This window comes from Epinephelus lanceolatus, chromosome 23, assembly GCF_041903045.1.
Source record: "Epinephelus lanceolatus isolate andai-2023 chromosome 23, ASM4190304v1, whole genome shotgun sequence".
Taxonomy (NCBI): Eukaryota; Metazoa; Chordata; class Actinopteri; order Perciformes; family Serranidae; genus Epinephelus; species Epinephelus lanceolatus.
In genome coordinates, this window is record NC_135756.1 from 24,590,813 (window position 1) to 24,662,901 (window position 72,089).

Genomic DNA, 72,089 nt, shown 5'->3' on the forward strand with positions numbered 1-72,089 from the left:
GGATTACAGCGTGTGACAGATAAAAAACAAAACTACCCCGGGGGTGATCAGGCAACAGAGTATTTATGACACAACTAAAAGAAACTACTTTGTAATCAAATCTAATTTACACAGTTTAGAGCATTCATGGAACCCGACAAAGCTGACAGCGGGAAATTGTTTCCATGTTGAGCAACAACAATTCCACTTTTGAGCAATTATTGTCTTTGAAGCATCTTGAACCTTTTTGAGAGCAGATGAAGGGAGGGCCATATTTCCAACAATGCCACGAGGCACATAAACGTCCTCAGAAATGATTCCTTTTATGTAAACAGGATTTATGTTTTTGGTGTGGAAATACAGATTTGGAGCCATAAACATGTTGCAGATGTTGGGAAAATGGCGACACGGCATCGCCAGAGACGGTTTTGAAGTCAACACCACGAGCGAGTAACAGAGCCAAAAAGGAAAAATTGCAACACCAGCTGTCCACATGTGTTTGTGGTTGATGTCGAAACAGATTCGTAGCACCTTCAGACGAGCAGGTTGAAACTATGGCTTCAATTTCTGTCATTTGAATGCAAGACCGTAACCATGCGGTCAACATTTGGGGGGACCAAATCTGCCAGAAGGTCTGCACCCTGAGAAAAACTCATTCACTTCTTACATTAGATTATTTACCACAAGCAAGCACAGCTATAAAGTATACTTAACTTAACGTATACTTATAATTAGCACTTGCAAATCGGCCCGTTTCCACTCTGTTCACTTACTGACACATTTAAGCAAGATATTATTTATTTCTGCAATTAAATTCCAGTGAAAAATGCCGTAAATGTTACGTTTTCATGCACATCCTGACCGAAGTGAAGTATAATTATCGGTGTGGTGTTACAATAATTACTGTCCCATCAAATACTGGTAGGAACATTAAGGGAACCTAACTTTGGCCTACATAACACTCACACGCTATTCCAATTTTCCACTTTTCAATACATTCGAAAGTATTGAAATAGAGCGACAAATTAAAAAGTTTTTGACTTTAATTGCAGCCACCCACAGCAGTGGAGCAACACCAGATGGACGAACCACATACATAACTGCTGTACACCGCAATACTAGCACCAATATATATGTATTTTTTCTAACAGTAAATTGAAGGGATGCATTTTGAGAATATTTGAATATTGGGGGGATGTGCCTCCCTATATATATATTTTAAAAATTACTGCCTTTTATGAATGCACAACTTGCCCTGGATATGCTTTATTCAACCATGATGCACTCCAAGTCCAACAATATATAGTTTAAGTGAAATTATTGCCTGCTGTGATTTATCAAAAGGAAAACTTACTTGCTTTAAATTTAGTCTGCATGCAGTTTTCTATTTTTCTGCTTTTTTTTTTTGCAAGATTTTCAGCCTTTTGCACTCCCCCCCACACACACACCCCTCGCCTCCTTGTTGTCAGACTGTCTTTACCCAGTTGTACCTGTAGAGGGAGACAAAGCACCAGAGAAGGCCTCAGAGCAGCTCACACTGCTCTGCTTTGAGCAAAGCATGTCCCTGTTACACCAGCAGTTTGTCTTTCATGGCACGAGCACAGCAGCTATTACACCCTTTATCACATCAGACACTGGCATTACATTATCAGTGCACTATTAAAGCTTCCATCATCACGTTGCATTGTTATCATTTAGCGTTAAATGGATATTGCATATTCAGTGAGACACTATGTCAAACCAGACAATTCTCCTCTTTCTCATTTCCTCTTTTCCATTTCTGCTTATTTCAAATTCTGCACAAATTTCTAGCGTCGATCACGAGGTGACTTTGACACCGTCGTGTCTCAGCACTTCAGAGGCACAAGTGTATGAAGTGAGTAATGCCGAAATCCTCAAGGGGGCTCTTTAATCCCATGTTTCAAAGTACAGGAGGTGAAGCTGTACAGCAGCCTGCAGTTCCCACCACCAGTCAGAGGTTCCACCATCTTGGTTCCTACCGTCGAAATTTCAAAATTTAACCATCACGGGTTTGTTTGTTTTTTTCATTTAAAAGCGGGACACTAAAAAATGTTCTCTTTGAATCTCTTCGCTTTTGGTGAACCTCAAATCAAAGATAATTGTGTTCACTGTTGCTTTTCGTATATCTGTAATCCTGGGGTGAAACCACAGAAATTAAAAAGACATTTCTACATTTTATCCACCAGCAAGTGCTGCTGTGAGGAAGTTTGCGCACTACGATCACTCGTGTGTGAAAATGGCAATGTGTATAGTTCCCTATTGACAGAATTTATAGAACAGAAAATGTCTTTACATAGAGATAGACACACGAGCCAGATGTTAGTGTTTGATAAAGATCAGCTGAAGTGTCCACAGGAACACATCTAGTGCTGTGTCCTCAATAATAATGTATATTAGTAAGATTTACTTAAGTGCAAAACTAAATTAACATTTTGCATAATTTGAGTTTTTGTTTGAGGAGTGTGTGGTGGTCATCAGTCCCATGATCCCCCTGTGTAATCCTGGGTTCACATCCCATCTGCTGCATTCTGTGCTGGTATCTGAGTTGCTGCAGGTCGCAAAACAAAAGTGATGCCACTCCACTGGGGTCGTAGGGTTCGTTTCAACATAGTGGGGGTTTGGACGTCCTCTGCCAGGAAATTCTGAACATCATACAAATAATTTCCTGTATCCTGGTGAATTGTTATGCTCCAATTTGTGTCTTTTCTGAATCGATTTGAGGTGTAAATGTAACTTATTTTGTCAAAATTAAAGTCCTCTGCTACTTTTTTTCCCGAGGCGATGTGTTCCCGGTATTCCCACTGCAAAAACAGCACATCAACTGGCATCAAATGATTTTGATATTCTTAGTTGTGGTTATTTTTATTTTAATATGCTTTTTATTTTTTGCAAAATGCAATCATGTCTTATATAAAGAAGAAAAATGTGTTAGGAAGAGGTTAGAAGCTGCTGTTTGCCCCCTTTAACCCTTTAAGATGAAGTTAAAATACATAAAAAGTACTTATTTTTCTGGATGAAGCTTGGTTAATTGTAAATTAATTGCATTTGTTCATTTACATCACTAAGGATTGTCACTCCACTGCAGCTGGTTTGATCCAGCACGATTTGATTTGATCTGTTAGTAATTCGTATGTGAAGAATTATTGCAGTGGGGCATCGGGGAATCAAACATGTGTTACACTTCTGTAAGTTTCTATTCCCTTTGGAAATACTTGGCCCTTAATGGGCTGGGCCTTACTGTCGAAACATGCTAAAAAAATTGCTCCCACTCTCTTTCTCTTCCTCTCTCACACACACACACACACACAAATTGATATAACCACAGCCTCTTAACCGGTTTTAGCAGGCTCTAATAGCTCAAATCGGAGAAACTGGAGAAAAGAAACTTCTTGCGAGAGTCACATCATGTTAGCGCTGACATTGCTGATTGAGTTTGCTCACAATCACACGGGTCAAGGCGGGGGTCAGGCCCATGGATCATTTAGTTTAATGGCTGTTTCCTGCCTGCTCGAATGTATGTGCCACATTGTAGGAAACAGTCAGATGCAGCCATATTATTACAGGACATAATGCAGTAAGGGAAAAGGAGTAGAAAAAAAAGGTGTGCAGGGAAATAAAGAATGAAAGAAAGCAAAGCACCTATAGAGAGAGAGAGAAGGAGGACGGAGAGGCAGAGGAGAGAGAAATCAAGAAACTGAGACCCAGAGGGAAAGAAAGAGATGGTGACAAAGGCAGAGGGGGAGAGCTTTACTAATTTTGTGGCCTGTCTGTGTCACCAGCACCCTGTTGGGACGACAGATGTGCAGATGATGTCATGTAGAAAGGGGATAGGGCGGGAGGGTGGAGCGATCGGAGCGCGGGAGGACAGTGGACAGGCGGAGCCTCGATCTGAGAGAGGGAAGGGGGGAGAGAGGGAGCACAGGACTGTGGCAATCCTGCATTGCCCTGCAGTCACGCAATTATTCAGTTTTCCTAAGATGTGACTCAGTATAGTTTAGAAAGTGTGAGTGCTTTCCAAAAAAGAGCTACTTATGCGTCCTAACAGCCCCGGTTCAAAGTGTTTGCATGAAAGCGAACAAATCGAGGACAGAAAAGAAGTCTGCATTTGCTCTGCCGTCGTCATTTTCGCACTGCAGAGGCAACAAATGTGCTGAACTGGTGGTTTTAGTTGCAGGACCTCTCACAAAGCGCAGCCTCTCCAAACCACACAGGCCATCGGAGCTATAATTTACTTAGTGCAGTCACTGCTGAAGTTTACCCTCCCATCCCCTGACCGGCCACAGCATAAGAACCCAATTGTTCTCGTGGTCTGCAGTGACAATGGCTGTTTGTGGTCATCCGGAGAAAAAGAAAGTGAGAAAGAGGACGGGATTGAGGAGGGGAGAAAGTCGAGGCCATACGATCCAGTAATTTGTACCGTTCACTTGCTAAAGATATAGTCAGGGTCGGGCTCGGAGTGGGGGGTCACGGCGACCGCCGAGTCCAGCCGGGGATCGCCTCGAGGACACCATTTTCCCAACAGTCTGCCCCGTGTCCTGTGCTTTAACCCATCCGGCCCTGTGGCAGTTCCAACTGTGTGACCAACTTTAGCTTGCTTGCGTTCCCAGCCTCCTCTGCCCCCCACCTGCGCTCTTTCAGGCCAATTGTGCTGGCATGGCAGAGGGAGAAATTGAATGAATTAGGCAGTCGGATGTTGCCTAATGGTTGTACTGCACAAATGCAGCCATTCCTGGCATTGTTATGTGTTCGAGTGAGACTGAGAGGGATTGTGCTCTTCGCTCCAGCTCAGGAAAGCAGCTAATAAGTGAGACAACCTGTGGGAATGGGCCCAAACCAAAAGAGGACTGAGGCACTTTTTTCCCCCCTCTCTTAGCTTTACTTTTTGAAGCCTTTGCTTTTTAAATGTTATTGATGTGTATTGAAGGACAACAGTCCAGTCGCTGATTCATTGATTCATTCTTAGCTGAACACGTGGCAGCTCTAAAGCAACCCAAAGCGAGCATGTGAAAAATGTCGCACCCCTTTGTTCAAAATGACCGCTAGCGCAAAAAAAGGATCATGTCATCACTTCATAAAATACAGCATAAACTCCTGAAGCGTGGCCCTGCCCATATCACCACCCGCACACACAATGCCAACACAATGCAGCTTTTCAAGCAGATAAGATGCTGATAACTGCACAGGCCTAGAGTTACAGATGGCAGCTGCAGCCCACTGTTGTCCTTCCTTCTCATGGCAAAGCGGTGCTGACCTGAGTCTGAGGACACCCTAGGCCCTCCGGGGTAATCATTGACCTGTTACCTGTGGCAACCAAGCCAACAACGTACGGCGCAGCCACAGGACTGCTGATAATAAAGTGATAACGCAGGTGCACGGACACATTCAAACACGCATGTGTGCTCGCACTTTAAATTGATTTCTAAAAGATGAAATTAGACGTAAGTTACACTGAACTATTCGGGACACGTGCTCCTCTCGGCAGGCCTCGGGAGAACCTATTATCCTGTGCTCATTTTCATTATTTCCCTAAGCAGGGCGGCACTGTTAAAACATGCATGCTCAGCCAACCTACACTGTATAAACAAAACTTTAATAAAAAATATTGAGGGCACACCCAACACAAAGGGGGAGAGGCACAAAAAGAAGCTATCAGGGATGTACCGGTCATACCAGTGTACTTGTTCCTAAAATTAAAACCTGTACCCCTCTTTGTGGAAGTGATAAGGATCATTTTAATGGAAGTTAATGTGTAGATTTCAGGGGGGGGGGGGGGTGTAGGGAACATGTCTCCCTTAATATTTAGAACAATTGTCCCCCCTCAATAAACACATAAAAGTAGCAGAAGACTTTTATTTTGACAAAATTAAAGACTTTTTAACCATAAATGGATGCAAAAAGGCACAAACTGGTTCCGAAAATTCACAAGAATGCAGGAAATGAAATGTTTGTCACTCCAGATTTTCCGGGGGAGGACTCCCAACCATCCTTGCTTCATGTGTCCCCCCACGCCCTTGTGGTCATGCCATGGCCGATGCTTAATAAAGTCAGGATCAAGCAGGACGCTCATCTGCAGTATCAGATCACTGCACCCTTACCTGATGTACCTCATAGTATATTCTCCATTTGGTGCACATGCAGCAGCCAACTTGAGCAGCTCAAAAGTTTCCCAAACTTCACACACTCAGAATCCAGAGTCAGCTTTTGCTCAGAGTGACGAAGAGGTAACTTAAGATGGATGAAGGGGAAAAGGTCGCGACCAGCTTTTTGGAGTTTGAGCATCGTGATCGTTCAGATCTCAAGTCTTTTTCATGGCGCTAGGTGGGGCGTGGCACTGCACTGCAGCACGTTAGAGGGGAACAAGCCGGGGTACCATCCAAGGAGAGGAAGGAGCAGGGAGAGGAGGGTGGGCGGCGGTGAGGGCAAGAGGGGTAGAGACAGCAGTTTGGCCCTCAACAAAAGCCTCCTCCCACTTTTTTTTTCCTTCTCTTTCCTCAACACCTCCCCTCCTCTCTCCGTCCTCCGAAACTTGCTCCTTCCTCCTCTCCTCTCTCTTGCTGCCGTACTTTTGGGCGCTCCATGCAGAATGGTCTGTGTCTGAGAGCAGTGGCCTGAAATAAAACTAAGAGGGGCCTTGGTTGGGAGGAGAATGCTAGCTTTGTCTCAGCTGCCATCCACACTGTCTGGAGACGTGGTAGGGAGAGAGCTCAAAGAGAGTGTCTGATTGCAAATTAGCAGTGCCAAATGGAGCGCCCTGGCCACCTCCATGAGATTCAGCCCCCTTTTTCTCCTCTCCTCTCCTCTCCTCTCCTCAATTCAAATCATGGAAAAAAATCTCGTTAAAGAAGTTTAATGGCGGAGTCAGTACTTTTCCTTTGTCAATACTCTTTTCTTAATTGGTGTGATTGAATGTACAAATTGTCTAAAATGAAAGATTGATGAGTATTGAGTGCTGAGGTCCATTTAGGTGCAAGGTTTTGGATGATAAGTGCTTAATACCATATCTACAGTATGTCCATTAGCAGTGCAAACATCTCTTAATATCATACTTGAAGTGAAATATATGTTGAATTTCCAGCGTATCATAAGTTTGACAACTAAACGTCTCAGTGGGGATTTTAATTTTGTAAAGACCACTTTGAGTAACTGGAACTATGCAAAACCATTTCTCCCTTATTATTGCTTCTTCAGCATGTTAATTTACACTTCAATATGTTCAGTGCAGAAGAAATAAAACAGGTACAGTTAATCTCATATAGTTGTTTTGTTACATTAAAGAATTATATAGAAAAATAAGTAAAATATAGATTAAATCTATGGATTTTAAAGCTTGCCATAACTGCAAGCGTCATGTCAGCAAGCATCTGTATGTTCCATAATGTGTGATATATCATATGTGATATATCATATAATAATAACATATAGACCATTTGAAGCTCCAGTGACAGCTTGAAAAATAAAAAATAAATAAATAAAAGTCATATAAAGTTTATTAACTATTATGTATGTTAGAGAAAAAATGTAATTGATTTTACACTGTTATAAATACTTATTTTTTTCAATATAAAACTTTTGACAAATAGTGCTTAATTAAATATTAATAATAATGCAGCTTTTATTTTGAAGTATTTGTTTAGAATCAGTTTAAGGGAATAAGCAGTGAATTAGTAAATTATAATCAAAGTGTACACACAGTTTTTATTTAGAAAGCTAACCAGTGGACCACCAAGCTTTTAAAACTTGCTAACACTCAGCTTTATTTTACTTTAAGGTGCTGAAAAAATAATAACGTGTGTGTTTGTGTTTGTCTTAAGTCACATCAGGTGAATCTCCATCATTATGAACTTGTGTCACCTTTTAATCCCGGTTATAGCCTACATGCTCAGCCCCATATGCAGCCGAGCTGTAGGAACACACACACACACACACACTTCACACACTCCTCCACACACACACACACACACACACACACACACGCACACGCCTAATCCTATACTATCTTTCTGCGCTGATGGATATAGGCGTACTGTACACAGAGCTCGGTCACTGAGTGCAACTGTAATATCACCTGTCAATACAGATTTACCAGCACTCAATACACTTGTCTGTGTGCTGCAGGTTCACAGTGGGACTGGTGCTTCCACTCATGTGCACAGAGGCAAAAATAAATAAATAAAAAATTAAAACGATACACAAATAGTGATTCGATCATCAACGATAGTATAAACGAGCCTTTGGGGGTTTTTTTTACTTACATTTTTCTGTGTCTTCCACAGATTATAACAACAAATCACATTGTGTTTTTCTTTATTTTTAATGTAAAACAATTTCTGTAAAACTCATTTCATTTTACAGGACAATGCAGTTTTTTCAATACACCATGAGGTTTTTTTTAATTAAATTGGTAATTTAATAATTTACTTTTAGGCACTTATTCACCTCACTACATTTCCCAGTGAAGGGGTGTATTCTCAAACATCACAGGGAGTTAATATTAATAGTTAATGGTTTAATCCATACTTATAAGGTGTATTTGATGCACTTAAAAAAAAAGCACTTTAATATCTGTCTGCATTTTTCCATAGTGACTCGGCAGGTGTGTATCCACAGCATAAATGGAGTGTAACATTTAATTTCCTCTCTGTATGCTGTCGGTTATTGTTTGATGTATTTATTCTGCTGGAAAACTGATTTATGAAGTGGATCATATCTGTTTATAGGAAGGTTTAGATTTCTGGGGGGGGGGGGCATGGGACACATCATCCTTAATATTTAGAACATATGCACTATCCCTCAATATTCATTTTGACAGAACTACAGATGTTTGCACCATAAATTGATGCAGAAAAGGCACAAAATGGTGCATGAAAAATTCCCCAGAATGCAGGAAATTATGTGTATGATGCTGAAAATTTTCTTTGCTAAAGCTGAAATTAAACCTTTGTGTCTGTGTGTGTTTGCAATATTTTCAAAAGCAAATTTTCAGAGGGAGAACACACACACACACACACACACACACACACACACACACAGAAAAAAACAGATGGATAAATATCTGCTTTAGTAGCCTTGTAATTTCAATCCCTTACAAACTTATAATTTACCTTTTTCAAATTAAGACCCATACAAACCAGCATCTGAGATTAAAGTAGCTTTTGTGTAAGGTATAATTTTTTAATAACTTTCTGAATGACAGATTGGCCCTTTAACAGCAATGCATTGCCTCATCCCCACACTTTATTAATCAATAATGTGTCTGTGAAGCAAATCGGCCAACAAGTCAGGACTTGTCTCCGAGTCACCTGTGGTGTCTAACTGCACATGCAGACCTTCATTAACCCACAGAGGGGACGAAACCCAACCGAGCTCATTACGGCGGGCAGACAGGTGTAAGCAATGCAGCTTTAAATCAGGTGTGTGTTTGTTAGCTAGCATAAAAAAAATAGGCTAATTAGCTGTGGAGCTAAACATGGAGGCAGCATTTTAGATGAATTTAGCTGCTTTAATGTGTTTTCAGCTGCTGTTAGGGTTGTTTTAGCTTTGTTGGAGGAAGGTGACAGCCATATTTAAGGTATGAAGCATTAATTTGCTTTAACACGACGCCTCCTGCTTGTTTTCTACATATTTTAATGTGAAGAAGACTATAGCTGGGGCATGAGGTAAGCTTGCTGTTAGACATGTAGGTGGGGTATGATACAAACGAAAAAACACCACATTTTCTTTTTAAAAATAATCCAAGATGAGTTAAAGCCTGCGCGCAACGGTTATGTTGTGACTTTATAGTGACCTTGGTACTTTATTTAATTTTTAACGTCATAAAACAGCAGTGTATTACTCCTTTAACCTTTAAAGTGTTAATAAAGTGTGTTTTTTATTTCCGCGGCGGTATTTCAGGCTATTTTCAGCCCAAAGTAAAGACAGTGACACAATGAAAATGTCTTTTTCATGACATCAGGTAAAAGCAAATAGTGCTTTTTAAGATCCGCGGAGGGTGCAGGAGGGGGGGGGGAGTGAGTGAAGGAGCCCTTAATAATCATCTCAATACAGCCTGTTTTTGAAGACATTTCAATATGATATGCCTTTTCTCCCCCCCCACCCCCCCACCCCCCCCCACCTTTAGGGGACATTAAATAAGCAGGCTGCTGCTGCTGCACACCCAGGGCTGGTTGTATAACGGGGCTTCACCTCAGCTGAACTTGACGCATCTGGTTCATCGGCGGCGAAGGACGCGCGGCGCAGTCTGCAGGCTGTGTGTCCCCACTGAACCGAGCTGGATGGCTGCGGAGAGACACGCACACGGGGGGGGGCGAAACACAACTCTGTCGTGGCCCGGTAGGCGCTCGCGGAGACTGTCTCACCCCAGCACATTCAACATGACGACTTTTTCTACTTCCCAGCCTACAAATATTGCTTTGTGCTTTTTTTTTATTTCCTGCTATTTTGTGGCTCAGGGACATAACAGAAGACGAGGTAGCGTTAAGAAGATATAAAGCCCGCGGACTTGGAGTTGGACACCCCGGAGGGAGAGACCATCCAACTTGAACTCGGAGACCTGTCGGTGCGTAGTCTTTAATTCACCCTTTTCTCTTTGTTAGGCGTGTTTTAAGAGGTTTCCATTTGCGTAAAATGCGTACAAATGACAACAAAGCTCGACTTTTTGAGCGTAAAGCGTGTAGCGATATATTTCCCTCAGACTGGGTCAGTGGATATTGACACTGTTATGACTGAACCGATCCACAGTCCTCAGGGGGAAGTTTCCAGGGTGCTAAAAACCAGCGCGTTCATAATAACACTTTAACAGCTTCACATAATCGTCTGTAAATTTGCGAACAAGTCCCAAACATCCTCCAGTCCTTACATGAAGATGAAATGGTCGCCGGAGTGTAAATTCTCCCCTCGCAATACAAGAAAGGAGGTCGCCTTTTTCGTGCCCTAGTTTCCCTTCGCAGAGAGGCATAATCTTTCCCTTTGTTGTCCCCGATGCAAACACAGATAGGCAGCCGGGCACATCACGTCAGTCCAGCGGAAAACATCACCGCTCTCCAAGTGGGCAATTTACAGGATTTCAGCGAAATGTGCGTTTAATTAGAAAAAAAGCGACGTCTCCCGAGCTGCTCACCCTGAGATAATCAGTGTATGTAAGACATGAGAACATATGGTAGAGCTGTGCGGTTTCCCCTGATGTGTCACTGTGGTTTCCCTCAGAGAAGTTTTTGATGAAATTAATTCATTGAAATCTGAGAGGAGCGAACTCAGCAGTAGCTGGATGTATTTTTAATGGTTAAAAGGCCTGTGTGGGCTCCCTGGCTGTCTCAGGTGTACGGCGAGCTTCTTTTAAAAGACTAAAATGTGTTTGAAAAATTATAGAAACTTAAAAATCCCCTTTGGTGAATTAAAGCGAGGGTGTACATGATGATATTTATTTGATATTACATGCGAGAAGGTGTTTAAACAGTCATAACAGGAGCTGCACATTCATCAGGTAGGACGTGTAGATTTTCGTATTAGAGAACAGAACAAATAAGCAGTTTTCGGGTTCATACGGAGTTCATTTCGTAGCCTTAATCTTTTCTTCTTGTGGCTATAGATGGTTTATTGATAAATAAGCTAATTTCCCTGACAGTAATCAATGTGGGCCATCATCTTTCTCTGAGCAAAAAAGTAACAGTGCATTCAAGATGGTAGAAAGATTAATACTTAGAAGTAGAATCCTATTGTTGTTCACACTGCGTGGAAATGCAGGATTTATACTGCGATTGTCCTGCTTTACAGTAAATTTCAACATGTCCTCGTGTTATTTGTGAGATTCAGACATCTCTTTTCAGTTCCGTTGTCTCAGATCATGCCAAAGATAATGTTTACCTACAGCACCTTAAGTCAAAAGGTTTAAACGTGGAACAGACACAACACTTTAACACTTTATCACTTTATCTTAAGGGTTTTTTTGTCCTTTGAAATCATCTCTGGCTTCATGCACATCTGCGCATGTATTTTGCTTGATATGTGTGTGTGTGTATCTGTGTGTATGTGTGCTCTCAAAGCTTCATCTGCAGGCTGGCGAGCGGGCCCGGGTAAGATTCAGCTCATACTGGAGTGTCAGTCGAAATTGCAACGCAGCAGTGTTTCCTAAGAAAAGATCTGTGTTGGCTGACAGAAACATGGTGTTGTGCTACGACCATATTCTCTCCCCGTCCATGCCTCTTTCACAGGAAAGAGGAACAAGAACTGCCAGAAGCCCGAAATATGAATAGGGTCAGAATGACCTTTTGGCCGCAGCCGTCGCTCGCAAACACACTTTCATGAGATGTATTAATACCTTGATATTGCATGTTTATAAAGCGCAGTCGCCGCTGTAAACAGGAAAATGCCATTGTGCCTTCGAGAAAATGGAGTCGAAACACAGGTGGACCTCAGACAATGGACTGAGGCTCATTTCTCCAAAGTGAGTCAGTGGGACAGGAGAAAGCACATGGCTGCAGAGTGAAAATTGGCGTGATTATCGTCTGATTTACCCTGCCACCCTGTAGCTCAGAGCCCCGTTGTGGGCCGTACTGGCGGTTGCCAATATGGAGAGAGAAGAGGCTTGGATTCACCCAAAATTTCTCTCATTTGCTTTCAGAACAGCTTCATCCTGCCTCCCACTCTCCCTTTTGCTCTCTCATATCTCACGCAATTGATTGAAACCCTAAACGGCAAGATCAGGCCGAGCGCAATCCAGCCTTTCTATGAATAGTTGATTGGATGTGATGGTGATGTGGTGTGTTGTTTCTTTAAGGGCATTTCAGGTCAGAGGGCGGGAGGCGGTGGGGTTGGCGGGGCGGGAGGGATTTTCGGTGTGCACGGCTGATACTGCAATGTGGCATGCTGTGTTGTCCCATCCTGTCCTGAGCTGCGTCGTAGAGGCGCACAGAGACTCATGTCACTCCCTAATCAGGTCATCTGGCGTTTTGAAAATGCGTGCACGTACTGCGTTAGTTTCTGCCTGTGGAGGGACTTAAAAGGTGTTTTTCTGCGCCTTTTTTAAATACACATCATTTATTTTATTGTGTGTGTCTGAGCCACCTTGTCATGTTCTAAGCTGCACAGATGGATGGTGTATTAACAGTAGGAGCAGTGGGCGTCTGTCACCGATTATTTTTTTATTTTTTTTTTTTCTTGGTATTAATAATGTGGCAAGCCATGAGCTGACAGTATAGTGTGCAGCTAGTGTGCATTTCTAAGTGCAACAAGCGTTTGAGTGCATGCATGTTTGTTGCTCCGGTATGCCTCTGCTGTCCCCACCAAACACATCACGTTTTAAATCTCTGCGCATCTCAGTGCAGGGCATTTAAGTGCTTGACCTAATTTCTCTGGCAGCGAAGAATCCACTAGTGAAGGCCTTCCTCTGTGTGTGTTTGTGTGTGTGTATGTGCGCACGCGCGTGTTGCTCTGGGTGTTTCCTCCTTGCTTTTCTAACAGGAAGCTGATGTGGAGTTCAACTGAGGACAAGGAAAAGGCCTTTTCTTTCCACTGTGAATCATTTGAGAGAGAGAGAGAGAGAGAGAAAAAAATGAAAAAAAAGAGGGGAGAAAAAAAAGAGACCAGGCCGCTGCATTGATTCAACCCTCTGCAATCTGGCCTGCTTCTCTCCCTCTCTCTCTCATTCCCTCCCTCTTCATTCTCTATACCTTATTGTCTATTTCAGCTTCTTTTCTCGCTCTTTTGTTTTATTTCTAGTTCGACTGATGTCGGATAGACAGCAGCGTTCTGGGGGGAATCGGCGGGTTTATAGAGAGTTCACGAGTCCTGTGAGAAGATGGGGAGGAGGGGAGAGGAAAGGAGAGACGAAAAGCAAATGAAGCAGAGCTCTGTGGGGAGCAGTGCAGGTTCTTCCGGTTCAGTTTTAACATACCCACAGCAAAAAAGAGGCTGTGTACATAGGAGGAAAAAAACACCATAAACCACCTACACAAACTGTACCACTGGCTTTATTAAAGCCAGTGTTGAGGCGCTGCGAAGGATTCTGAATCCCTTTGTATTCCTGAAAGCTGTGATAATATGGGAATAACAAAAGCTAAAAATAACTAATAAACCCTGCTGGGTGAGAGATAAAGGGCTGAAATATTTAAGTAGATTTCCTGTCGCAGCTGCAGTGCCAAAGAAGGATGATTGAACGCTGATATCCCAAACTGTGATCATTTTTTGGACGTAATTGTGACATGGATTTATGTCTTTTGAAGGTCAGTGAGTTTAGTTTGTTCTCAGACACATTTTACGTAGGATGATACCTGTTCCAAGAATCCAATACAGGCCAAGGCATATGGTAGAAATGGCATGACCTGAACCCTAATTGTCGATTATCTCATTTTCAAGGTTGCGTGTACATATTGCAGCAGAAGGGGATTTTTAGGAATTAAATAAGAGCAGATATTCTAACTGAAACCACCTACTCAGCCTCTTCCGTGTGTTTGCAAAATATTTAACTGTTTGAGTTGTTCGTCTGCGAGATTGAACTAAAAACATAGTAGCACATGCTGCCGCTGCAGCACGACAGAAATAAGAACAATGGAGACACACTCTGGTTTTTAATGAACGCTTCTGTTATGGAAACACGCAGCTGCCTTTTATTTTGCCTTTATTTGTTGTGTGTATGTAGAACTTTGTATCAATATGCATGGCAGAAGGCTGCCCAGGTGCCCTTGAGCCTGACGCAGACCTCCAGCAGTGTCAGGGCTGTGGCTGTAGCTGACTTTGCGCTTTGACCTTCCTGAAGGGCAGAAAATGAATGTGTTTTATTATTGCACAGTCTGAATGGTCTTGTTTGTAATGCTGAATGGCTGCTCGTTTGCACAGTCTCCATTTCACTTGTCTTTTTATATCTCCTTTATAGTGCTTGTTTAATAAAGGAAAGTGATGAATAGTGATAGCTTTTACCTTCATTCAGCTTGTTAGTGCACTTAATGAAATTATAAAGTGTGTAATATTTTGCACATAAAAAAATTATAAATCATTATTTAAATAAGATGAAAAATTAATAAATGATTATGTAATTACAAATGAAACTTATGGTCGAATAGAAACGCGGATTCCAGCTGGTTCTTTGCCCAACAACACTGACATGTAACAGCAGAAATGTTCCAGTAACAATGTCCTGTGCTCAGCTTGTGCTGGCACACGGTGGGAGAACAACACGCCACAAAACGGAGCGCCACACGTCCTAATCAATCACTGTTCTCGATCACTCCTCACAGTGCATGTCGAAACAATGGAGCGAGACATTTCACACTTTAAATTTGTCATTTGAGTCTTTTTTTTTTCTTCTGTGTTTTGTGTTTTCGGTGCAGGGCAAGTGAGGACAAAAGTGAAACCAGAAGACCTCAGATACTGCAATGCAGGTGAGCACATGGTCATGCCTCACATGCAAAAACATCCTATGTACAAAAATATTGTGTTGCTTACATTTTATACAGAAGTCGTGGTTGCAGTCTTGCTGAGTAGGGTAACATGAATTATAGGATTCATGCTGTAAAGGCAAAAGGATCAGAGCTACTATATTGCAAATCACGTTATGTGTATTGCATTATTTAATCCATGTGGCTTTATGCTTCTCTCTCAGCCAGGCATCTTTTGAAAAAACACATTGTTTTATCTAAAAGGGACTAACCTGATTATATAATGTTTAAAGAATAAAATGTACATTGAAGCTTGATCTTGGAAAAAACAGCATTTCTAAATAATATCTCTAGAGTTTCGAAGCAGCATGCACTCAGAGTCGAATGCACACTCTGGGCACCATTCCCCAGCTCTTGTGAAACTGTGAGTGATAACAAGACAGAAAATAAGATGATTAACACTCAAACTGACAATCTCTGTCTAATGTTTCAATACAGTCAAGTATATTTTTAACAGACTAACAGTAATAAGCAGAATCAGATTTGAGCAATGAGACGCAGTTTGTCCAGCAACACCGACAGCACTCTGATTTTTCCCAGTGAAGAAGAACGATGCCTGGCTTTAGTTTTGGAGCGTCGTAATTAGGTAGGACAGTCAGGGGGGATATGGCCAAAGTGGATTTTATGTAAGAAGACTCTCTGGGAAGAAATAAAACGGTGTGATCTTTTTTTCCTCTTACGTGAAACTGATCCCAACAAAGTGATCAGAACATTATGATGTAGTTATAGAGTTTATGATATTTGAAAATGTGGTTTTGAGTGAATTGTGCTGTAAATGAGTAACTTTTTACTAAATTAGGACACTTTGGTCATCCTCTGGCTGGAAATTTGTGAATTAAAAGTTGAAGGAAGGATTTATGAGTTGCTGTTTAGAAATTTGTGACAACAGTGTCAAATTAACGTGTATGGACCATGGAGGTGTGTGAGTGAATAGAATTCTTGACAAAAAAATTTGTAACTGGTGTACGTGTCCCTGGCCCCAGTGAAATCCTGGTTGCAAGTAGTTTATCATGTTTGTTTTGTCTTGCATTGACGACCACATGGGAGGAGTTCACCGGTACAGTATAATTCCAGTAGTGTAACGTCAATATCAGGCTCAGAGTTCATTTAAGTTGCTTGAAACTCAATGTTCCTCTTAATCTTAAGTATTTCCTATGTGAGAAAACCACCCCTCCTCCACACACGTGACAGTGTCGCATACATACAGTTTTCTGTTTAAAAGTTTACACTGAATCAAAAATTCATCCTCAAGATGTTGTCTTTTAATTTGGTTGTGGTCGATCAGTTGACCTAGTCTTGTGTCATTTCCTGTGATGTTTGGGGTTCACTGCCCTTTTGTCATGTCCAGTGGGAAATGTATTCACCAAATATTCCAAAAATGTACGTGTTCCAAATAATAGTCTCCTTCAGTTTAAGCAACATTTTGTTATGTAAATCCTCAAGCATGGAAATAACTTGTAACTTCCGCAGACAGAAGAAAGTACAGAAATTGCAGCTGACTAAAAGTATAAAGTCTTAGGAAGAAATATCTTTAGTGGTAGTACAGCTTTTAATTTTTGTGTATACTCATTGTGTTGTTCTACATAGCAAGCTGCTCAGGTCCACAAAGCAAGCTTTTAAAGTCCATAAAAAACTACTTGTGAATGCTGTTAGACTAAAGTCTGGTCTGTCATCTCTGCAACGCTCTGTCTCTGCTGTTTCTCTTCCCTCTCCATTTCCTCTGCCCTTCTCCCTGCAGAGTTTTAGCTCATGTGTGACCTCTGCAGGTGTCACTCATACAGCATGGCCGACAGACCCACTGCAGGATGTGGGATCAGCTTAATTTTCTTGCAAAGCCTACCACATAAAAAATGGGGGAAAAAATATTCATACTTAGTAATCTCAGCTTAATATTTACAGAATTTTAGATTTAAGTTTTTACTCAAGGGAAAAAAAGCAGAATTGGAAAAAAATCCAGTTTTGTGAGTATGAAAGCAGCTCTTTGTGTGGTGTAATTAAAGTTCAGTCACATGATAAATTTATTTAAAAAAAAACCCTAATATTTAGATTTTTCATATTTTTCACAGATAGTTTATGAAGAATAATTAGTAGAAACAGGATTTAACCCACAAACACAACTATGAAACCAGGCTGGTAAAATACTGTTTAGTAAAGGTAGAAAACAGACAAAGTCAAAACTAGACAGGCAGGAAAGATGAGGCACTTATCAATAGGGGTTCAGGCTAGAGAGCAGGAGTTCAAAAAGCATGTAGGGGGTCACAATAGGCAAAACTAAGGTAGGCAGCGAAAATAGCTGAAAGGCTGAGGCAAAGTGACAATATATAATCTGGCAGAGAATGAATGACAGTGGGACAGGATTTATGCCACTGCAGGATCTGAAACAATAGGAGAGTTAGTACATGGAAGGGGAAAAGGCAAACAAGGAAAATGGAAACGAGCAAGTGACTGACACTGTGACAGAACCCGCCCTCCCCCTCAAGTGACGACTCCTGATGTGCCTGGTCTGGATGACTGTGGTGAAACTCTTAAATCAGGGCCGAGACCAAACGCCCCTGGCCGGAGTCTAAGAGAGTTCCTTAGGACCGTACCCCTCCCAATTGATTGATTACTGGAGACCACTCCCAAGCCAGCGGGAGAGGCCATTGGTGAGGAGGAGGGCTGAAGTGGACTCTTTCTTACACTTGGGACAATCCAAGGGCCGTGTTGATGACCTTGAAGATGGGCAAGAGGCCCACAGTGCAAGGAGCCAATTTCCTGGACTCCACCCTTAGATGAAGGTTCGGTGTATCTAGCCTGCCCTGGGATGTAGCAAAGGGCTGGAGTGCGGCAACGGTTGGCGCTTCTCTGGTAGTGGTCAGAAGTGTTAAGGAATGTGGACTGGGCCCTCATCATCAACCATCATCCGGTGCTCCCCAGTTATCAACCACCACGCTTCTCATTCCAGAGAGGAGTGGTGGTGATAACTGAGGGAGCACTGGACTGAAGAAAGGCTGGTGGCAGAGCTGGGAGCGGTGTTCTGTGCGTACTCTACCCATAACAATTGTTTGAACTAGGGGGCAGGGTTGTGGGAGGAGATGCACCACAGAGGTATCTCCATCTTCTGGTTCATACGCTCTTTTAGCCCATAGGACTGTAAATAGAACCCAGAGGAAAGGTCGATTGTAAAACTCTTTCCAGAAATGAGATTAATTTAGGCCCCATTTTAAAGTCAGTGTCTCTAGGGAGACCACACAGGCAAAAACATGTTGTAGCAGCAGTGGGGAGGAACTACACTGGCTTGACTGAGTATCCTTGGACTGAAACTGGTGGGACTGTTCAGATTCTTGGGAGATTTGGCAGAAGGAAACATTAAGTTGAATCTGTAAAAAACAGACCCCACCTGGCCTGGTGGGACTTAAGATCTTAGCTGTGTGGGTGTATTTCAGGTTCTTGTGGTTGGCCTAGACCATGCTCCACCCCATCCAACCAGTGTCTCAGCAGCTCTCATTACAGCTAGTATTTATTGCTGCCAATGTTGTAGTCCCTTTTTGCTTGGGATAGTTTGTGAAAAGAGAACATGCGGATTTGAAGCTGTTGGTCCAAGATAGATTGCTAAGAAACAGCAGCACTCACTGTTGTGTCAAAGGCGTGAACCTCCACTACAAACTGGTGTGAAGTCTCAGGAAGAGTGAGGACAAGAGCTGTGGTGAAACAATGCTTTAACTCTCTCTAGTCCTCTTAAACAGACTGGGGTGTCACAAAGAAAGTATTCTTGGAGGTTAGGGCATTGAAGGGGCTGACATTCAACTGTAGTTTTGGATAAAGTGCAGGTAGAAATTGGCGAACCCAAAGAAGCATCGCAACGTGACCTTGGTGGGGTCCATCTGGATGCTGCATGCAATGACAGTGAACCCCAGGAAAGATGCCTTAAGAGACATGGAACTCACACTTCTCTGCCTTTTCAAACAGCTGGTTCTCCAGCAGTCTTTGAAGGACACACTGCACATGTTCCTGCTCGGTCTTAGAAAAGATCAGAGTGTAATTCAAATATACCAAGACAAACTTGTTTAGCATGTCCCAGAGCATATAATTTAGTAAGGCTTTGAGAACTGCAGGAACATGGGTCAAACCAGAAGGCATCAGCAGATATTCATAATATGTACCAGGTGAGCATTCTTGAAGATGAGCTAAGAAAAAACAGTGGCCCCCTGTGGCAGTTCGAAAGCTGGGTCGTAGAGGATACTTGTCGTTAGGGTGATACTGTTGAGATCCTGGTAAACAATGCAAGGACGAAGGGATTTGTTCTTTGTGCCCACTAAAAGAAACTTGTGAGAGATCTGGAAACTCAGATCCAGAGGAATCGATAGGAGTGACATGACAGTGATGCCTCTCACCTACGATAACTCCAGAGGACCAGTCAGTATGTGGATATCTGATGAGCCATGGGAATCCCAGAATGACAGGAGGTTAAGGTGAAAGGTGATCATTTGATGTAGGGTTGACACCTTCTGGTTGGTTGGTTGGTTGGTTGATGTGCTTCTGATGTTTTTTTCCAGCAGATCTTTTTTCTCCCCATTGACAGTGGATTGGTTGAAGAGTAGGTAGAATCTCACTCAACCAAGACTGACCACAGCCCTAGTTTCACAGTGATCACCTGACATGCCCAGGTGGATGGGTACAGTTTTGTGAGTCACCAAGCAAAGTTGTTGTCCATTGAAGGCCCCAGCTTCCATAATTTCGGCTAGGGGTACCTACATTCCTCATTGGATTCCACACAGCCAGAGCTGAGAAGTGATTGTTGAAGTCTTTCTTGGTCCTTTTTGGCTACAGTCACCGGTACTGTAACTGCATTAATAGATGCGCACCAAAATCCAAATGGCAGCTGGCTTGACCCCATACTTGTGTGGTGAGCCTCTGGTATTACCATACAACTTTGGCAACAGATTTCATGAGTTGTAACTCCGTCAGTTCATGTAGGTCGGTTTCTCTCTGCCATTGATTTACTAATAGAGCCTAACATTAGCTAGCTGTCACGTATTAGGTAAGGTTAGCTCTCGTTTCGGCTGGCCTCTGCCAGACTAGCATAACATCAGTTAAAAGTTAACTTTAACCACCCTTGTTCGGTATGAAAAGAGAAGCAAACGTTGTATTTTTGCTGCTTGGGAGTTCAAGGAGTTCAAGGTTATGAAAGACATATTTTAGGTCCGTAGTAGGACCGTATTCTAGATGTGTAGGGTTCCAGACTTTAGAATGGACTGAGCCTTTCTTCTCTCCTTAGTACGCAGATTTTATATAACACTCTCCTTGCCCCACCTCTCAAACCCCTTCCTCCCCTTCACGCCAAAATAGTTTCAGAAAGTTGAAACTTAAAAAAAAAAAAAAAACAAACTTGTTGGCATTAAAAAAAAAAAAGAAAGACACTGAACAAAGAGTGATATGAAGAAAAAAATGTCATCAAAAAACACACCACAGTGCAAAAAAAATTAAATTTTTCTTTTTTAATGTGTGTGTTTTATTTTTCAGTGGATTTTTTTTCAGTGCTGATGTTTGCCAAATTCTATTTTCAAAGCTAAAACTTACTGCCACGGTTTTATTCCATAGGATTGGTCTCTCAAAATGACAGCAGAGTTAATAAATGGCAGGGGGAAAAAAAAGCAGACAAGAAAAAAATATAAAAATAGGATTTGGCTGACATTGTGACACATTGAGGGTTGATGCAGTTTAATATTACATATCTACAATATTAAACTAATTGTGCAAATATGGAAGTTAATCTTTGTCATGAAATATACTGAATAGGTACAAGAGCCATTATTTTTAAAAGACATGATATAAGTTTCAAAGGAAACAATTTAGAGTCAAGGGAGCCAGAATTTAAAACAGTTGAAGTGTTAATTATGTTAGGGAGCTGCAACTCATTATCATAAAAATAAAATGCAATACATACATAAAATTAACACCACAAAATTAGTCTTTACACATTTACAGTGTATGGGATTGAGAATATGTGTAAAGTGACTTTGGTTGGTTGGCTTACCTCCCACCACATCCCTACTGTTGCAATAAAACCCTACACTTGATAGAACCAGTTTAGTGGAGGTCCAGTAGGCAGCAGGCCTCAGATCAGGTGTTGTCCAGATGTGCTGGTGAGAGCCATCCTCAGGCTCCCACTAATCTCTTATTTGGAGAGAAGAGATGGAACAAGAAAGCCCTCCATGACCTCCAAGGGCCCAATGTGCTGTATACTGTTAAAAAAAAAAAAAAAAGCGTATTCTTTTCGTATCAGAGGAAGATTTGTCTCGTACAGACACAGCAGCTTTGTGTCACATTTACAGTCAAGTGAGCACAGAGTCGAGTCTCTGTCCCACACACGTCGTATTTCATTCAAAGGTGGTTTGTTTGGCATTTTGATAGATATGTTCATCCCAGAGCCTCCCGCAGTGCCTTCATTTTTAGCAACAGTGACTGCGTTTACATGCAGAGGAATTCTGTTTTTGTAACCCAGTTAACCCAGTTGTGGGTTGACTCATACAAATCCCATATCTCAGCTTGAATAGCTCATACTCTGATTATGGAAAACCTCAGTCGGGTTGTCTGGCTGTCTTCCATTTCCGTGGCATGTAAACACCTTACTCATATTATTTTTGACACTGACACAAAATCATACTCCAGTATTATGGGTTAAATACTCATCATTACAGTCACTGTGGGGATTATTTGTTTCCCCCCATGTTTACATGCACACTAATATTCCAGTATTATTCAGAATATGATGAAGGTCATGTAAACAGCATTTTCTGTCTGGATATTCCAAATTATGCCCTTTTCTAAATTAAATATTTTCTGATCAAGAAGTGGGATATGGAGATATTATTCGGGTTTTATGGGCATTAATTGGACATGTGTACAGTGCATTCAGAAAATGCATTTAAATTTCAATGCATCGTACAAACCTACTAGCTAACAGTTTGCAGTGGTGGGGTAAAGAATAGAGATGCATGCCCAGAAGAAAAGCTCACATTTCTGTTTTATTCTTGATATATCTACAAATATCTTAATGCGGATCTTTTCCAGAAGATGGTTGATAGATAGAGAGAGGGAGGCTGTGCTCACACATTAGAACAAGTCTTCCGTCAGTGAGAAAAACTTTAAAGAAATGTTATTTTGATGCTAAGAGGCAAAATGATGTCTCAGGTTGTTACATTTTTCCATATATTCACTTGATAAATGACCGATTACGGCACTTTAATCAGAGTATGCACAGCTGCATGTAAACAGATATGTTTGTGGAATATTCATTTACATTATACATGTTAACAGGTTAGTGGGAATATTGTTTTTTGTTCTTGGAGAAAGGTCAAAAAACGGAATATTTTGTGCACGTAAACACAGTCAATGACTGGTCCAAACTGCTCTTTTAATATAGTTATTTATTTATTCTCTCTATTTGAGATCATATCTGTTTCTCCACCACTTCCCTCCTCTCTCTTCTCTCTTTCCCACTTGGTCTCTCTCTTCATTTCCTATTCTATACCCCATGGACAGAATTAAAAAAGTAGGATATGATATTAGCCACAGGGACTACTGAATATCCTTGCAAAAGCCAAGGTGGATTAGGCAGTGTCTGATTATCAGGCACCACTGGTGTCATGCTTGATAACAAGAACAGTTCAGGTCCACTGGTGTCCAATTACAAAGTATTACATACAAGGTAATTATGGGGTAAAGTTCAGAGCAGTGTAACAGTGTTTGTGATTTAGTAAGGGCTGAATTACCGCAGAGGTGTAAGGTAACTTTATCTTGTGTGTGTGTGTGTGTGTTCATGAAGGAGAAATAATGCAAGTGGATGGTTGCTCTCCACCAGACAGCCAGAATGAACTGTGCAATGGCTAAAAGAATCTCTCCCTCTCTCTGTCTCTCAGACTGGGGGCTGCCCTGCCTCCACAGAGCGCTCGGCCACTGCTGCATTGTGGCCCGGGGCCTCATTTGAATGGGCCTTTAGTATTTTGTGTGAACAAGTCAGCGCCATTTGCATTTGTTCCAGTCACAAAGGTTTAACAGGTCAACAGGGACTCCCTGGCAGAAAACTAACACGCTAGGGTACCTTTTTTTTTTCTTCTCCCTCCCTCACATCTCCTCCATCGCTGTGGTTGTCAGGCACCCAGCCGGCTTGTCCTGGTAGTATGTAACTCAAGCATGTGGTGTGTGTACATGTGTGTATAAGTGTGTGTGTGTTTATGTGTTTTAGGACATGATTGGTGACAGCAGGGTGCAGGGTTGGAAAATAGGAGCTAATACTCTCCAGGCCGTGCTGACAAAGGTTCAATTAACATACAACTTATAGCAGTAGCTTGTTTGAGTGACAGAGAGGGTTTGTTTAGTGTGTGTGTGTGTGTGTGTGCGTGTGTGTGTGTGTGTGTGAGAGAGAGAGAGAGAGAGAGAGAAAGAAAGGGAAAGCAGAGACTTTCTTCTACACATACACACCTGCACATTTGTGGCTGCAGGCCTGCAGAGTTTAATTTCCTGATCCTGGAGTATTTACACTCTTTAATAAATTTGTAACATGGTGTTGAACAATACGTGACGATATGTGGGGGCTAATTGCACCTCACCCGCTTCACCGCAAGTGTGATGGCAGGATAAATGACCATTGTACCATTTATGAAGAGATAAAGTAACACCTTGCTTGTAGGCTTCTTAATTTGTTATTTCTCTTCCTTGAGACACGTTAAAGAAAAAAAGTCTCCTGTTTAGAGGATTTAGAGATAAACAAAAAAAAAAGTTTCTACCATTGTTTGCTAGAGATGAAACAGTATGAAAATATCATTTTAAAATTATAGCGACCAGAACAATCATGAACAGAATTATCATGATATTATTAAAATGTACTGTAAATGTTCAAAAAGTACTAATACATACACCAAGTTTAACTTTGAAAACCACTACTAAGAGTTACAGAACTTTTTGTTTGCATAAGCGTTAATTAATAACATAGCCAATACTTTATGTAAACATATTACTCGAGTATCTGTGTAACTGATGATGTGGACAAGGGATCAGTAGCATCACTGGGTTGCCTTCTGCACACCCACTTTGTCAACAAGGTAACAGCAAAACAAACCAATGTAGCTGCACCTGCGTCAGGAAGACTGTTGCCAACTGGGTTCCCGCAGATCCCTAAAAAGTCTTACAAGGCATTGAATTTATTAATCTAAAAATAAGTGCTTAATTGGTATTAAAATGTCGTAAAACAATCTCTGAAAAGCCCCCAAAGTTCCCAAAATAATCGGTAACATTTATTTTTTTAAGTGATTTACCAAATGCCTCTCACATGACGGTCACACAGATCAGGACAGTGGAACCAGAAACACTTGTGTCCGGCCAGGATGCTGAGAGCAGAGGATCCACTGTCTGCTAGCTAGCTGTCACTGTACCCTGGACGACAAGGGGAAGTACAGATTTAATAAAAATTTGGCCGCTGCCATTTCACCAAGATTTTACGACATGGTTGAAACCAATACAAGGTGTACTCCATGCAAAAAGTTTATCCTAATTTGGCACAATGGGAATTAAGGCAGTGGAATCCCACATGCAGAGTAAGAAACACAAAATCAGCCAGAAAACCCGCCAACAAATGCCAGGTGTTTCCCAAAAAGTCATGTTTTATGTTACAATAAATGTTTAGACATAACTGTCCCTAATCCTAAGTAGACTAATTGGTGTTTTTTTTTCTCCTTCATTTTCGGTCATTGTAAAATTGGTCTTAAATTTCATCCTGAGTGACATTAAAAAGTCTTAAAAAGTCAGAAATCTAACTGGCTATATGCTGTAGGAACTTTGTTAGGGTGCAGTTATCAAAAATGGTTTTAAAGACAATTAAAATTTAAAACAGTCGTACTAAGAGTCGAAAATTGTGCAGTGGTTAATCGTTAAACCAGTAACCGCATTATCCCTGTTGTTAGCATTTCTGTTGAAAGTAATGGAAGCTGTTTGCTTAAAAATGTCAAACTAGCTTAGAGCTAGCAGTGCACGTATCTTTTAAAAGATGTGCTAACATTTGATGCCAAAACAGGAAACCTTTCAATCCTGTTTCTAATACATGTTAATAGCCACATAAAAGCTTCTGTTGGGTCAGGTTAGAATCATTTCATGTGTCTAATCACTATCTTGCTACTTTGTGCTTTTAGGAAAACCATTACACACAGTATTGGTCTTAACATTGTAAATGTTGATGCCAGCAGGCCTGTTTGAGGAGAATATCTGGAGAGAGCAGAATATCGTCTCATTAAAGATTTATTGTGATTTTTGGAAGGATAGCAGACATGACTTTTTATGGTTCTATTTTCTCTCTGAGTGTAGTGTCTGCTACTCGTGTTGCAAGCCTGGGGCTCTCACAATCCAAAACCAGCAGCACAGGGACAAATATGTTTGTATCGACTGAACACTTAAACATGTAATTATATTTTTAAAAACGTGACTTAGTGCAAGCAGCTTGAAATAATAGAATAATGCCCGTCCTCAGCATTTCCATCCACGTTCTGTGGGTTTTAAGTGCAGTCATGGCAGCAGGGTGCCCCAGTGCTCAGAGAGATTGTCCTGCATTTAAAATGTCAAAAGCTGCATCCTCACAAGAGCCAGGTGTGCCGCTGAAGGGTCCTCAGGCAGGAAAGAGAACCCCCCCACCTGCTCACTCACTCTGGGTGAGAGCCTCCACCCGAGTACCTCATGAGTGAATATACTGTAAAAACTAGTGTTAGACTTTACACACCGCTGACAGCTGCCCATTGTATACGTCTATTTTTGTAATTGCAAGGAGCACAACAACACCGCACAATCAACCTCTGCCTCTTTTATCACGTTTTCTATTTACAGTGCAGCTTTATCAAAATGTAATCTTCAGCAAACAGCGTGACACACAATTGGTATTTACCGCAGTGACATTGCTCAAAGTATTATTTGGATATACTGTATTGTGCAGAATAAAACATAATGCTCTGTCCAAGGTCAAGTCTGTTCACACATGGGAGTATGGATTTTCTGTTGCAACACCTCGTCTGTGCCGTATACGTCTGACTTTGTTTCCATGGCATTTTTTGTGTAATTCTCCACGAATGAAGTTGCATTATTTGGGACTGGAAATGATAAATTGACCTTGTAAAGCTTAAGAAAAGTGTTAGTTTGAGCACAGGTAGGAAGTGCAAACTGTATGAATGCCCTGCACGCCAAATATATGTATACAGAAAGGGTGTTTTTTGCAGCATTGAGGGCAGATGAAAAAATTCTGTCGAAAATAAAAAAAACTGAGATAAAACTCGAGCTTCTTTCTTGTGAATGTCTGCACTCCCATATTAAAGCTTGTTCCAGGCATTAGCTAGTTTAATCACTGTGTACACTAACATGTACACTATAAGGGACTTGCCTTAGAGACTTGGCGCACGTAGCATAAATATAGCAGAATATACAGACACAGTGTATATAGTAGGATACAAAACTATGTACACAGCATGCACAACTGTACACATGATTAAAACGTGCACTGGTCGTATTTATATCAGCATGTTACAAGTTGTCCTGAAGAGCGTTTCACAGAGGTATTTTACAGACAGTAGAGGAAGGAGAAATCAAATATTTTGTGGCAGACCTGAGTGGGAGGCATGCTTACAATTGCTCCTGTCATGCTGATCTGAGCTCGACTGGTTACAGTGCCGCGCTCTGCTCGGCTGTATTTCGTTTGGGATTGTTTGTGTTGAGCTGCGTGACCCACTATTTGGACTTCTGTGCCATTATCTTTTCAAAAACTTGCCGCACTCGGGTCCCAAGCGAAGAAAAGCAAAGCAAGAGCCCAGCGTCAGGTGCTACAAGCTGCTAGCTAGGCCTGTAGCCAGGCCCAGAGAGCCAGACCTGGCAGCTCCGAGGCTGCGACGTGTGAAACGCTGCACACAAAGGAGCTCGCTCCATCTGTATGCACCCTACATAGGCAGGCTTTTGTTGCAGCCGACAGGCACATGACTGCTAGCATCTTAACCCCTGAGAGCCAGCGTCTCTTTTCCCCTTTCTGTAGACTGCACACTGCAGTAGACACCAATGTGAGTTAATACTGTGGGGAGAAAAACAGCACTTGATTTAAGTAAGAGCTATTAATGATTTACATGTTTAGTGTTTCTTTGGACTTTTCGTTCAGTAAAAACTCCATAGCAAATATATTTAAAAAGAAAAATAGAATATAGATACCAGAGTTTAGTTTAAATGTTTCTAGATTTATACTTTAAATTCTCAGCAAAATGAATGCTATACATTGTTTGAAGAACTGGATCAGGGCTTCGTTTTTAACAATGATTTGGGGTTAATATCGAGGTCAGCCATGAATAAGGGGACAAAACAAAAAAAAAAGTGTTGAGTGTTTTCACATGAAATATATGTAAAAATATGCAGATGAATATTTCACTGTGCTGCTGTATAGGTTTACAAAACAATAATTATGCAGGTCAGATGTAGTTTAATTTCCACATCTCAGCTTTAGTTGCATTTTCTGTTTACCGCCAGGCCGACTTTGCTTATTTGTCTGTACATTCTGCAGAAAGTTGTAGGGACAGTTCAGAAATGAGACCGCCGACTCCCACTGGGAGACCCCTCTGTAAAATCCAATTAAAGACAAATCACTAGCATCGAGACTCGACGGCTGCGGCAGTTAGGAGATGCTCTGACCTATTAGCACTCCTCATTTTTCAATTTTAGCATGCTACGTGGACGTCCTTGAGTAGATCATTAAGTCGCACGCACACACACACACACACGCACACACACACTCTTTCTGTCTGGGAATGTTTTTTCTTATTAAACCAAAGTGAACCAGCAATTAAAAAAATGAAACAAATTATCTTCTAAATCCAGAACCTTTACTTGTGAATTTCCTGCTCACATAAATAGACACTGTCGGTTTCATGTAGACGTGTGCGTCGCGTTATCCTGTGTAACCCAGACAACTCCAGACGTGCGTGTGCTTGAGTGTGAAGCCGGGAGCATGTGTGTGCACACTCGATATGAAATCAAACAAACACTCTATTTGGAGTGTTCCTGAACCCTTAGTCAGCTGAATTGGATACAGGCGACAGAGACGAACATGCTGTCACTCACTGAGATTAAGTGCCTGATATTTTTTTTTTTAAATCAGAAGAGGACAGAAGGAAATAATAGGAAGGACAGAGAGGATGCAGTTAAAATCAAAACACGGCTTCACATCCCCCTCCGACACCATCTTCCCTTCCCTCGTATGAAATGTGGGTGTACGGTCCCGATGGGGGCTGGGGCGCCGAGGGCTCCTATCTGAGGCGAGCTAGGTCACGCAGGCCCATCCATGCTGCACTGGCTCTGTGACGTGGCATTGAACTAGAACCAACAGCAGGTCCGAACCCTTTAAGAGGTGGTACCACTCCCTGCGAGTACCAGAGACCTGCATGTACGCAGATGTTTGATAAGCAAAAATGAGCATTTATTAATGAGGATGGACCCTGAAATGTGAGCAGCAAGTAGCTGGGAATCAGGAGAGGTGTGTGTGTGTGTTTGTGTTGGGAGGAGGGGAGAGGTGGGTAAGTTTCAAACATATAAAATGCATCTCTCTCTCTATATATATATATTTTTTAACCTGTCTGCAGTTTATAATTTGCCTTTGTTCATGTGCATTATTAATAAGAAGTTATTCCAGAGTGTGATCAAAAATGTTAAATGTTTGAGCTGAAATGTTGCAGCCTTGAGAGCACTTGACTTTACATTCAGAGCATTTTTACTGTGTCACGCACCATTGAGGAATATTTCGATGCCTCACAACAAAAATCAATTTAATGCAAGCTTGAATGAGACCAAGGTGACAAGGGTGGCAGCATTAGAGTTTGTTGTAAATTGAATTTTGTCATGGCCCACACTGAAAATCACAGGGAAAAAGGAGCCCCATTTTGCAAAGGATCAGAGCGGCGTTTCTTAGTTCCCTTGATAAATATCCGTGTGATTACAGTTTTTTAACGTCCTCGAGATGGGCAGCGTATTCTGTTAGCTAAATGAGACACCAAACTTTTCTAATAAACCTGGCAAAATGACCCAGAGAGGGGAATCTCATGGTTAAGTAAAAGTAGGATGATGCTTCTTCCCAAAAGCACTGCCTTTTCTTAAATGAGAGAAGAGCTGCAGAACTGGACATGCTCGTAAGGCTGTCAAAGTGCTGCTTGTTTGGGATTTATTATCTGTTTGGCTGTTTTAAAAGCTGTTTAGGACACTTGTCTCTGGCGAGCGCATGTCCGTCTCGTCTCTCTCCTCTTTTTCAACCTTTGCTCTGCTCTGCTCTGCTCTGCTGCCGAGAGGGCTCCCTCCACACACAGGAGCTTGGTTTCTCAGAGGTGAGTGGCTTAATGATTATCAAAGAAATACATTCAAATCAAAGTGCTCCGTCATCGCCCTTGATAAGTGTGAAATGTGTTCGGAAAACACTTGAGGACGTTTTTTTGACCTTGCAGGTTTTCACCACTTTGTTTATTTGAAATTTCAGTCAGCTGCTTAACCCCTCTTCTGCATTTGTAATGTAAAAGTTTTAAAAATCGTTTTAGAAAGTGATGAAAATGAATAATGTATTTAACACTTAACTTTTAAATGTGAAATTAATAAAAATGTATCTAATTTAAGCAGTTTGCAGTAATGATAGCTGCATTTCAAAAGGATCATCATTAATAATAACACATTCAAAATGTCTGAAAGGTCTGAAACTCGTATGATTTTGCACATGCAGATGGACGCGTGTTTTCTTTACAATTATGTATTTTTAGTTTCCCACCTTTCTAAAGAGATTCAAAGTTTCAGAAGAGTGTGACATCCTGTCGAAAAGCTTTCTCAATAGACTTTAATTACACAAACAGAGAGAGAAAATTATCTGTCACTTTTAAGTGTTTCCAACTGAAACTGCAGCTTGAGTAGTTTATAAAAATGCCACATCCTGATTTTTAAACAATAATTATGATGTGTTTTTTTTAATATCATTCAGTCATGATGAAGCTGATTGAAATGAAGTGCTCTGCATTTTCAACTTTGCCATGTTACTTTCCAGAGTTCTGTTTATGAAAATAGGTCAAAGTTAAATTTATTATGAAATTCTGTGCAGCAGAATGCGGGAAAAACTGTATTATCATCATTCTTTTGTTAAAAAATACAAAATCTTTTCAGAATAAAAGTTTGTCCTTTTGTAAGAGTCCCCTTTGGGGAAAAAAACTTGCATTGTCTTTAATCTTATTAGGTTATATTAAATTTAGAATAGAAATTATCAACTTTTCCTTTTACAAAGTCCCATATTCTGATAAGTCAGTTTTTAAATGAATTCATAAATCCATTCAAGGTTTTTAAAAATTTACTCAAAGCAGAAAAAAAACACATTTTGATCCCTGACTGAAAAAATTGCCTCCTGAATGCAGGCTCACATTAAATTACTATTATTCTATTTTAATAATACTGCATGTATACGATGTATATATATATAGATACTGTATATTTAGATGTATAGATATATTTGTTTTCTCTTTTCCTGTTTTTTAAATAAATGTATTATCTTGCATTTGCTATATTTCAGTTATATTAAGAGAGAAAGAAATGCTGTTATAGATCAAACTTTTCTTTCTTCCTGGCACAAAATAATTATATTTCATACTCTTTATGAACTTTGAAACAATTAAAATACTTCATTTGTCACTGACATCTTTTGAGCAAAAAGAAGAAAGCATTAAATATAATGTTAATGAATCAAATTGGATAAAAAGTGTTGAGTTTATCTGCACATGCTGAGCCTGGTCCATGACAGGCTGCACAGGGTTAACCTTTGTATCTGTCTGGTCCCAAAGTGACTGAAGGAATTCTGTGTCTCTCACAGTCGAGTCAAAGTAGCTTTTTGTTTTGACGTTTGTTAAAAAATAACTTTGTTTTACATATACACCTATGATGCACGGTGAGCAACGTTTTTGTAGCGATTTGGCAGGTCATAGGCAGTGTGTGAGTGACTGCATCACTCGGGCCGCCATGTTGTCTCCTCCTGTCCTCCATTTTGTGATTCTGCCTCTCGGTTCTTGCTCACCTGCTTTTATCGAAGTTTTGCAAAACTCTGTCTGGCTCTTTATCAAAGTGGGAAAAAAACATTTCTATTGCTTTATTGCTGTATTTAATTTTTTTAAGACCCATTAGGCTTTTTTTTTTATTATCGAAACAAATATCCTGATGTTTGATAACTTTTTAGCCTTAAAGTGTCTCTATTAAAAAGTGAAATCTGCCAGCTACTGCAACACGATTAAAGCTGCCTGGACAGGCAGAACTCCCCAGAAGGAGCACTGCATCCTGTGTGACACGGCGTTTACCTCTTAGAACAATTTGTCCATGTAATCAGCAGCACCAATGTTAGAGGTTGCATGCGACATTAGGTTTTACAGCTCTACAGCGTGAGCGGCTGTGACCCGTAGCCCCATAATGGCCGCCGGGGGTCACGGAGGTTAATAGAGACTGATGTATGAGGCCCCAGAGTGACATCCCAAAGGGGATGGCCCCTTAATCCTTATTAGGCCTCTGTGTTAGTGATCCTTACCTTTCAAAGCAAACAGCACGCTCCCTTTGCCGTGGGGCCCCGGCCTGCCCCCGGCGTTACACTTCTGACCCCGGGGTCGTGGCCTTTGTTCAGAACCCTTCAGAGACTGACCTTAGGGGTCACGGCTGTAATAGAGAAGTTGTCGAGGCGCGTGCTGCCGAGGGGCCCCTCAGCAGACCACCTCGTAGAGGGAGCGGGGCGCACCGCACTGGTCACCGAAGAGAGGAGGAAATGTGTGTGTGTGTGTGTTCACCGGAGTGTGAATGTATAGACGGCTGTAACTTATAAGGTGAAAATACAACTGGGGTTATATGTGTGAGTTATTACCGTTCAGGACAGCGTCTTAAGCTTGTAAAAATAGACCCGAACTTTGGCATTTTACATGCAATAAGTCATGTATTCACAGAAGTGGCTGCCGCAGAGAGGGCCACATCTCTCTTTACTGGCATTCCCACGTGGTTCTACTTATTTTACTGCATTTTATTAACTGCTGACTAAAACCTATAAGAAATACATAAAAGAAAAGGCATTTTTGATGCAGAAAGGTGTATTGAATTTGTTTTATTTTTATTTTTTTACTGTGTCTAATGATGAATTTCCTCTAAGAGAGCTGATCTGTTCTGTTCCTATAAAGGCAAATAATTTGTTGCTTAATTACAATTCATGTTGTGATTTGTCTGTATTTATACTGTATGTTTTTTGGCACTGAGTGTTAAAAATATTTTAGCTCATCTTTTTCTTATGCACTGCTTGTCCTAGGGCGGTACAGCACCGAGCTCTGTGTGTATGTGCTATAAATTGGACCTGTGTATGTTGCTGGATTGTGTTTGTCGCAGTGGATCCGTGGGATGATTCATAAGGATGTGAAGGCACCGGGGGTCTTATAAGACCACTGAATCAACAACTCCATTGTTTCGGCTCATGAACTATAACTCATTTTGACTGCAAGACATTCACAGCCATGTTGCCACCATGCAACATGAGTTGTGCATCATTGACACATTTACTGTGGTCGGTTTATTTGATAGTGTTTTGTATTTAATTCCCCTCCCCTTTGCATCTTTTACAGATTGCGTGGTAAAGCCGAATCACTTTACTGCAGCTTCTCTTCTGTCTTCACCTACTGTGTTTTGAGCTTTAAAAATATGATGTGCGTGCACATTAAATGACAATGCAATATGCTTTTACAGTCTGACAATAAATGTAAAGGCAGAGCACAGCTTGGATTTAACCTGGAGGTGAAGGGGGTTGATGAAAAAATTGTGGTTGTGGACTCTTGGAGGTGTCATAAATGAGGTTGTTAATATTGGAGTTTCATCAATGGCAGCATTACGCAGGCCGCTCCTGCAGGGGCGAGGCCGCGCAGAGGGCTACAGTGTCAGAAGTTGGCAGCTGAGCCAAAACCAGAGTCGTATCCTCAAGTGAACTCTGAATTCCTGCCACATGTTAGATGGTAAACAACTGACTCGCAGAAACAGTGTCTTAGATAGACGAGGGGGGCTAAGGGACTCTTGAAATTGCTGATGAAACATGCATTTGTTTACACTATTGTGTGATTTATATTCAGCATGCCGTTGTAGTGGCGTTTTATACTTGCAGCGATTGCAATTGGTTCAAAAGACGTGGCGAGATGCGACGTCACAGGGGCCAATCTGATGACTGTTTGGTGCTCGATCCGTTTTTCTCATCAAGGGACACGAGTTGAGTTTGTATCTTGATAAAGTGCAGTGAAATCACGTGTTGAAGCCCTGTTAGTAACCTCATTTCTGTCTCACTCACGCTCGTTGTTCTCGACGGGAAGTTTTCGCGTTTGTGCATTGTGTTTTTTTGATATGCGAACAGTGCAGCAAGACAGAACACAAGGAAGCTAAGTTTCATTTGAGACTGTGGAAAGCTGAGGAGAGTTAGGCAAGACAAGTGCACTCACTCTGTGTGTGTGTGTGTGTGTGTGTGTGTCTCTCTCTCTCTGGGTCCGTCCTCTGAGGTAGAAACACACACAGCAGCGTAACGCCTTTTCTTTCACCCTCCAGGACTGAGAGTGAGGAGGTAGGAGAGACTGCAACTAACCAAGCGGCCATATTAGTTTTGCTGTTCAATCGCTCATACTCGCTCTGGTCTTCGTCTTCGTCTGCACAGTGAAAAACATACAAATGAGAGAATATTTGAGTGTGTATAAGGAGGGTTCCCCACCTTTATTCGTCTCAATGTGTGTAATTCCTCTTTAGACACTTTGCGAGCAATAAAGACAGATTGAAATCAAGGGCAGCTAGCTGTGCTCCATGATGTGAGATCCGTCGTTTTTTTGGACAGTTTTCCCTTTTTCCCCTCTCTTTTGTGCGGCTGCTACTTTGGGGAGAGAGGAGGGGAAAAATTTGCCTGTGCTGAGTTCTGGGTTTCTTTTGGGAAAGAGAGGACTGGAGGGGAGGGGAATGGCGTCCAAAAGAGAGGAAGTTGTTTTTCTGCCATGGGGGAATCTGTTGCAAACAGCTAAGGGGCATTACAGCATTTTGGCCACAGAGAAGTTTGTCGGGGAGGGAAGTCGGACGGGTGTGAATAACCTTCAGCGGGCTGATACAGAGGTTGGTAGGTGTGCATGAGACAGAGGGGAGAGAGAAAGACAGCAGGGGTGGTATCTGGCACAAAAACACATAAAAAGGATCCTCTTCATGCAGGCTTAAATTAACACTAGCTGCTCAGAGCTGGGCTGTTTATTACTGTAGGCTATAAGAGTGCTACTGAAAGGACAAGAAAGGGTGGGAGACAGAATAGGCTGGACACTGAGGGGGAGGCAGAGGGGGGGAAGGAGGGTGCAGGACACGAGCCGAGTCATCAGCAGAGTCCATTTTATCGTTCGGTTCCTGCCCGACATTTCTCCTCTCCTTATTCGCACGCAGGACCGCCGCTGCTGCTGCGGATCGCAGCAAGGCGAGGGTGGCCTAGTAATGGCACATGGCGGGCGCACTGCGGTAAATATTACAGGATTTTACAGCACTGTTGCAATCATGGCAGGGCAGTCGCACCCAGGTGCTTATCTGGCTTTGATTGTGTGCCAAAGCAGTCAGTGTAGCTTTTCAACTCATTAACGTGTCTGTGGTTGAAAAAAAACGAAGCGGCAATCAAGATGATATTCATCAGTGATCATGCCAGAATTTCGTTTTCGGCCTTTATTGCGGGACGCCGTTGCTTTTGTCGCCACCCGGAAGTTTGGTGATAAAGGACATGTAGGTCAAAGAAAAACGTCTGATATTAAACTCAGAGCAGCTCTGAAATGAATTGTTAATCTTTCCCCTGAAACTCAAAGTTAGGTGTTGTCCCAGAATCCTTTAATCATTTGTGAGTGTTTGCTGTGACTCTCCTCCTCAGGAGAAGTGCACTGTCCCCCCCCCCCCCCCCCCCCCCCCATCTCGCCTCATGCACGCGCACGTCGTGCCGACCCGGTGATGAAAATGCGTAGTGCGCACGCACTCCCACACGTCCCTGTTTCATCATCAGCTGAGCCCTTTCTCCTCCACTCACAGCTCTTCTCCCCTCCTTCTCTCGCCCCCTCCCCTCTCGGCTCTTGCTTCTTTTTCTATCCATCGCTCTCCTCCTCCTCTCTCCCTGGGTCCCGGCCACATGCAAGAGGGTAGACTAGGACGCTGCAGCTCTGAAAAAAAAAGAGGGGAAAAACGCTCTGCTGCTATTTCTACAGGCAGGCCCTCCCCTTTAGCTAGTCTGTGCCAAAAGAGGGAGGGATTTTTTACTACTCCCAGTCCCAGGATTTTAACCCTCTGCCTGCTCTCGCTTCTCTTTGCAAGATCTGCTCCTCAATATCATGCAACAAGTGTCTTTGCTTTACTCCTACTTCGACGCCGCTGCGCCATTTGCGAAGACATTTTGCGGGACCCCCATTTTCTTCACTCCGCGGGCACTGATCACATGCATTTGGTCAGTTTTTGCTGCTTCTGGGTTGTTGTCAGTAGAGTTAAACTGGACGGGGTCGAATCTGTGGTTTTTTGGTTTGTGCTCTACCGTGATGCGAAGGCTTTTTTCGAGCACGTGCTTCACGATTGTTCGCCATGCTTCCTTTCCGCGTGAGTCCTCCCTGAAAGCCGAGGATGAAGACGGCAGTTTGTTTTTGGCGTGTTGTTTAACCAACTGCTTGATTTGGTGTTACCTGTGCATGTATCTTGGTTTGAGCAGATGATTTCTTGTGTATTTTGTTGTGCTCTTATCTCCTCTGCCCTCCTCCTTCCTCACCCTTTCCATCTCTAAACCTCTCCCTCTTTTGGGTTTTCTGCCCCACCCTCTCTTCCTCACGCTCTCTCTCCTTCTCTCCCTCTCTCTCTCTCTCTCTCTCTCTCTCGTGGGCAGTCTCCAGTGAAAGGGGAGCAGGAGGGCGGAGCAGGGACGGGGCTTTTTCTGGGACAGGTGCCAATTCCTAACAAAAGACACAAAAAGCCAAAAAAAAGTGAGATAGTTCCTAACGACAGGGAAAAAGTGGCATGTTTCAAGAGCTGATTTGTGGCGATAACGTGTATGCATGTGTAACCATTCTCTTCCTGCAGGACTTTTTATTTTTTTGTATTGCATGAGTGAGTAGCAGCAGCAGAGATCTTGAATCCCTTCTCTCCCCCCCTCCACCTCTCTGCTCTCTTGCTCCCGTGAAGGCATTTGAGTTTCGAGCGGGGAAAAGAAGGAGGGGCGGGTGGAGTTTGGAAGGGGCAGTGGGAGGCGGAGCCTTGCCTCCTCTCCTCCCTGTCGAGTCTTCTGCATTATTCATATGCCTGGGCCAGTGCTGCGATCTGACTGGCTGCCTGGCTTAGCATTCACCCGACATTCAGCGGCTCTGTTTGCTAACATTCCTCATTCAAAGCCTTGTTAACTGCCAGACGGGAGGAACACGCGACTCCATGGGAAACCCACATGGCCTCCTTATTGTGGCGGGCCCTGACAGTCTCAGACTAGGAGGTGGCAGACAGCGGAGAGCGAGGGGAGCCGGTTTGTAAATATTAGAAAGCAGTTAGCTGAGGTTAGGCAGGTTACCCGAGACTCAGAGACGGGTTTGGGGGTAAGGCGGCCAGATTGACAGGGTAAAACCCAGACAGAGGGGCAGACAGATGGGCAGACAGATATACAGACAAGGCGTTGAGGCAGACAGGGAGGCTGGCACTTTCTGGGACTCTGAATGGGTCTCTCGTTGGCGTGCCCGCCTACTCCTTGCAGGGAGTGCAGAGCTGTGTGACTGAATCCGAGCTCCTTCTCTGCCCTTCTCTACAGAGAGGATATGTGGACATACTGCGTGCAGCTACAGAGGGATCCGGCACAATGAACAGCGGAGATTTCAGCGCTTTACCCTGGATAGCCGATGACCGTGGTGTGTGTGCCAGTTGCCTACAAAGTCTCAGTGGGTAAGTCAGAAAGAGTGTGTGTGTCTGTGTGGGTGTGGAGGTAAGTGTGTGTGTGCATGTATGCCTGTGTGTATGAAGCATGCACACATGCAGGGGTTTTTCTCTGGACAAAACGATGACACGCAGACGAAACAAACGCGATAATTCGACTTCGGCCGACCAGCTCTCCTAAGTTGCGTGTTTAAAGTCGGGGTGTTGTTTCCTTCAGGGCTACATGACTATCCAGAGAGGGGAGGCTTAACTAAATATAGGCAAACCAGGGGGGAAACGTGGCATGGGCTTTGGATTTCAGACGAAACCGAGCTAATCTCTCCTCTGGTGCGTTCCTACCTGCAGTTCTGCACTCCAGGTCGGCCTTTTGTGTGTGTGAAAGAGAGACGGTTTTGGAGGGAGCAGAGGGGGACTAGTGCTGTAATGTTGGGCCGAGGGCCAGACGGGGCCTGCTACACAAGGCCGAGCCCCACCATAACGCTCTCTCTCTCTCGCTCTCTCTCTCTCTCTCTCTCTCTCCTCCTCCTCCTCTCACTCTCTGTGTCTCTCTCCCCTTTTCTCTCCTGGTCAGCTATCACAAAACTATTAGCGGCGATTCTCATATTGACTTTTCTCATTTAAACCTCATCTTGGTGATTGCGTGCAAGGTTTTCAGTCTGTAGTGGAAGGTTAAACATTTGAAAATGGGTCAGTGCTGACACGTGGCCTCACGTAGCTTTGATACAGCTCGATCAGGCCTCTTGGACATACCTGGTATTATGATTTATAACGAACGTGGTAACATATAAAGCACTCGTTTTCGTTTTTAAATTTTTCTTTTACGTAAACCAGACAAATGCTCAAGGCACAAAGCTGTCGACATTTATCTTTAGTTCGATTATACGGTTTGAAGACTCAATTAAGTCCGAAGCGATGTAACCTACATACACAGTATTTGGGTTGTGTAATTGAACCGGAATAGAGCGGTCTGCTTTATAAAGAATTAATAAACGTTGTATTGTCATTAATATTAGTATCACACCTGCTTCATCCCTCAGGAAGAATATCAGCTCTAATTTTGTCTGTAATATCATATTTTCCACGTAATTAAAAAACTCAATGTGCCACACCCCTCGTGCCTTCTAGTACGGCATCTTTTAATTATTGCGCATAAATCAGTTTTTTGATCGAGCGCTAATTGAAAATCCTTTTTTTTTTCCCCCACATTGCCTGTCGACATGGCTTCATGTTGAACACCTCAGCACATCAGAGTCTACCATGACCAATAGGTAGGAGTGGAGGCAGCGTGAGTCATCACAGATAGCTCTAGTCACCCACCTACGTCCTACGTTTGACAGGCCTATTCATCTGCCACTCTCGCACCGCAGGGCCTGGCGCAAGCTCCGCCATCACTTTCACGTAGGTAGGAAACCCCAACTTCGCCGCATTCAGTGCGTCCGAACCCCTCTTCTGAGACCCTCAGCACGGTGAAATTGCGAGCTAATACGTCAGCGTTTGGAGAAGGAACACGTCACTGCTGAACACCAATGGGCTCACGAGGTGCAGCAGTAAGAACTGCAGCAGAGTTAAATGAAGGATGCGATGGTTTTTGATTTTTCTCTGCTCTTCTTTTCTATTTCTTTCCTCATTTCATCTAACTCTCTTACACACACACTGCAGACATAAAAGGGAATATTTGCGGCGTGGCGTGCTGCTCTTCACAATCAAATGCCCTGTAGGGGAACGGGGAGAAAACACGCTTTAATATCCGTTTTATAACTCAGAACCTGTCAATCGTTTCATTAACTTTTAAAAGATTTAAAATGTTTTTAAGCGTTTTCTTTCTGGCACGCACATATTTCAAAGTGTCCTCTGCGTACTTACGATCTCTGATCTGTCGGGTCTGTTAATGTCACAAAAAAAGCAAGAAAGCAAAACAGTTTATTTCCTCAAAATATTGGCGGTCTTTGGAAAAATATTTCACCCTGAAAAGACGAGACAAAACAAACCTGGTTAGGAATTATTTTTTTAAAAAAGTGTTTTCATGCTAAAATGGCATTGCGAAATTTTATACGCCGCATTGCTTTGCTGCGCTTCAAATTGTCTCACCTTTACATCGTAAAGGACAAACCACTGAGGAGTCCTGCATCGTTTTTTTTTTAAATTTATTTTTTAAGTAAAAAACGTGACGTAGAAATTGCGAATTTTGCCTCACTATTAAATCGGCTTGATTTATAAAGAAACGTTTATAATTTAATACATAATTTTAGAAAAACAGCAAAACTGAGGGGAATATAGAAGCTAACATACAGACCATCACACCACATTTTGAACCAGACACACTGGACACATGCACGCACAAACACATGCTTGCGCACACACACACACACACACACAACCAGGCAAACACCCAGACACATTTGATGCTATGTACCCCACAATGAACCCTGGCTCCTAAGATGAATGGGGTTCCCACGCCTCTCCCAAGGAGTGCAGGGCACAGCCGCCTCCTCTGAGCATTCACACACACACGCACTGCACACACACACACAGACAATGCACGTACCACAGATGGCCACACAGTCCTGCTCAAACACACATAGGTGCATTTGAGCAGAACACAGAGGCACACACACACTTGCAGTGAAAAGGACACATTTTAAAAGGCACACACAGAGAAATATAGATTATTATTCAGAGCACTCACAGCCATGATGAGCATGGCAATTTTTAAGATGCAGTGAGACACAGATATCTTCATCGCTAACACGTTAGCAATTTAGCCCAAAAGGCAGCTTTTATTTTGTTAAGCAGCAAACAGGAAGGTAAATGAGGATTGAGATGTGTTTGGGGTGTTTTACTTTCGGTTACATTTCACTTACACCTCCTCTTGTTTCAGTGTGTGTGTGTGTAAGAGAGAGAGAGTGAATGTGAGTTAGTCATAAGATTTTGTTTTGCAGGGAAAATTTAAATGAAGCACAAACAAAAGTTTGTGGGAAAATGTACCATTTCAATATCTATGGGTTCAGTGTGTGTGTGTGTGTGTGTGTGTGGTTTTTACATACATATATACGTGGCTTTGTTTTAAACTTTGAAATTGGATTGTTAAATTTAAAAAGGGATACATTTTAATATTTATTTTTGTATCATTGTATTTTCACAAATAAACAAGCTGTTCAATTACTGTTTTTTTTTTCTTGTGAAAAAAATATGCATAAATAATTGTTACAATATGTACAATATATTAAAATATATTAATTAAATTAATTTCTTTAATTATGTTTTATAATAGATAGAATACTTTTTCTATAATGACTTTGACATTGACATTGTATAGTGTGTGTGTGTGTGTGTGCGTGTGTGTGTGTGTGTGTGTGTGTGTGTGTGAAGGGGGGGCTGTAATATTTATTTATATAGTGTTTTCAATTGCATAGTATATTTAAAATTGTAACTATTAAAAGTATTTTCGGTAAGAAAAATATAGATTTTCTTTGTAGCATAATTTGATGCTTGTTTTTTTCTTCCATTATTGCCTTTTATATTTTTAATACTTTTAGCACTTTTACCAATATTTAACATTTCGTTTTAATAAACTAAAATTGGACCTTAATAAAGACATGGCAAAACAGAGAAAATCTAAACACACGTTGAGCAAAAAGAATTCATAATTCTAATAACACACAGTAATATAATTCCCACTGGTAATTTTCTGGAGCGAATGGTTTTCCTAGAGATGATCTTAAGCTTCTTCATCACTGGCCAGTATATGGTAATATAGTTATCCAGGCTAAATTCGGCAGCAGCACTCTGAGCCATGATCACTCTAACATATGTTACATCAGCCTTAATGATACAGTCAAGTAGCTGCTTGGCAGGTTTATGACCTGAGGGCTACATGGACACCTTGGTGTGTGTGTGTGTGTGTGTGTGTGTGTGTGTATATCTGCACAGTATAATGTGTGTGTGTCGACGTGGATGTGTGTAAGTATAACTATATTTACATGTCTGTTTTTCTCTTTAATTTGCAGCCTCATTATTTGGACATGACTTTATTTTCCTGGGCAGACCTCAATGTCAAGGTTAGTTTCAAGATTTTATGAATTTTCTATATTGTCAAATACATTTTAATTTCATCTAAGTATATATTTACTTCACACTCAATGATGCGTTTAACTGCGTGTGTGTCCCTGTGTGTGTGTGTCCATGCCACCACACACTGGTGAGTTCTCAAAGTCAAATTCATTTCACTCATGTCTTCATGAGGGAGCATGCATCCTTTAGTTCCTTCTTCCAGCGGCCTGCAGGCACACAACACAATTAACACAGTTTGTTGTTAGTTTATTGAACGCAATCCGACTCACATTGTTCCCAGCACACAGCAGCAGCAACTGTGGCAGCGAGTGGCGCGTCCCGTCAAAACTGGCTCGGGCGCGTTGTGTGTGTCATGTCATCTGAATCAGTAAGTCTCTGGTGCGGCTCAAAGATAATCTCCTCAAAGGAAATTAGTCGGGAAAAAAGGGAAAGAAAAGCCGTCAGCCTAAAGGTCAAATGAAGATTAGAGGGAAACAGTACACGAGGGCACACCGGCTGGCACCCGGAACTGCACAAAGGCCTCATTGTCACGGGAGTCCTCAGCTCTGCACATACTCGCCCTGCTTATTTGGGGAGACATGACACCTGTTGGTGGTTCTGGTTAACTGCAGGCAGAGTGACAGGGCACCTTCACAGGCCGAGAGTGGGGCTCAAATTAATCTATTTTATTGTTGTCTTTTTTGATTTGAGTGCACTAAAATAAGACGTACTTCAAGGTCACATGAATCTGTTGAATCATTTAGGACGCAGACACAAATCTGGTCACAGGTTTTAGTCATAGGTCACGAGTTTCTGTCTCATGTGGTATTATTCCTATCTTGAATTTCCCCATTGACGTGACTTAGTAGGCCCTTACAAGAAAGTTAAAAAAACACCAATCAAAATAAAGTTTGCTTTTGATTTATGTTTTCTGTTTTGACAGTTTTATGCCACTCCTCCAGGCACACAGGGTCCAGACGCTTCAAAGAGCTGAGTGGTTGATCTCAGATCATTTTAGGGATCATTCTTGACAGTTTAACACAGTTTTACAGTTTACGGCGCCATGTGTCCAAAACGTTTGACGAGGGTTCTTTAGGAAAGTTGCTGTAGGCTGCAGGATTTTCCTGAGTTACACCTTTCATTAGTTAATACTACTATTATATTTTAAAAAGAAAGGATGGGGGCATTTTTAGAGTGTATCGATATGATAATACTATCTTGAACACATTTTATTTTTAATTTAGCTTTTAAAGTAATTTAAATAATTTTAAAAGTTGCACATAACGCTCTGCTTGTGTGTAAGTGCACACTAGCTATTAAAAATATTAATTTAAAATGTAAAACTTTTAAACATTGTGTGTAAAACCACAAGAAACTTACTTTGTCATGTAGCTCTAGTAGTTTCTAGCCATACAGATAAAGATATATATACCTGAGATGTGTGCCTCCACCACAGTTGTAGGTGTAGTTTCGGGGGACACACAGGGGACACGTCCCTCTCAAAATTTAGAATACGTGCATTTGTCCCCACCAATAAAAACATGAAAGTATCAGAGGAATTTTAACCAAATTAAAGACATTTACACCACAAAATTATGCCAAAAAAGCACAAAGTGGTGCCGAAAAATTCACCAGAATGACGAAAATTAAGTGTTTGATGCTCTGAATTTTCTGGCAGAGGACCCTCAACCCCCTCTCTTCGTTCCCGATTTCATATGTGTCCCCCACAGTTTTGGAACGAAACCTACGCCCTTGATCCCAGCACAGCGTAGGAGCACTGAATTTAGTTTGCAGTGCTCACAGCAGTCAAATATCACAACAGGAACATGTCTTTCCAGAAACACTGTCCCTGATACTGTGGTTAATCCACATCAACGAGCAGTCAGCTGTTTTCGAAGGGACTATTTCTTTGGAAGAAAAAAATTCTGGTGATTTCTGAGCTCTGTGGATTTTCCAGAGAAACAGTGGCACTTTTTCTGGAAAAAATAGCATATATTTCAAATGTTACATACACCAAAAATTAAATACAGTTAACCTTAATTGTGTCAGGATGAAGGTTGCAATCTCAGATATTTCTTAATCTAGATTAATAAACATTTGTTTGACTAAATACCACCAGAAATGGAAGAAAATGTTCTCCGTAATTTATATGAATCCACCCTTTAAGTAAAAGGCCTCGCCCCTTGTAAGCCTGACAGTGTGCTCCACACACACCAGCAATGTAAGCGAAGGAGCGAGCTGCAGGTCTGTCGTGCACCTCACAGGCTTGGACATTAAGTAGCTCGTGTAGAGATTTGTGTGGCATTTATGGGATAACCGACCTGCAATTAAACAGCCGCTAACTGGTATGTGCGTGTGTGCGTGTGTGCGTGCGAGGAGTTAAGGCAGTGACTCACTTTTATAAGTTCGACCCCGTCTAGCTCCCTCATGTCTCCCCCACGTTGCTCCCCAGCCTGGGGGGAAACCGCAGCAGAGTGGCGGCCTCTCCTGTCTCATTCAGGAAACTCCCCCGAAACAACCACAACCTGCTGTTTGACCTTTTAACCAAACACACACAGGAACACAAGTTTATGCTAATTTGCACCAAGAATTCTTCACAGATAACGTTTGATAGATTATTCAGAGAATTTATCTGACTAGTTTTGAGATAATGGTGTAGTTTATCCACTGGGTTTGTGTGTTCACTTAAGAAGCCAACAGGTGACAAGATTGCCAAACAAGATCCTCTTTGATAACACAGATAAAAGACACAAACTCTGCACATTTGCTGTGTGTGACATGCAGGAGTGGAGTGTGGAGTAGAGCGCAGTAGTTATGTGATTCTCATGTGTAAGACAAGAGGTGAAAGTGTGACCTTTGGATACCATGCAGCAGCTCACTCTCTCCTCTCATTTGTCTCCATCAGGCCGAGGAAACCTGAGAGGAGGTGAAGCCGACAGACCGCACAGCTACGTGAGGCTACAGAGAGGAGGTGACCTGTCAGGCAGAGGTGACATCCAGGAAGTATTCTGACAGCACTCTTTGATTTGCAGCAATTAAGACACAAGCTCAGTTTATGACACAGGGTTAGATGCACAGCTCACTCTGCTCTGCTCTCACATCAGGTGGATTCCCCTGTAAATACACAAAGCTGTAAAACTTTAAAAGGGTTGTAAAACAAACTCATTATTATTATAAATACAATGAACCTTATGTTTCAAAATCAAATGAATTTGAATGGACGTCATTTAGAAAGATTAGATCGTTCAATGAAAAAAAAATCTTTTTTTTTTTTATTTATTTCTTTTTAAATGTAGCAGCAATTTAATTTATCCTCATGTTCATGCCAGCAGGGACACATCACGTCCTGACAAAATTATTGTGATACAGATGTGTGTTAATGAAGCCATATTGTGTTTAGCTAAAAAGAGAATTGGGTGATTCAGGGGTTGTTTTTTTTTTTGTTTGTTTGTTTTAAGGAATATATATTTGATTTACTTCTGTGAATCTAAACTCCATAAATAACAATACAATACATAAACCCACACATGTATGACTGGATAGATAAATCAGAATATTCTGTAGAATAAAGCTAACATTGGCCGAGGAAGTAATGATAGTAAGACAAGAGGGTAGTGTCAATAATAAACCTGCAATAAAAAAAACCTCTATGAAATTAATAAATGGAACAAAAACAAATAGGTGACTACGATTTTAATTTTAAAAAATTACATTATTTTTCAGTTTCTTTAGGTACTTTGAAAGTTATTAAAACTCTCCTTATACCCATGCTTATTTAAAATAAAATATAATATAAATATGATAATATAATATATTACAAAACATATACAGTGATAATACATGCGTATGTAGGTTTATTGTTGGCAACTTCATCTCAACTCAAAGGCCCACTTTGTAGCTTTTTCTGAGCTTTTAGCTGCAGCTCAAAAAGAGAGTAGGTTTTTTTTTTTTTAATTCCATTAACTCAGTGGTTCTCAAACATTTTCTGTCAGGCCCCCATCAGAAGCCAAAAAAAAAATGCATGCCCACTCACCCCATAATTTTTTGTCAGTCATTAACAATAATTGGGGGAACAACTAATAAAAAGGTCTATGTAGAATTTTAGTGACATAAATCTCAGCATCATAGCACCAGCAATGTATTGTTGGTTGGTTTTCCCCAAATAAATAGTATTCATTCAAATTTGTTTCACTCTTTATTTTTCCCCTGGTCACCCACACACCACCTGCAGTGGCCATCCCACAGTTTGAGAACAACTGCGGTAACTTTTGTAGAAGGGCTCTTGTGGTTTTTAGTTTGTGCTCCCACAGGTCGACCATCGTCCGAATGACACGACAGACACCTGCAGGAGATTAACTGTCCTTTGGGGTGAGGTAGTAGGTTGTATAGTTTTAGGGTCATTCCCAAGCTGTCAGATGACTATACAACTTACTGTCTTTCCTGAAGCGACTGTGATGGCGGCATCTTCATCATCATCTGCTCTGTCACAAAGGAAAACACAACCTCACTCTGATATTAGAGAGAGAGGCAGATGACTAGGTAGGGGTGTAAATCACAAGTTTCATCTCAATACGATATTCTATTGATGTTTTGGACAGCGGCACAGTATTGGCTGATAACACAAAGTCTGTGATGTCCTGCGATTGATGTGAGACGATATCAGTAAATATCCTCATTGTCTTTGTCTTGGCTGCTAACCATTGTCAGCCTGGCGCTGGGCCGCTGGCACTGTTTGAATGTTTAGGAAGGAGGTGTCCTTGAAGGGAAATGGTGACACAGACATGCCATGGGAATTTTAAAATAAAGGAGCACCTTAAAGATGACGAGATGTATCGATGTTTTAACTTTGCACTGGTGATGTTGGATCGTTGATCACTGAATCGTTATATCAATGGTTGGATTGTACGCTATCTGTTTTGATTACCTGACATCCATGAGTGTGTATTTCTGAAATATCAAGTTTTTTTGTTTTGTTTTTTTCATTATTGAAGTGTAAGTTTAGGAGTCTGTTACTTTAAAAAGGTTTATACTAATTGCAGCTGCTTTAACAAAATGTCTCCATTAGCAGATATTTGATTGTTTTTACCTGTATCCTTTTATCTCCAGTGACATCATCACTGACACGTATTGCCGTAACAGCAACACAGTAGCTCTGCCTTTATTTACACAGTGACCGGATGTGTACAGACCTTCAGATCTTCTTCCTCCCCGCCTACGTGACTAATGGTGTTCGTACAGGGTGAGGTAGTAGGTTGTGTGGTTTCAGGGTTGTGATTTTACCCCATCAGGAGCTAACTATACAACCTACTGCCTTCCCTGGAGGGCAGCAATACTTCACAGGAGCACACACACACAAGCATCTCTGTCACCTCTCTACTTAGGAATAAACTGACAGACTCTGACTCACTGAGCAGCACAAAGAGCCGGCGTTTGATATCAAAGGTTTCTTTGGATGGGTGAGTTAAGCCAAATCACAGAATGCTTTTCATAACAGCATTTAATACTTTAGAGATTTGCACCACGTACTATATAGATAGATAGCATGCAAAGTGCAGTTGGTTTTAGGAATTTAATTGTAACCATAGTAAATGTTTTAAATTTGTACCGTTACATCAACAAATAAAAAAGGAAAAATTAAAGAAAAAGTAACGACTGGAGTCTGGTCCTTTCAGTGTCGACTGAGTACTGATGCACATTAGAAATAGATGTTGGAATTTTTTTTTAAAGTTTATGTTTTATGTAATGTTTTTTTTTGTTACCTAATTATGTACTTCTTGTAGGGGGCTCATTACATTTGAAAATATTAATTTTAAAAGCCTCATGCAAAAAAAAGAAGTCTTTTTTTCTGAGCTAAACGGTGTCTGACAAATGTTCCACATTTTGTAACACGCTTCAGAGTGTAGTCATCGGTTTTCAGTTTTCAAGTTGCATCCCCAGACTTCTTCAAAGCTGATATCTGTTTCACACAGTGTATTTTACTTAACTGAGCTTCTGAGTGTGGAAGACTGTCTCTAATTCAGAAAACATTAGCATGTGTGTTTCCCTCACAGATGGAACAAGAGACCAGGTGCCGAGGTACCCGCAAGAAATCATAAATTATCACCCTCCCACTTGTCTGTGTGAAAACACACAGAGCGTCCTCGGAGGAGATTTGTTGTCTTGCTTTACTGTGAAAGTCAACAGGAAAAGATTATGGCTAAATACCCCCAGACAGTCTCTCACCTCAGTCAGGATGGAGACACTGAACATTGCCGAGCACCCACACGCAGTAGATGGCGCTAGATATTACATGTTGTCCTTCACTTATCTGGGATGTTGGCTTTACTTTGCAAAAGCCTATGAAGTTATAAAGACTGGAGAAGCAAAGAAAAATCTATTGGTACCAACTTCTGTTTGCTTACCTATAAAGGAAGGGGATGATACTTGACAATGCTCATTTAAAATGTGTCATTTAATAAACAAATGTTCCATAAAGTTGCATACTCAACTTGCAAAGAAAACTAAGGGCAAACCCCATTATCCCATATTGTTTTACTGTGGTTAACTTTACAAATAATAAAGACATAAATGTATAGCTGCACTGCAAATGTCAAGAATTTACACCTAAAAACAGGAGTATAGTTTACTAATAGAACAACATGTGGCTCATAGGCTGTTGCACTGCAGAATATGCCCCTATTAATGTGTAGATAATATAGTCTTGTTGATCCCTAAGAGATTAAATACAGTCAAAGTCCAGGACCACATCTCTTCCTAACCAAGTGACAGTCTGGAAATGTGATTATCTCGTATGAATACATCTAGACGATGTATAATGTATATGCAGTGTTGGAGGAAGTACTCAGATCCTTAGATAACAGTAGGAATACTGCAATTTAAAAATACTGTATTAAAAGCCCTGCACTGAAAATGTGAAGTAAGTGTAATAAGAATAATGTACTCAAAATATCAAAAGTAAGTCACTCAAAATAATTTCGATAAAAATGGCTCTTGTGATTGTTAAACTATTATATAATATATTGTGTGGTTATTATTACTGGTGCATTAATGTGTAAGTAGAATTTTATTGTGATTGGCAGCTGAGGTGGAGCTACTGTTTTAATACTGTCTGGTAACATATTTTATAAACTCTATTATATTCCACCACTGCACATATGTTCAAAACATCTACTTGACTACCATTCACAAAACAAAGGCTATGGGTGTACTATTGTACAAATTAATGTAAGAAAAATGTACACTGCTCAGTATTAGGTTAATATTCAAAAAAGCAGCCTAGCACATATTATTTGACATTTTGTATGATAATGTACAACTTTATTGATCCCAGCAGGGAAATTAAGTTGCAGCAGAACAAGGACATAAATAAATACAGATAAGTACAGAGAATAACAGAAATAAATAATAAAAGGTACATAAACTGAAATAATAGAATAATAAAATAAAACTATACATGAGCAGACAAATATTCAGGTATCTCTGTAAACAGTGGATGACAGACTAATATATGATGTAAGTGATGGTACTCAGTATTTGTCTCTATTAAATATAATAGAGTGCAAAAGTCAGTGTAGCATTTTAACATGATATAGTATAATATGGTACATGATATAGTATGGGATATGAGTGGTGTAGTAATGCACTAGTGGCACAGTATAACAATATATAGTGTAGTACAACAATATCACATGGTATTTAGTATAACCAGTGGTGGAGGAAGTATTCAGATCCTTTACTTGAGTAAAAGTACACCTACTGATACCACCCTGAAAAAAATCCTGCCTTAAAATGTAACTTGAGTAAATGCATTGAAGTATAATTAGGAAAATGTACTTTGAAGTATAAAAAGTAAAAGTACTCAATGCAGAGAAATGGCTCCTGTGACTGTTCCATTATTATATATTATATCATTAGATTTATTTATTTATTTTTTTAACCATGGTATGTTAGTACAGACTGCAACTTGTGCTTATTTTTTCTGTGGGTTAATCTTTGACTGTTTGATTCATAAAAAAATCTGAAAATAATGAGAAATGCCTGTCCACTAATTGTTTTTGGCTGTACTTGTGCATGGATGTCTCACTGAACGATCAAAAAGATACAAATTTACCTCAAAGAGACACATCACAACTACAAAGAACACAAAATAACCACAAGACACAAAAATCACTAAAAAAGCCATAAAACAAAACACCACAAAGATACAAAACACCTAAAAGAGACACAAATGATCAAAAAAAGAAACAAAATGTTCTCTTAGAGACACAAAACCACCAAAAAAGACAAAATTACCCCAAGAGACACAAAATGACTACAGTGAGTCACAACCACAAGAAGACGAAATAACCTCAGAGACAAAACAACTACAAAAATTAAAAAGCAGCAAAACCATCACAAAGTCTGTGTGTCTTGCTCCTATGTAGGAGAGGTGGTGGGGCCTTCTGTATGTCTGTGCCCAGGGGCCCAATAACTCATAATCCACCCATGCTTTGGTATATTGCTGGTTAGTTTGATTTGTGAGAAAACATATTTTATAAGCTGTTTTGAATGCAAAAATCTTAATTTGAAAAGCAACCAGTAACTAAGGCTGTCAAAAAATTGTAGTGAAGTAAACAGTACATTATTTCCCTCTGAAATGTTGTGAAGTAGAAAACGCCATAAAAAGATTTTAGTACCACAAATTTTTTCTAAAGTAACTGTCATTTATGAGGGGGAGGGTGGTGCAAAAAGGGATAGGCATGTCAAATAATTTTGAAAGCACTGGGGGGGGCGGGGGGGGGGACGACGACTTAGTTTGGGTTTTTTTTTTTTTTAGCTCAAGGGAGGAGCACACAAATGTAAATGGTTGTATTTTGTATTATTTTACTGCAGATTTTTTTTTAGTACATACCTTCCAAATCCACCTGCATGTTGTTGTTTTTTTAATTTGCAAAATTTACACCATTTGTCATAACCTGCAACTGTAACAAATAATTGTCATAGGATTTTCACATTTCTGGCCATCATTGGACACATAATAAGTGATGAACACTTTCATCAAAAAAAAAAAAAAAAAAAAAAAAAAACACCACTACAGATTTGAGCTTATCACTTGGCCAAAAATAAACCATGTGCAGTAATTAACCAGCATGCATGAAAAGAATGAAAAAACAAGGTTTTTCTTTTTTTTCTCTCACAACATAAGGATTTCATCTTCAACTTTTAACTTTCAAACATCAAAAGGTACATTTTAAAAACTACTAACTAATTTGTGGTGGAGGGAGGGTCATGCATTTTCTGTCACTTCTGTCACTCAGGAAGGCTCAAGGTAGCTTCAGGGAGGGTGCAGGAAAAAAAAAAAGCCACACCCTGGCCACCACTCCCCTCTGATAAATAAAGAATAGTCCCTAAGTACAGTACTCGAGTAACTGTAGCTACTTAGTTACATTCCACCACTAAGTATAGAGTAGGATATAACATATGTAGTATAGGTCAGCAGTATAAAAGAACTGAATAGAATATCAAATACAATATGGTGTTTTATGGTAAAGTATAATATAGCCAGTGGTTGGGAGTAACTAGTTACATGTAACTAGTTAGGCTACAGTAATTAAATTACAAAGTAATTGTAATCAGTTACTGCGAAAAAATATGTAAAGAAATAACAGTAATCAAAATGTTGGTGATTACCAAGGGGTTGCATTTATATACATATATAAATAAATATATATATGTGGCTTTTAAAACCGGTATATGTCCAAGGTGGCAAACTGAATCACTTATTCACTGTGATGCTTTGCATCTTTTCGCCTTGAAGCAATGTCTTCTTTTGGCATCGCTTATTTCCATACATTTTTTAGCTTTATTGCCTGGTTAAAATACATTGGTTAGACAATTAATCAAATGTAATCAGTTACATTACTTTGATGAGGTAATTAAATAGTTACATTACTTTTTTAACAGGGTAACCTATAATCTGTAAACTATTGCATTTCAAGAGTAACCTTCCCAACAGTGGATATAATAATGGAGGTGAGGTTGTACATGCCATATAGTGAGGACCAAAAAGGATATTTTAGCAACAGTGTGAGGACATTTTTGCAAAGTGAGGACATTTTGCCTGGTCCTCACTTTGCAAAGACCAGTTTAAGGGTTAAGACCTGGTTTTAGGGTTCAGGTTAGGGTTACGGTAAGGGTTGGGGTTAGGTATTTAGTTGTGCTGGTTAGGGTTAGGGACCAGGGAATGCATTATGTCAGTGAGGGTCCTCACAAAGACATAAGTACAAGAATGTGTGTATGTGGTAGTGTCTCCACATCTCGGGTAGGCTGCATGCGCCGAAGGAAAGCAGGTGTTACACTGAAGTCTGTTACCTTGTTAAACAGTGTTTCCCCTCTGTTAATGCGCAGGGCCCCCCTTGGTGGTGAGGGTTAGGGACACGGTTTGGTTCAGGTTGAGGTGGATAGAGACGCATATCGACAGGGAAACAGTCCTCGACACACACCAGCTCCACGCACATTCAGCGTCAGACAAATACTAAAACGAGGAATGGTGGTGATGGTGACGTGTAATTACGCAGTGATTTACAGCGTCTCCACTGTACATGATGCTTCGTCACGGAGCCATTTAAGCCAGGAAGTGGTGTTTTATTGCCTGTCCGTCTTGTATTGTCCACCTACTGGGGATAACGGAGGTGAGAGCACGTTACCCATCGTCACCGCATCACGTCCACACCGACCCGTGACGTCCCGCGCCACCGGGAAGTGATTGCGTCCTGCCAAAATAAGCGGGGCGGTCCACTTTCAAATCCGCGCGTGCACATTGGTTGAAAGCATAGGTGTGTCAGGGGGGTGTGCGCGTCCTGTCGCCGTCCGTCGATACGTTATTTCCTGCAGAGGATGAGCGCAGCTTTGACAGCACGTAGGAACGCGTCAAGTTTGTTCGCAGAGCCGACCGGGAGCTGAGCGCCGGAGCGTCCCGGGACCGACGCGTCCATCCGTCAGCATCTGGAAATGCTTGGGATAGCAGCCTCTGAGGTAATACAGGAGCTTTATTTGAAAACTGTGTTGTTATGTAATTGTGATTATGCTTATGTTCCTCATGTCTGGGGGGGATTTAGAAAGTTTTACTGTGCAGGAGTTGAGTCTTATTACGCATGAGCACAAAGCAGTGCATAAGGAAATCTGGCTGTCTTACAACACCATACACTGTCACATACTGTAGCTGTTTACTGTTACAGCACATAGAAGAATGCATGTAACTGTTCTCACTGTATCTTAGTCTATGTGACTAGTGAGCCCCACTTAAACTTCCCAACTAGTCAAGCCTGCACCTGCTTTTGTAATAAACCGCACACACGCACATACTGTCAAGAAATGCTTCATTCTAATGAAAGGAAATATCTTCATGTCGGCCATGAATTCCCCTCTCAGCCCCCAGCAGATTTCCATTTCCTTGTCTGTGCAACATAGTGACAAGTAAACACGACCTTCTCCAAATGCAGAACTGATTTCAATCAAAATGTGGAAGTCTGACTTTGGGGTTTTCTTGGATGACCTTGTTGCAGAGACATCAAAGGACTCATAAAGGTCAGAGGATCTGATTCAGCAGAGGGTATAAGACCAAAAACTTTCCCGAAATGCAAAGTTCCATTGATTTTATCTTGGTTGTGGGTCTGCTGTATTGTCACTGTCATCTGTTTACATGCTTTTGTTGAGTGCAGCTGACTGCTCCTCTCAGTGCTTCCTCTTCTGCTGTCGATCTAAAGATAGAGCCCCGCTGTCTGGGATTATAGTTCCGCTGGGAGTTAAAATACAATGTACTTTGAGGTGATGGGGAAACATGGGCTGGGCCCGAGTCATCCAGGGCAAATAAAGTCATATCAACGCAGTTAAGAGTTAGATGTTGACCTACTTGTAGGATACGTTATGTGAATGAAAAAGGCTCACGCTACAGACCAGATTGGTTCATTAGAAAGCTGTCAGCACCAGCTAATTCACTCATTGAACCTTTTTATAACGAGGAGGAAGTAGAGGCAACAGAGCTTGTGTCAGGGCAGCTTTCCTCGTGAAATTAGGGCAGGAACTAATGATTATTTTCATTTGTGGTCTATAAAACAATGCCAATCTGTCTGACCAACAGTCCTCAAAATAGGCAAATTCTCACATTTGAGAACCATAAAATATTCTGCATTTTGTTTTAAAGATGATTCAAACAAGAATTAAAATAGTTGCCACTTAATTTGCTATTTTTAAAAAGTGACTCATTATGGACTAATGGTGACAGCTCTATAGTCATGACAGAATGCAAGTGTGAAAATTTACACGCACCACCATTTTTCGACAATGTCTGCAATCAGGCTTCCACCTCACCATCTGCATGGGTCAAAGTCTGTGTTCATAGATCACAGTTTTTGTGTGGGAAGTGGCTCATGCCTCTTTCAGACTTTGTATTGTGCGTACGCAGTGTTTCTAAATGAGATGCCAGATCTGAAAATTTTCAGATCTGGATCCAACCCAAATTACACCACACAAGGTTCATAACATCGATTTTCTGCATTAGACGGGGCTTCTGCGTGTCCCAACAAACTTGTCGAATGTCTTACATTCAATTTTATAAATATTAAGCCCCAAAAGTCATGAAATACTTTGAGATTTGAATGTGCGAGGCCTTCAGTGCCACAAACATTTCATCTAATTTCATTTATCCAAGTTGTTTTTGTCAACATGAGTCAAGCTGTTTTGCGTGGAAGTCCACATTTCTGATGTTAGGAATCTTCGTACCTAAAACTACCTTTTTACTTTACACTTTTAAGTACCTGTTGGCATAATGGAAATTAACCTAACTCTTAACTTTATATGTACAAAAATCTGTCTTAAAATTGGTTTAAAATGATCTTGGAAGGGACTTAAAAACCATTAAATTCAAGTGTCTGATGATGAACACCCTGATAAGTGTGTGCTTACGGTAATGCATTCTCAAACGTCTCATTTGTTAGATGTTGAAAAGACAACACTCAAGATGGCCAGTAATGCAAGGGAATCAATGGGTTAATTTTAAGATAAACTCAATGCACTTGAGATATAAATGCTATTTGTTGTGTTGCAAGTGAAAAAACACATTTGCCCAATCCACACTTTGATGATGAAATCTTTTGTCGCCTGGCAGGGACATGAGTTCGTCAGATGTTGTGCGTCAAAGCAGCTCAACAGACCAGTCTGACAACAGTTAGTCAGCAGCTGCTTCAGTCTTTATCGTCTCCGCGCTTTACTCTTTATAGAGTAGTGTACAAGACACTGTAGCTACAAGCCTAAATCTTTTTATACTCAATCACAGCTTTCCCCCCCTTGCACAACTTTGGCATATGTGTCTGGACATGTCCCCTGAAAATGCTGCAACCTCAAAGACTAGACAAACAAGAAGGCTTTGATCAATCATGTCCTCACTGTCTGACCTGAGTACACAGATAACGAGAGCACTGTACCTAATTGTCACGATCAAGCATTAGCTCAACCGAGAGTCGGTGTTCTCAACAGTGAAAGTTTAAAGTTGCACAATCTCATATGAACTAACATGTCCTCCATGCTGGGCTTACAGATGTATGCAGCTGTGTAAACTAAGATTTTACATTGCGCTCACATGAGCTGTGTGATGGATGGCCCCTCAGCCAAATCTGTCTGTGTATTAGATCAGAGATATGTTACTGATTCCTGCTTAGATGGTCTAACTTTGTTACAATTACAACACAGATCAAATTTTAGTGTAATAATGTAAGAGGAAAGGTTTAGGAGGGGGATTTCACATCTATTTTTAAAGGTTTGTCTGCCTTTATCTCACAATTTGGTGTTCCTGATCACATCAATAGCGATACCCAGGGGCTGTACAGACTTTGTAAAGTTGTAATCTCACAAGCCAATCAGTCTACAGTCTCCAGAACAACAACTGTAACATCAGCCGCGATGAATTACAGGAAGTCGGAGGGAGCATTATAGAACATGAGCATTGGCGCTGTGATGTTGTGGGGATGACTCAAACAGATGTCCTTTACCCCGCTGTGAGCAGCTGGGAGCTCCACCAAGCTCCCTCCCACACATACTTTAAGATCCTCTCAGAGAGGACAGACAGGCAGGGGAACAGATAGACAGATGACGCTTTGTTGAAAGTAATGTAAGAGAGAGGAAAGCCACGATGCACAGTCTGTACTCGCCGAGTCTCTTTTAAGTCTCAGGAGCATCGGGGTTGGTCAATAAATCACACAGTGCACACTGCAGGTTGTGTACTTTGGCTGGACAGGTGGGAATTTAATCTGTGAATAATGTGTCACTGCTGACTCTATGGGCATGGTTCACTTACTAAACAAGCACCTTCACATTATGAACTTAGCTCTGGAATTAAGAGTTATACCTGTCCCCACTGCGGAAAAGATCTGGCTCTGTATTTTCAGGACATTTGAGGTTTGTACATATTTGTGATGTTTTATTTTAACAAGAAGTTGTCTTGGGGTCTGAAAAATGAAGCTGATTGCAAACAGAAATCCAAATGTCTACAAGTCTATGAGAAAATGACCCTACGTCTTACTTGATTTATTACCGAAGTAAACATTTTCTAACGAGTTCATGGTCTCAACTGCTAGTTTCAAGTCTTCTTTAGTACAGCATGATGTTCATTTTGTAAACCATGGTCCCTTTTAGAGTAAAATAGACAATAAAGTAGTGTTGGCTTAAGGCTGTGACTACCTTGTGATTCACAAGTCAGTCAGATCCACAGTTTCACCCTCTCATCCAAATATGGTCACTTCTGACTCCAGAGAACCAAAATAACAACTGCCAAAATGCCAAACTCAAGGCTCCAGAATGCAAGTCCACAAACAACTGGGCAACATCACGGTGGCTATGTCTTAAACCTGCAACCAGAAAGGTAGTGGGTAAATCTTTTGCTGCACTTAATGGTGGTCCTCTAGAAGAAAAATGATTGAAATCTTTAGACATGTGCTTAAGAGCAAACTTCAGGCACTCACACATAGAAAAGATTGAGTTTGAAGTCATGTATTTAACAGTTAACTTACATGGCTTGTTAATTAAAGAGTTAAAAAAGGTCAGGTTTCAGACTTAGTAGCTCTTCATCAGGGTTCAAATGAGAATACGTTACCTGAATCTGACCTTTTTGTGTATTCGTTTAGGGGCGAGTCCCAATTAGATTATTGGGAGAACAGGTGGGAAATAATTCATTCAGACAGCACTTCCCCAAAATTCTCAAAGCAAAAAATGGACGGAAAAACGTTTAAAAAATCAGGAAAATAAAGGAGCTCCAAGCTACCGTCATACAAGTTGTGTTACTTCTGTAGAAATGTAGTTAACATAGTAATAGTATCCTAATGTAGTAGGAAGATGCAGCCTTATTGCCTGCCACCCAGGCTCTTCCTCTGTTGATTGATGGCCCCATTAAACACTAAACTTGGACGTCTTGTCCACACTAAGAATTCAATTTAAATTCAGTACAAAAATCACAAATGACAATTTGTCTCATGTGGTTTTAAAATCTGGACAGCATACGACACTCTGTTCTTGGACCCTGACAGTGTACAAGGAAAAAATGGAAGAAACATCAGGAAGCGCAACTTAGGAAGGATGCCTCTCCCAGGAGGGACAGACGTGCCATAGATGTTGTGTGTGCAGAACAGATCAACATAATAAAATTATAGACAATCAATATGACAAAGTAATACACAGAGACAGGGGGAGAGATGCACAGCCACAACAGTAATGACTGTATCAATGGTAATAGAAATATGACTAATAATAATATAGGTAGTATAAGTATGTGATAGCATATGTATGATATTATATTAATATATAATAGTGTATGCATGTAATGATAATTACAATATATGTATAATAATAGTAGTAGAAATATGACTAATAACAAAAGCAGTACTAGCATCAGGCATGACCATAGCGGTAGTGCAACAATGACCCAAGATGCAGGCGCAACCCTGACATATGGCAACCTGCGAGATGAGAAAGCAGAAAAGCTCCCAAGAAGAGGCCTATATCGTAACATGCGTTAATGGGACATGAATATACAAATGCTTAGAGAAAGAAGATAAGAGGAGCTCGGTGTATCACAGGAAGTCTCCCGGCAGTCTAGGCCTATATCAGCCTAACTAGGGGCTGGTTCAAGAGAAGCCTGAGCCAGCCCTAACTGAAAGCTTTATCAAAGAGTTTTTAGACATTTTCTGGAAACTAAAATGACATACTGTGAGACAATAATAATGTTACAACACAGCTGGTAATGTTAATGAAACAGCTGCCACAGAAGATCATCCCATAGCCCTGATCCTGATGTGAGGCTGGCGTTTTCAAACTCATCTACACTGGAGACTGATTTCAAAAAGTTTTCAAATTTGAAAAATTTTGTGGACAAAAGGTCAAAATGGTTAGAATAACTTACTTCTACTACTTCTACTATGGCCAACATGGCAGCAAGTTTTTGTCGTACTTCAAACTAAAAAAATCCCCTCAGAGGCTTGCTCCCAATTTTAAAACTAACTAGACTTTTTTCCCAGAGCTGGGCGTTTTAAAACTCACAACCAGTCTAACGCCTACCTGAGGATTCCCAGTCTCATTATCACCCATTGTCCTCATATTCATTCTCTCTCTCTCTCTCTCTCTCTCTCTCTCTCTCTCTCTCTCTCTCCTCTTATCACAGTCTGGTGAGTGAGGGGCTGTTCCTCCCAGATTCGCCTTGATCTCCACCATGGCAGGGGATCTCTTTAGCCCCCCATCCCCACTGGGGGATTCCCTGCTGGACAGTCCGCTGTGTGGAGACCTGATGGAGGATCTTCGTGACATCTCCCAGTCTATAGGAGATGATGCACTGGGATTTGATTTCTCGGTGTACCACAGCACTGGCTCAGGGTCTGAAAGCTCCATTGCACTGGGTGAGTAGTTAGGCTTATGTAAAACGCTGTCTGATAACATGATTAAATTCAACTTTCTGTGTGTCGTTGATGAGGCTGTCTCCAAATTTCTGAGCAGCACTTAAAAAATGACACATGCCTCCTGTAATTTCATGGAGACACATCAACTTAAATTCTTTAAGTTTGCAGGAAACTCAAGTGGACAAATGATTCCTCAGTTTCAATCAAGGAAAAAAATAATTTTTCCTGATCTATTTAACAGAATTTTTATTTTTGCCATTACTGTGATGGTTTTTTGCTTGTTAGGAGTCCAATATTTATTTATTTAACCTTTATTTAACCAGGAAGTCCCACTGAGATTGACAATCTCTTTTACAAGAAAGACCTGGCTGAGGTAGCAGCCAATCAAAACACACCTGAAATGCAACAAATACAACATAAAGGACAAAAATCCACAGTAAAACAACAACTATTCAAACATGGTGGCCTCTCAAGAAACACAAGCACATGTCTCCGTCACCACGTTCTTTCTGATACCATTAAATTCACCAATGAATATACTGTAAGTGTTTCTAATTTTAGATCTTTTTAAAGATTGTTCCATGTCCAAGGTGGATTAATATAATGTTACAACACATTACAATATAACAATACGATACGATACGATACAATGTGATATATGTTGAACAGATGTTGTTCATTTGCATGTGTGCTGCAGTATTTTTCAAACTGTCTTTTAAAGCATAGGTATAGATTTTAAGGGGGACACAAGGTCTCGCCTCAGTCTTTAGAACATGTGTCCACCCTCTCCCCCCAATAAAAACATGAAAGTAGCATAGGACTTTTATTTAGACAATATTAAAGACATTTAGAACATAAATCGGTGCAGAAAAGGCACAAATTGGTATATAAAAAATTACCAGTATGCAAGAAATTAAGTGTTTGATGCTTGAAGTTTTCTGAATCAAAATTCTGTGCCCTCACCTTAAAGTGTTTTCAGTTTGCCAGCTGAGGACTCACGTCTCCTCCTTTGTGTATAATATTACAGTGACTCATTTTCTAAGAGTAGGTGTAAAGTGGATGTCTCAATTTGGATTGAATTTGCTTTGATGTCTCCTTTGTTCTTGTGTTGCTGTAGACACCCTGACCCCGGCCTCCAGCCCGTCATCGGGGGTGTGCGGAGCCACACCAGGCCCAGAGGAAAACTTCAGCCCCCTCTACCTGGACTGCCGGGTGTGCTCAGACAAGGCATCAGGCTTCCACTACGGCGTGCATGCCTGCGAGGGCTGCAAGGTGAGTGACGTGGGACTAAAACGTCCATAGTGCAGAGTTAGAGTACATCTTGTATACATGTACTGCCATAGTGTACATACCGCAGTGAGAGGAGATATAAGGGCTGTGAATGTAAACATAAAGACCGATACAATCCCAGTCAGACCGATGATAGCATGTGCTGCTAAAGCAAAAGTGGTGTGTGTTTGTGTATTAACAACACACTCGTGTACATGCAATGCCTGCACTGAAGCACGCACACCCAAACACACACAAAGCTCGGCATGTAGAGGCACCTGACCTGAAGGCCAGCGGAAAGTTTCTGAGACACGCAGCCGGGTCATGTGAGGTAGGGGACACGGTGGCCTTGGTCGATTGCCATTCTCGCCTGCTTGGCAACGAGCCCAACTCAGTGACGTTAGCACACATACACACACTTGTACACACATGGAGCTGCTGCTGGCACAGAGCCCTGCTGCGCTCGATACAAAATATTACCTTCAGACAGAGTCGTGTTGGGATTTGATGACAAGAGAAATTTGGTTTGCATACGTATTTTTAAAGGGTAGATAAGGGTAAATCCTAATCCTGAATCAGTCTAGCTCTACGGGACAGATGCCAGAGATTCTTGAGGCTTCAGGGAGCATAGTGATGTCATTAGGAGACAGTGACAATGAGAACATTTTGTAACTGAGAGCACTGAGTGTGTTAAAAGCACTAAGCGTCATCGCTGCATTGTTTCACGAGTCATGTGAGGTTGTTGTAGCCAAATACCTCTCTAAGCCGACGGCAGGTTGTTGCTGCTAGTCTGAGCCTTTGTTTGCTATTTATGCATAACTTTTTGACTTGTGACCTTGAGTGTGAATGTTTCTCCAAACGGCCACAGCGTCACCTTGAAATTGTGTTTGAAGTTAGACAGAGTTGCTACTGGTTTCTGTTTCTTCTCAGTATTACTTGTACTGCAGAGAATCTGTTTTTTCCCAATCCTCTGGACTGGCACAACACTGTCAATTTCAGTCTCTAGAAATGGACATTTTTCATTTCTCTATCCAGGTTTTGCAGAATGCTGTCAGTTGCACAATGCCCATCTGCGTGTTTGATGCGCTTCAAAATTAGCCATGCTCTCTGCAGGGTTCTGGTTTATGACGCACATGTCATTCATCAGAATTGCCCCAAATAATGCTAATCTCGTCCACCCTCGTGTCAGACCGCCGCTATTCTAAAAGCAGAGACATGATTGCACTGAAACTGTTGGACGCTGCACATTTGAGAGGTGTATTCTGACAGCACTCTGCTGCTCTGACTGATGATATTGCGCCATCATGGAAAGATCTGGCTCGTGATATGTAGCAGTCACAGTTCACGCCGGTCGGGCTCTGCGTATCACTTTCAACACCTCGCTTTAAGAGAGGAGCGCTCAATAGCGGGAATGTGAATGGAATGTGGTGCGAGGGATTAAGTCTGTGGTGATGATGGTAGGAATTTGCATGAGAGGTTTATAGCTTCAGAGCAGTCAGAGAAAGTGTTCAGTAATGGGAAGGTTAATCACAACACCTCTACCTGCTCAATAAGTAAAGTTTGAATAGGCCACAACGATGCCTGACTTAAAACTTTTCAGTTTCACTAAAACACGTTTGCCCTTAAGGAGGTGTTGCACAATATATCTGTTTGCTTACGTCTTAGTCATGTTACTCACAGCTATATATCATGACTAAGTACCGGTTGTGTCTGTACACCCATATGCAGACATGCAAAGACATGCATGCTGTAAACACACACATCTGTTTTTCCTCCCTGTGTGGTTCTGTTGTTCTGTAATGTAGTTTTGATGACTATCATATGGCTGGACCTTTGCAGTGTTTTCGTGACCCACTTCTCCCCACAAAACTGCATTTTGTTGGTTAGAAACACCACAAAAAGTGATCTGCAACACACAATAACCCGTAATAACAATGTGTCTGCAACATAAAGGCAAGACAAGACCTTCTTTAAAATGACAGGTGATGTATTGCACGACAGTGCGGTTCCAGATATATTGCCAGAAAATCCATATCCTGAGGGATGAGGAATGTCCTGCTTGAAGTTTCAGTGATGCACATAGGTGTGTGTGAGTGTGCGTCAAATGGATCATGTGTTTCGGCACATGTGCGACATCTGTTAGCATGTGTTGGCCCACTGCCCTGTATATCAGTGTGTGCTGAAGGGCTGCAGTACATCTTGTTGTATGTCAGAGTTGTTCCTCGGAAAGGTCAGGGTTTACTGTACACCTTGAAACATATCTGTCTTTAAATATAGATGTAATTCCACCATACGGTCCAGCCAGGGCTTATAATGTTGAATGCATGTACAGTATTATATGGTGCTGCACATATAGGTGTCTGACATATGAGGTGTCCACAGCCTTGGTACTCATGCTTCTTAAAATAAGAGTTCAAGAATCAAGAGCCACGTGGCCATATTTCCTAAATAACAATAAGCAATGCAAGAGCACCATTAAACAGATCTTAAAGGGACAGTTCACCCTAAAATTAAAAGTACATATTTTCATCTTGCTTTTAGTGCTGTTTGTTAATCTAGATTGTTTTGCTGTGAGTTGCAGATTGTTTGAGATATCGGCCGTAGAGATGTCTACCTTTTCTCTAATATAATAAAACTTGATGGCGCTTGGTTTGTGGTGCTCAAAAAGCGCCAAGAAAGTACTTGTCTCTTTCAAGAAATCATGACCTGGTTACTCAAGATAATCCACAGACCTTGTTGTGTGCGGTTTCATGTAGGAACTACTTTCTTTCGAGGAGGACGCCATTGATGTTAACATCTCACGCTGTCACAAGCACGAGCCTCTCATCCATGAGTAGATTCATGTGATCCAGTTGTTTTTGTAATAGCAGCACCAGCAATAAGCGTGGGCAGCTGAGGCTCAGAGGTAGAGTGGGTCGTGCACCAATCAGAAGATCGGAGGTTCAATCCTCCAGCCTACATGTCGAAGCATCCTTGAGCAAAATACCGACCCCCAAATTGCTCCCGATGGCTGTTCCATCAGTATGTCATTGAGTTAAAAACCTCGGCCACGAGTGTATGAATGTGTGTGAATGGGTGAATGTGACTCGTAGTGTAAAAAAAAAAATAGTCGGATGACTATAAAGGCGCTATACAAGAGTAGGTCCATTTACCAGTAATACCAGTTTGAAAAGCTAGGGGGAGGGGAAGCTTAAAAGTTTTCTGTTGGTGACCGGACAAGATTTAGTATCGGAAGTTCTTCCTTTTTCTGTTTGTATTCTGACCTATTCTCACCTGGACCATGCACATCTCACACCAGGTGAGGAAAGCCCAACAAAGACTGTACTTCCTCAGGAAGTTAAAACACGCTCACCTCCCTCATCACCTGCTCACCAACTTCTACCAGGCAGCCATAGAGAGCATCCTGACCTACTGCTGCACTGTGTGGTTCTCCAGCTGCACAGAGGAGAACAAGTAGGATCTCCAGCGGGTGGTGAGGGCGGCTGAGCGTGTTACTGGATCACCATTGCCGTCACTTACCAACATTTACACTGGCCGACTGGAAAAGAAAGCCAGTGCTATTTCCAAAGATCATTCACACCCTGGACATTCTCTGTTTTCTCCTCTGTCCTCTGGGAGAAGATACAGGACAATAAAAACCAAAACAAATAGACTGAGAAACAGCTTCTACCCACGAGCTGTTATGGCCATCACCCCTGATATCCAATGACGCGCACTGAACTGTCTGCACGAGTCACACTTTTAATCTCTTTTTATTGTTATTTTATTTATGAATGAATGTATATATGATGTTTGCTGCTGCAATTCTGGAGGTGTCAAACTGTTTTTCATTGTTTTCTTCTGGAGCAATGACAATAAATTTCTATTCTATTCTATTCTATTCTATTCTATTCTATTCTATTCTATTCTAGTGTTGACCAATCATGTTTATACAGCAGGTAAAAAGTCCCTGTGGAGAGGTGGAATGCATTGGCAGAAATGCAATCTCAAAACCTATCAGCTCTTGTCTGACAATGATTTGGCTTTATATTAGTTTTTATTTTTAGTCATTCGCCAAAATGGTTGGCACACGTAAGCGTAAGTCTTGGCCTGGATATCCGCTGGCTGCACCAGATCAGCCTGAATTATTGCCCCCCAGAGGCTTTATCATCGCCGGACAATAGCAGACGGGTTCCAAGATTGTTTCTGACCTGGAAGGCGAGGGGAGCGTACAGGACATAGTCTCATCGTGAAGATTAACTGATTTCCATATGGGGCGAGGAACCTTTTGTGCACTCAAATCAGATCATATGAAGTTGATAGCTACAGTATTTGCAATTCTGTGTCCACCAGGGTTTCTTCAGGAGGACAATCAGGCTGAAGCTGGAGTATGATAAGTGTGAACGCAACTGCAAAATCCAAAAGAAGAACCGCAACAAGTGCCAGTACTGCCGATTCCACAAGTGCCTCTCTGTGGGCATGTCCCACAATGGTAAGACCTGAGACCTCCAGATAGTGTAAAGCTAAACAGTTTAGAGATTAGAAAATGTGTTGCATTATCTTTCAAAAAGAATTCAGTGTCCACTGAAACACGGATACAGCACGGACAGAACTTGCAACTAAGCTTCATGAATGCAGTTACATAAATCTCTGCTCAGCATGTCCTCAGTCGACACCATATTATGTGTTCTGAACAACAGCAGGACGTGTCCTAATGTGATTTGGCTCCAAATCAGCATGCTTTACATTGACTGGGTTTTTATAGAACAACGTCCTGCTGGAGCCAGCTTGACATTGAGAAAACACAGGCCCGTATAGCTCCACATCTGGCCCGTCATCTGCACCGACTGCTGAGGGGTCATTGGGTTCGTTTTGATGGGCTCCCACTGCAGACAGAGCAGTGTCAGAAACCTGAGAGGAGGACGACATGTTGTCCTCGGGAGAGAGGAAAGAGAACAGTGGACATTTGTGTTTTCTGTAGGAGGATTTAACTGCTTATCTTATTGTAAAATAACTCACCTAGCATTTTGAAACCTCTTCTGGCTGTAATGATGAATGTTTCTATGCACCAGCCATCCGGTTCGGTCGGATGCCTCAGGCGGAGAAGCTAAAGCTGAAGGCAGAAAGCAAGATGGTGGAGAAGGAGGTGGCGAGCCCCTTGCAGGCCGACCACAAGATTCTGGTAGGGCAGATCCACGAAGCCTACATGAGGAACTTCAACATGAACAAGGCAAAAGCACGGCTCATACTCACCGGAAAAACTAGTAAACCGGTAAAGCAAAAAAAAAAAAAACCCTATTCTTTAGTGTGTATCTCTGCAGAATAAAGGACATCCTCACCTTCCAACATCCTCTCCCCGCAGCCTTTCATCATTCACGACATGGAGACGTTCCAGCTGGCAGAGAGGACGTTAGCGGTCCATATGGTAAACGGGGACAGTCCAGAGCCGGAGAGCCGCCTTCAAGCTGGGGAGCTGGTTCCGGCCACGGGGTGTGGGGAGCTCCAGCAGAGGGAAGCCGAAGCCAGGCTCTTCCACTGCTGCCAGAGCACCTCGGTGGAGACGGTCACAGAGTTGACGGAGTTCGCCAAGGCAGTACCGGGTTTCCAGAGCCTGGATCTGAATGATCAGGTGGGGTTAGGGAAGCAGGATCTGACATTTGCCGTCATAACTTGAATTAAATTTGATGTTTTTTCTGTTTTAATTTTTGTGTGAAATCATTTGAAACACATTTTTAAGCACATCTGATTCATGCTGTGGCAACCTTACCTGCCTGTTCAGGTGACTCTATTGAAATATGGCGTTTATGAAGCCCTCTTCACCCTCCTGGCGTCCTGCATGAACAAAGATGGCCTCCTGGTGGCGCGTGGTGGAGGCTTCATCACACGAGAATTCCTCAAGAGCCTCCGGCGGCCATTTAGCGACATGATGGAGCCCAAATTCCAGTTTGCCACACGCTTCAACTCCCTGGAGCTGGACGACAGCGACCTGGCCCTTTTCGTGGCTGCCATTATCTGCTGTGGAGGTGACTGACATTATGTGGAAAAAATGAATCACATTTAAAAGTGCACAAAGAAACTGAATCCTCCTTTGTACCTCTCCCTTTATCTGATCCCGTCCCCTGCAGATCGCCCAGGCCTGGTGGATGTGCCTCTTGTGGAGCGGCTGCAGGAAAGCATCATTCAGGCGCTACGGCTCCACCTGCAGGCCAACCACCCGGACAACAACTTCCTCTTCCCCAGACTGCTGCAGAAACTGGCCGACCTCCGGGAGCTGGTCACCGAGCATGCTCAGCTGGTGCAGGAAATCAAGACGTCAGAGGACACGTCGCTGCACCCGCTCCTGCAAGAAATATACAGGGACATGTATTGAGACGACAGCACACGGTCATGAACTATCATGCATATCAGTGTACTGTGAGCAGCTTATTGTGCAGCTTGGATGGGTGCACGCTGCTGTGATCTGCAGCGGGTGCATTCAGTCCCTGTGACTTACTGGAACAAAACATAAATGAAATTCTTCTAGGAGGGGAAAGGCAGCTCTTGTAGGAGGCGTGGCTGCTTCCGTGAAAGGAGACAGACTGGGGAACAAACTTTTCAATCTTACACCATAGATATTTTGAGGTATTTTTTTATGCAAGAGACTGCTATGGACTGGGTTCTGGATGCTAGCTTCTACTCTACACACTGAACAAAAGCTAAATTGGGAGTAGGCTGTGTGTATTTGCATAGCATTTAAAATGGGTGTACACATATTAAAAAATACCTGGACTTGACTACTACAGTCATACGTGCACTGATGCTAAATAAATAAATAATTTTGCCTGTGAACAATAAGTTGAAATGCAGTAAAAGAAGCTGAAAAGACATGAAAGAAATTTCAACAATTTTAATTCTGAGGCAACTGAAATGTTAGTTGTGCAATAAGCGCTAAACTCAATACCGGACATGTTCCTAATATTTTGGATATTTAATGTGTATAATTGGAATTGTCATGACTTTTCATCATGTACTAGTGCCTTAATGACATCGACCACATCTCCCTCCTTCAATCTTTTTGAGATTAGTGGTTGCAGCAACACTTACATCAGTGTTCACGTCGTGCCATAATGTTTCCTCTATTGTGACCACACCTGCACCACAAAACAAATCATAGAGCAATTGTTTAACTATTTAGTGTTTGATCAGGGAATGTTCTCACCTCATAAATCACAAACAGTGGTGCATCATTTGAAAATATTGTAATTTAATGTGTAATGTATTTATTGTAATCCTTTATCCTAATGCTAAGAACCAACACAACATGATAGCTCACCTATTTTTGTGCAAATCCTGCCATTAAGACACATTAAAAAAAAGAAAAAACAGTATGTGCCAGTATTGAATAGTTTGACCACAAACACAATAATCTTTTAAGCTGGTTTATGTTTTATTTTGTAAATATAGCAAGAATGTGGTGGCCATAGTGGAAGGTGAGTGTGCAGCGCTGATTGCCTCCTTCGCTGCTCTTCACCTCACAATGTAGTATTGAAACACTGTTTCTTGTCAAAACTGTTTATATTTTTTATCATGTACAGGACTGTGTACATTAGATGGATTTGCTGTCTCAATAAAATGATTTATGTCATGTTGTAGAAATAAACTAATATATTTAACTGAGAAATATGTAATGCCCTGACTTATTTACCTGCCTAATTTTCTACACACGCTGTTGTTTAAATAAATTAGCCACTGGCCTTCTGACCTGCAGATAGTTGGGGTTGCCACAGCAGGAAAAGCACAGGTGGAACTAATACTGTTAATGATAGCTTTGTTCCAGTTAAGTGACCCAGTGAGCCATGAATGTAATTAATTACACCTGTGCTTTGCCTTCATGACAAGTTCAAGTACCTGCTGTACAAATGCAATATCTAAGAAATATTTTTTTACTGTGAAATTAACCCATGCTATTAATTTTGGCTGGTTTACTAAATTTTCATATTTTATATTAAAATATATATATCAACATATATTTGTTTGAAACATACTGATACTGTGAAGAAATACGTAAAATTGTATTTTTATATCTGTGCACCGTCTAGTGTTCTTCCTCCCCAGTCCATTGGGTGGCGCAAAAGCTTCACGAAAGAACATGGCTGCACTCGACATGAAAACCAGGAAGTAGCTTCTTCCTTCGCTCCTTTGCTTTGAAAGATGGAGCAAACTCTAACCGAGCCCCGTCAAAAGACATTTACTTGCCAGTTGTGTGATTTAAGCAGCCCTTTCACTTACTACGGCCAGAAACCACCAAACACCAGAGCCATTGTGTAAGTGGACATTAAGCATAAAGTGTTTCTGGTAGCGCTCTGGAGCTAGCTATGCTAATGCTAATGCTGTTAAATGTTAACGCCAGCATCTACTGTTAGACACGCATAGAAATGACAACATACAGTGATTTGTACGTGAAGTTTAAAGCAAGTTATGCCCTGGAACACGCACCTGTTTGGTGTTTGTGAACCACATGACTCTAAATTACGTTATACGTAAGCTCATGTCCGCATTTCTGTCGTTAACCAGGCTACTGGAGGAGTGTTTTGTGACCCAGGACCCCTTCAGTCCGGACAAGGAGAAGTTCCTGGTGTTGGGCTCTACCTGCAGCCTGTGCAGCAAGTGTGTCTGTGTTGGATTGGTAAGATGTCTTGAAATTGAATTGTTTCGGTCTGTTTTTGCCACAGATTAAATATGTGGCCATGTAATGCAGGTTATCAAATGATTAATGCCCATGCACCGTGCAGAAGTAACTCAGGAGCGTGTCCACCAGTTGAAACTGCGTGTCTGTTCCCTGGCTGTGCTGCTGTGACAGTTTTCCACTTGGCATGAGCTGACCCCGCAGATCACTGCTGATAAATACATACATGGCTTGGATGCTTTCCCCAGATGACTTTGCAATCATGTGGCATTTATACAGTTTGTGCTGAGTGAGCTCTGAGGCCTTTAAAATCAATTAATCCACTTTCACAAATAGACATGCAGTGTTTATGTGAGGACGGAGCTTTGATGCTGGACTCTTGTTGCTTTCTTCTCCCTCAGGACTGCAGTCTTTTCTACACCAAGAGGTTCTGCATGCAGTGTGTCAACAAACACTTGGACCAGTTCCCCCATCAGATTCAGGCTGAGCTGGCCAAGAAGAAGCAGAGCTCCAAAGCTGCCGTCTCGTGACATTGAACAAGAGGTCCAAACAAGAACACTCATTTGAATGTGTCAAGGTGCTTTACCAGCACTCTTTGTACACACTTACACTGGACCAACACCATCTGATAAATGAAAACACTCTGTAATTGATTACTTTTATTTAAGTGGAAAATTAACACCATACATGCTCATGTCCAGGAAAGTGAGGCTGCTGCTCTAACCTTGAAGGTGTTATTTGTTTTGAGAGAGTTTGGTAGAAGCAAGCAGCGGGTGTGACCACTGTTGCCGGACCCCTGATGGATTGTGGTTGCGGGCTCAGAGTCAGCCCCGCTGGATTGCAGCAATTAAAAATATGATGTCATGCACTGATTGTGCACAATGCCCTACAGTTGCTCAACAAAAGAAAATTTAAAATTGTTACTAATATTTGATCACTCATGGTCAGCCCAATTCAGCAACTATTCCATGCCTCTTACAAACTGTTTATTACTGTACAATTATGTATGACTCAAAAGATGTGGAAGTAGTAGCATCTTTGAAGACTTGTTGCTAGGCAGATTTAAACACAGATTCATGTCTCGAAATTAATAGGTTGTCTCCATTTTATCTTTAACTTGATGAACTACGCCTGTTGTGCAATGTTTTAATGCCCCCTCTTTAATACGGACACATTTTTATTACTTTTCAGCAACATATGGTAACATTAACATTTATATGAGTAATTATCTCTAACCATGGACACATTTGTGCTGACATGATGCATCCTTTTTACTAGTGCATCACTGTTATCCCTCTCATCTGTGTGTGCATGGTCAGAGAGTGCACTGTTGACTTCTGTGGAGTCAAAAAAATGTTTATCTGTGTTATCTTAGCCTATAAAAAAAGACACAGACAGTGACATTTCTCTGTTGTTGTCTGACTTGTTTAATCATGGGTCATAATTAATGTGTAACTACAGCCTGTGGCAGTTGCATCATCCCGTTCTGTGTTAAACAGTAACTTAATTTTCAAAAATACACACTTCACAGACAAAATGTTCCTTTGCCTCCCGTTCTCGCTTTGCCCCCCGTTTTAATCATCGCGATCAAAATGTGTTTTCATCTCAGGGATCACTCTGTACAACACCACGCACAGTTTGCAGCAGCATAAACACATTATGGATTAAGTGTGATCCCGGCGATAACATCGATATAACAGATGGCCTCGCTGTATTCATCACGAGATGTTTGACGTTTCGGGGGTTAATTGAAACAGCATGGCCTTTAAGGCAGGCCCAGTGATTTTCTTTCTTCTTTTTTTTTTTTTTTTTCTTCTTACTGGCAAATGCTGAAGAGGAATGCAGAGCGACATTAGAGTTTAAGTTGGGACATGGTGAACTCCTGGGCACAAGGAGTGCTGAAGCATTCACTCAATTACTCCAGGATGCCTGTGCCGCTCTGGGATGTACAGAAAATAAACTCGGTAACTTCAGTCTTGGCATGAACTAAAATCTTAAGTCAGCTTTTTCTTTTAAGGATGCACATTAAGAACTCCTCCAGAGGGAAATGGTGCTGCATTGCAATGACGTTATTTATTTATTTTAAAGCTGCACCACTTTCTGTTTCCTCTGTGTTTAAATTCCAAGCCCACACAAGCAATTACAAGCAGTGGCACACACTAACCACCTCTGTGGCACCAGTGGCAAAGTCTGACAGCGATAGGCATGATGCCAACGATGACGGAAGGCTTTTTGCCCCGAGAGCTGATGTCATCGGATGCCAGGAGGCAGATTTGTGGCTTTCTTTTTTTTCTTTTTTGTCATTTTCCTGCATAAACCCTCATTTTAGCATCTCATTGTCCTTGAATAGCCTTGAAGTTATGACTGAATGGCTTCACACTGATTGAATCAAGTGTGCCTAAACCACTTATGTGACACCAAATCAGATCAAGCATTGCTATCTGTCAGCACTCGCACCATCGTTTGATAATTGATTCCTGTGATAGTATTAGCAGCCTGGAGCAAGACCTCACACTTGAGATAAATCTGTCTGTTGTTGTTTACTTGTGTGTTGTTTTTTTTTTTAAATTTAGGAGACTTTACAGTGCATGAGCACAAAGTACAAGACACTTAATGAGATCAAATGATATCTTTGACCTGTAGGTGTCCAGTTAACCTGAAGCCTGCTGCTACAAATGATGTGCTAATGGACAGATAAAACATCTTTTATAAGCACAGCCTCTTCTTCTACTACTCTTTATGCATTTAACTTATCATACGGATTAATTGGGTCATATTCATGTGTAGAGTTAATCCAATCGAGCTCTGTGTTGTTGTTGCTCCTGTTCGACTTTAAGATTGCACTATGGGCGGTCCTTGCGCGCAGACCAATGAAGCGCCGTCTCTGTTTAAATAGTCCTTGATGTCAACTTTCCTCCTTCACTCATAGCACCCTCTAACGCCATGTTGGCTGTTTTGACTTGACTTGTTGTTTTCATCAGCCTTACTACGGACCTGACAGGAGTGGCTCTCTTAAACGCCCCTGCGCCCTTGGAGACGCTTTAATTTTTTTTTTTTTTTTTTTTTTTTTTTTTTCTTCTTGCTGGTTGTTGTTGTGCGTACGCGTTTTGGATGATACGCGCGGAGTTATGCACGCATCATCCCCGTGACTTTGCATTTGAAAGGATTACTACTTGGAAATAGAAGTTGTGTGTTTTTGTTTCTGTGTCATATGTGCAACAAAATGTCAGATGTTCGCCTTTCTAATGCGAGCCCGACAGTGGAGAGGGTGGACGCGCGGCTGCCGGACAACGTCAGAGCTTCAGTCAGCAGAAATCTTTTCGGCCGACCGGACCCTGAGGAGATACGGAGGTATGTGGAGACGTCGATACAGGAAGATGTGCAGCGTTTCACGGAGATTTATAACTACGACCCGGTGAGCGACAGACCGCTCTCTCCGCGGAGATACGAGTGGCAGGAGGACAGCGACGCGCCGGAGTTTTACCGCAGGGCGCCTCACGGGAGCCAGCCGCCACAGGATGCCGAGGAGAGGAGTGAGCGGCGGCCGGAGCGAGCACGCAGAGACGGTGGGAGGAAGAGGCGTTCAGGGGACTCAGGTGATTTACCATGTTCTTACGAGTGCCACGCTGTTTTGTGTTTGCGCTGTGCTGCAATGCAGACGCGCAAAGCAACAGTTGTGTCAAGGGTGCACCCGCAGGCTACACTCGGTGTCGATGCATTCTGTAGTATTTAACCTCTTATTATTAACGAGCATGACAGTGTAATGCACGCTTTTTGAAAGCAGCAAACCCGCGCTTATTTTTAGACAGCCTGCACATT

The 72,089-nt window shown here is 41.6% G+C and overlaps 3 protein-coding genes and 1 long non-coding RNA gene across 4 annotated transcripts in view; all 4 read left to right on the forward strand.

Annotated features, from left to right (window-relative positions):
* Nucleotides 1-10,155: 10,155 nt before the first annotated feature.
* Nucleotides 10,156-45,657, forward strand: LOC117249505 (uncharacterized). The gene is made up of 6 exons (XR_004500992.2): nucleotides 10,156-10,329; nucleotides 10,449-10,555; nucleotides 15,321-15,371; nucleotides 37,270-37,400; nucleotides 41,399-41,449; nucleotides 44,347-45,657. It is a non-coding gene; the product is annotated as an uncharacterized LOC117249505 (long non-coding RNA).
* Nucleotides 45,658-52,311: 6,654 nt separating this feature from the next.
* On the forward strand, nucleotides 52,312-67,265 carry LOC117249253 (peroxisome proliferator-activated receptor alpha-like). Its single transcript, XM_033614774.2, has 8 exons — nucleotides 52,312-52,454; nucleotides 58,126-58,357; nucleotides 59,475-59,629; nucleotides 63,959-64,097; nucleotides 64,678-64,877; nucleotides 64,968-65,234; nucleotides 65,385-65,628; nucleotides 65,731-67,265. The coding sequence occupies exons 2-8, from the start codon at nucleotides 58,174-58,176 to the stop codon at nucleotides 65,973-65,975; spliced, it is 1,434 nt and encodes a 477-aa protein (XP_033470665.2). The 5' UTR covers nucleotides 52,312-52,454; nucleotides 58,126-58,173; the 3' UTR covers nucleotides 65,976-67,265.
* A 465-nt stretch (nucleotides 67,266-67,730) lies between these two features.
* Nucleotides 67,731-70,813, forward strand: cdpf1 (cysteine rich DPF motif domain containing 1). The gene is made up of 3 exons (XM_033614149.2): nucleotides 67,731-67,908; nucleotides 68,159-68,270; nucleotides 68,672-70,813. The coding sequence occupies exons 1-3, from the start codon at nucleotides 67,796-67,798 to the stop codon at nucleotides 68,798-68,800; spliced, it is 354 nt and encodes a 117-aa protein (XP_033470040.1). The 5' UTR covers nucleotides 67,731-67,795; the 3' UTR covers nucleotides 68,801-70,813.
* A 185-nt stretch (nucleotides 70,814-70,998) lies between these two features.
* The window catches only part of cdkn1ba (cyclin dependent kinase inhibitor 1Ba), a 3,009-nt gene continuing 1,918 nt past the window's right edge, over nucleotides 70,999-72,089 (forward strand). The window contains exon 1 of the mRNA XM_033614148.2: nucleotides 70,999-71,866. Within this exon, the coding sequence (XP_033470039.1) occupies nucleotides 71,482-71,866 (385 nt within the window). The 5' untranslated portion in view covers nucleotides 70,999-71,481. The remainder of the gene's footprint in view (nucleotides 71,867-72,089) is intronic.

What these genes read in the sequence shown, in the direction of transcription:
- LOC117249253 (XM_033614774.2), top strand. Translation starts at nt 58,174, where the DNA reads ATGGCAGGGGATCTCTTTAGCCCCCCATCCCCACTGGGGGATTCCCTG. An exon ending in TGTGGGCATGTCCCACAATG is followed by an intron (nt 64,098 to 64,677) that starts GTAAGACCTGAG and finishes TCTATGCACCAG; the next exon opens with CCATCCGGTTCGGTCGGATG. An exon ending in GCCTGGATCTGAATGATCAG is followed by an intron (nt 65,235 to 65,384) that starts GTGGGGTTAGGG and finishes CTGCCTGTTCAG; the next exon opens with GTGACTCTATTGAAATATGG.
- cdpf1 (XM_033614149.2), top strand. Translation starts at nt 67,796, where the DNA reads ATGGAGCAAACTCTAACCGAGCCCCGTCAAAAGACATTTACTTGCCAG. An exon ending in CCAAACACCAGAGCCATTGT is followed by an intron (nt 67,909 to 68,158) that starts GTAAGTGGACAT and finishes GTCGTTAACCAG; the next exon opens with GCTACTGGAGGAGTGTTTTG. An exon ending in AGTGTGTCTGTGTTGGATTG is followed by an intron (nt 68,271 to 68,671) that starts GTAAGATGTCTT and finishes CTTCTCCCTCAG; the next exon opens with GACTGCAGTCTTTTCTACAC.